Source organism: Podarcis filfolensis (genome assembly GCF_964270895.1).
Source record: "Podarcis filfolensis genome assembly, chromosome: 4".
Taxonomy (NCBI): Eukaryota; Metazoa; Chordata; class Lepidosauria; order Squamata; family Lacertidae; genus Podarcis; species Podarcis filfolensis.
The window spans coordinates 61,415,207-61,487,295 of NC_139607.1; the positions used below are offsets into that span (position 1 = coordinate 61,415,207).

General features: G+C 39.9%; 1 long non-coding RNA gene across 1 annotated transcript; it reads left to right on the top strand.

Moving 5' to 3' along the window:
* Positions 1–34,546: 34,546 nt before the first annotated feature.
* Positions 34,547–36,544, top strand: LOC310761665. Its single transcript, XR_014547648.1, has 2 exons — positions 34,547–34,633; positions 36,276–36,544. It is a non-coding gene; the product is annotated as an uncharacterized lncRNA (long non-coding RNA).
* The last annotated feature ends 35,545 nt before the right edge of the window (positions 36,545–72,089 follow it).

Here is a 72,089-nt window from a genome sequence, read left to right on the forward strand (position 1 = left end):
GTGAGAGTTGTTTCCTAGTTCTGCTGGATCTCTCAGCGGCCTTTGATACAATCAACCATAACATCCTTCTGGACCGTCTAGAGGGGCTGGGAGCTGGGGGCACTGTTATGCAGTGGTTTCGCTCCTTCCTCCTGGGCCGTGTTCAGAAAGTGGTGGTGGGGGATGAGTGCTCAGACCCCTGGGCTCTCACTTGTGGGGTGCCTCAGGGTTCCGTCCTCTCCCCCATGCTTTTTAACATCTATATGAAGCCACTGGGAGAGATCATCAGGGGGTTTGGACTGGGTGTCCATCAATATGCAGATGATACCCAGCTCTACCTCTCTTTCAAATCAGAACCAGTGAAGGCGGTGAAGGTCCTGTGTGAGTGTCTGGAGGCAGTTGGAGGATGGATGGCGGCTAATGGATTGAGGTTGAATCCTGACAAGACAGAAGTACTGTTTTTGGGGGACAGGGGGCGGGCTGGTGTGGAGGACTCCCTGGTCCTGAATAGGGTAACTGTGCCCCTGAAGGACCAGGTGCGCAGCCTGGGAGTCATTTTGGACTCACAGCTGTCCATGGAGGCGCAGGTCAATTCTGTGTCCAGGGCAGCTGTCTACCAACTCCACCTGGTACGCAGGCTGAGACCCTACCTGCCCGCGGACTGTCTCGCCAGAGTGGTGCATGCTCTGGTTATCTCCCGCTTGGACTACTGCAATGCGCTCTACGTGGGGCTACCTTTGAAGGTGACTCGGAAACTACAACTAATCCAGAATGCGGCAGCAAGATTGGTGACTGGGGGCGGCCGCCGAGACCACATAACACCGGTCTTGAAAGACCTACATTGGCTCCCAGTACGTTTCCGAGTACAATTCAAAGTGCTGGTGTTGACCTTTAAAGCCCTAAACGGCCTCGGCCCAGTATACCTGAAGGAGCGTCTCCACCCCCATTGTTCTGCCCGGATGCTGAGGTCCAGCGCCGAGGGCCTTCTGGCGGTTCCCTCATTGCGAGAAGCAAAGCTACAGGGAACCAGGCAGAGGGCCTTCTCGGTAGTGGCGCCTGCCCTGTGGAGCGCCCTCCCATCGGATGTCAAAGCGATAAATAACTATCTGACATTCAGAAGACATCTTAAGGCAGCCCTGTTCAGGGAAGTTTTTAATCTGTGATATTTTAGTGTATTTTTGGTTTTCTATGGAAGCCGCCCAGAGTGGCTGGGGAAACCCAGCCAGATGGGCGGGGTACAAATAATAAATTATTATTATTATTATTATTATTATTATTATTATTATTATTATATGTGAACTGCACTCCACCACTAGCTGAACTGCAGTTGGTGGGAATCAGTGAAAGGACCTTCTCTGTACCAGCAGCACCTAACTTGTAGAACTCCTTGCCCTAAGGCAATTTATATTGTCTCTTAATTGCTGGTTTTTGGCTACCAGTTAAATACTATTTTTTTCTCTGATACTATTTCATTTGCCTCTGATTATTTTTCTTCTATATTGATTTTGTCATGATTCTACTGATGAGGAAATCCTGAAACACAGAAGCTAGCAACCCCTTGGCTATATGCTTTGAGGACACTATAGCCCTTTCCAGCCTTTGTTAATGTGAAGGGGGCTAATGGGGAAAGGGCCATGTTGGGGCATAATTGCTTTACCTGTCAGGGCTTCCACACACAATTCAGAACTCTAAATTCTTCTAAATTATTACCCAGGCTCTAAATTATGAACTGAGCCTGTACATGTAGAATAGACTTGCAACTTTAGAAGCTGTATCGCCACCTGATAATGATGGAAGAATCCATATGACTTTGGAGTTGGTGCTAAACCTTGCAGATCATTTTGCCATGACGGCCCATTTTCATGTCAGGAACACCTGAAGAAGACAACTATGGTTGTACACTCAAACCCATTGCTATCTATTTTTTGACCACTAAATTGGCCTTGTATTTTACAAATTGCCTAGTCGCTAAGGTACAGATAACTTCACTCCTCCTCCGCTGGCTTACTTGGCTTCAGTACTAGCCATGGAGAAAAGATAATCTCTATCCTGGTAGAAATCAATGCTTTAAATAGTCAGCTAAAAAGACTAGTAGCATCTTAGACAATTAGATCGATCGAGTGATTGATTGATCAATAGATGGCAGGCTAGTAACTTTTTCTGGGTTACTTGGAATGTTGCATGAAAATTTTGGTGAAGACATCTGGGTACATGGAGCATCACAAAATATATTGGAACACGAGCCAGAAAATACGAATGGTGTTGCACTATGGAGTAAAAAAATATACCAGTCATATAAATACCAAACAATTTGCAGCTCTTTAATGCTACCACGAAATCTCCTAAAATCAGGTCAAGTTTTGAATTAATGTGAACCACCAGTTAGCTATTTTTCTTTGCTAGTTACTACCAATCTCGTGAATTGAACCTTCAGTGTTCTGCAGAGTTAAGATTTAAAAAGAATGTTCTGCTAAAGAACTAATTTTGTTTTCCTTTAAACTTGAAATATGACACTTATTACTGGGATTCAAGGTAGCAGATCTCTCCCTCTGCCTGGTTTATAACTTGCAACTTAATTATATTGCAGTACTTTTGTTAAACAGGTTTTGTTTTCTAGGGTGAAGAGACACAGCAGGGAGGGCAGCGGAATGGAGGGACAAATTGCCAGACTTTGGCTTCTCAGCTTAGTAGGCGGGGAGCAACCTTCAGCTTTAAATATTTCTTCCAGGCATAATATCAACAGCTTGAAAGATCAAATACTTGCAAGTATTTCTAGTTTAGGGACTTTAGTTAGACGACAGGGATTGAAATGCCTTCACATTTCCATTTTTTAAAAAATAAAATCTTAGAAGTAATATCATTCCAACAATCAATTGTAGACATTTATTGTTTAGATAGAGGGAATTTCTTATTTTTTGGAAACATCTGTAACAGGCTTTTCTTCCCTCTTATCTGCAAGGAGGCATATGGTTCTGAATTAATACATGTGCTTCATTGGCTATGCATTCTTTAATATATAATGAAATACATTTTGTGGTGTCAAGGAAAGTATTAAATAGAACCTGTAACATAATTTACTGACTTTTGTAAAATGTGGATAGACAGGGGGAGTAATTACTTCCATAATTCTCTTTCCTTCATGTAAGTTACTTCCCCCATCCTTTTAATCAGAATGGTAGTAGCTTCCGCTTTGCTCAGTTTAAGGCTGAAATCTCATACACCCTCATTTAGGAGTAAGTGCTACTGGATTCAGTAGGACTTACTTCTAAGTAAACATGCATAAATTTAGCTGCATGTTTGTAATACACAGTCTTCAAGGAATAATCATAAAGAATCTTTAATAGATTTGAAAAAAAAAAAAAAACATTTTATGTATTATCTTACTGTAGACCCAAAGTGATCCCAAACCAGTGATTCAAGACAAGAGGCTGCCATGATCTGCTAAAAGAGGGATAGTCAATGTGTTGCTTTCTGGATGTAACTGGACTACAATTCCCATCATTCCTGCCTACACTGACCTTGCTGGCAGGACTGATTAGATTTGCAGTCCAGCAACAACTGGAGAGGTCCACATTGGCTACCCTTCTGTGAAAAAGTAATGGTATGCCCATACATGCATACACCTTCAGTGCTTCACTTGCAAACCTTTCCACATTTTGTGTTCCCCAAAACTAGGACTCGTTGCACAGAAAAGTAAATGGAGAAAAAGAATACACAAGAAGTAAATAGGGCAAGAGTAGTTTTGTTAGCCAGACCAATCTGGCTTAGCTTGCTTCTCACTTGTTTTTTTGTGCACAAGGGGCAAAAAACAGACAAAGCATATCTTAACCACATCTCTATAGCAAATTTGTGTGGCATGGCCTCAAGTATTAGAGAGCCAAATAAGTGGGGGAAAGATGTGTTCCAAAGCCATAGCTGATTCTTCATTGATTTCCAAGAGAGTGATGGAACCTGGAGGAAGAAATGATGTAGGATCCCAGAACTTGTTACTACATCAGCTGACTATGAACAAAAATTGAACAAGCATATATTACAAAGACTGTTGCTAGATTTACTCTTCAGACTACAAGGATAAAAGAAGGTGATTTTTTATTTCACCTTATTAAAATAGGTTATGTATTTGGCCATCTTGGATAGCTGAACAGCTTGAACTGCCTTGACTGTTTTTGTAATAATGAAAATAGTCAAGGATAGTTCATCAAAATGCACTGCATTTTATTTTCATTTCCTTTTTTATGCTGAAAGTGAGGTGGAGATGGTGGCTAGTCAACAGTGATCATTAATTCAGTCATTGTTGCAGCGATGCTAAGAGCATCAGACTTTCTGTGATCCAAATCCCCATATGTCCTTGCACCTCAGTTGGCATAACATTCTAACTTACACATCAGTATTTGATCTCTACAGTCAGAGGCAATGAATACCAGTTGCTGGGAAACTCAAGTGGAGTGTTGCACTCAAGACTAGGCTTCCCATAGGTATCTGTTTGGCCACTGTGACAACCTAATGCTGAACTAGTGAGTTTTTGGTCCACCTGCTGAACTAGGTGACTTTTCTTAGTTCATAGAATCATAGAGTTGGAAGGGACGATGAGGATCATCTAATCTAACCCCCTACAATGCAGAAATATGCAGCCATCCCTTACAGGGACTGAACTTGCAACCTTGGCATTATCAGCACCACACACTAACCAATTGAGCTGTACAAACCTCATGTCTTCCTTGTTCCGTGCAGGTGTCTTTGCTCATGTCAATATAGAATCTTGGCCTAAGCAGAGCAGTTTAAATTCTGTGACCCATTGCCTCTTCCAGGTTGGTAAACATAGTTTCAGATTCTGCCCCTATTTTAAAGGATAGTTTTATTGTAAAAACATAGGGCAGTTTTCTTGGGCAACATAATTTCCTCTTCTCTTCTGCCCTCACCATGTGCACCCCACACTCTCCCCAAGTCTGAGGGATGGGGGGGGGAGAGCCCTGGAACAGATCTAGGGGAAGAATGGTAATAATAGAGGGGCAGAAAATTCCATTGCATAAGTAGAAATTATTTTACCGATAGAAGGTTATCCCTAGAGCTATGTTGAATAAAACCCATAGAGAGGCTCCCCATATTACTGATAAATGAGATTTATGATAGTCATACCATGAAAAAGAAATGTGTTTCAAATAGCTGCCAACAAAGCAAAAAAAAAAAACCAAAATAAAACCCCAGATAAAAATATTTACCCATTAACCCACATTTTCTTCCTGGGCAAGGCCTATAGAAACAAAACCGAGTAAGCTGATTGTGTGTTCTTAAAATGCCCGTGTTTCATGTCAGAGCTTTTAACAATTCTTACTTAAGGAGGAAAATATGCAAACATTCATTTTGTGCTGATCAGTTTACAATCATAAGCAGATATTCCACTCTTTCTTGGAAGCTGCCAATTTCCATTTCCCTTATCAGCCACCGTGAATAACACACCTGTTCACTAACTGATTTCATGGCAGTCCCTTGTGTTACTTATTGGATCGAGTCAGAGTTTTTGTCATTGAAATTCAATCTTTCTTTCTTTTTTCTTTTTTCTTTTTAAAAAGGAAAAGTGAAAATTTACATGTTGCTTTCAAATTTTCCTTACTGAAAACTTTCTAAGCCTATGATCCTAAGCACATTTGCTTCTTTCCAACTTTCTTTGAAATCAAAGGGATTTACTTTCAAGTGAAATTCTTTAGGATTGTACATAAATATAATGCATTCTGAGAAACCATCAAAAGGATTTTTTAAAATGAAGCTATTGAATCAAGCATATGTTGTATTTCAAAACAGGAATTATTTTTATTTTTGTACTGGCCCATTGGATTCAGAATGGGGCATTTTTAAAAGACCAGCAATTATAAAGAAAAAATAATTTATTTTGCCCAAGCAAACTAGCAAATAATATGATGCACCTGTCTCAGTATTATAGTGGCCAGACTAGGACTTGGGAGATCTGAGCTCAAATACCCTCTCAACTATGAAATACACTGGGTGAGTCAGAGCCAGACACCATCAGTCATCCTGACCTACATTACAGGGTTGTTGTGAGGATAAAATGAGAGGAGAAAGAACCATATTTAATATTTATAAACTGCTTTTCAGGTGGACCTCATGAAGTGGTTTACATAAGATTTAAATAAATGTAAATAGTCATACTATCAGATATCAGAATGTTAGGCCTTCTGTTTTTCTATAATTAAGGTGTTTCATCTTCAATAAAGAAAGCTCACTGGATAAGTCTCACTATACATTACAGAAGAACAGAGAATGGTCAACATGGTATCACTGTGATGAGTTGCCCCTTTGCTTTCACAATGTTTAGAGAGACCCATCCAAATCTCATTTACGGCTTTTCAAAGTTGTGGCATTCTACCCTTCCTCCAGATTAGTTTGCAGGACAAACTCTTTCCCACTAACATCATTAGCTTCTGCTGGTGAACTGGAGAATCAAAAAGTGTGAGATTTATAGGCCATCGATAAGTTTCACAGAAGATTGCTATTTATAGTGGCAGGTCTGTGTGTAATCATGTATTGTTCCACGCTTACATACATACCGGATAGTTTAGGGGTAGGCTGCATAGTACAGTACCTAGAGGACATTTCTTTCCTCACCATAAAACTGCACTCCTCTATTCAAGAATTCAAAGGTGATAGTCCTGGCCCTTAGGATTGATTAACTAGGAGAAACATCTAAACAAATAAATTCGCATTATCACCAAGGAGAATGTTTCTTTTACATATCAAACATGAGAAGGCTTAGATGCATTGGCTATTCCCACCTGGAGATCCTAGAGATGCCTCTATATCTAGAAAAGACCAAAAAAAGAAAACCCATTTTCTTCACTTTGAAGAGGGACACTACAAAAATATTTTAAAATAGGTTCCTGACATGCCAGCTTTAATGCAATCTCTTTGGTGCCACATTCTCTGCTTATCTCATTATTTATCTTTTTCATTGTCTTAATTTTGTTGATTTCTGGAGCCAGCCCTGCCACCAACACTATCAAAATGAGGACTTGAAGAAAACAGAATGAGGTTTCATACTTCTATGGAGGTTTTAAAGCATGGAGTTGAAAGAGAGGGTGGCAGGGAGGGAATGAGTATCCACAATGTAAGATAACTTTCATTGCAGTTAGAAACAGTTTGGGCTCTAAATACAAGATGCATTTTATTGTTCATGCAGCTGTTCCAACAGATTGTGAATCAGCAAAAAAAAAAAAAGTATGATCAGACACTTTTTAAGCAAAATCCTGGTTCAATTATTCCTTAGTTAAGGGGATGTTATGCCACTAAAACCAAATTGTTGTGTGATAAAATAGCATGAACTGGCTGGAGAGATCAAAACAGAGCACTAGAAAGGACATAAAAGAGCTGGGCAGATAAAAGTAAACTGTAAATGATTTCTTTTTTAAGAGAGGGGGACAGAAGATAAGATTTATCAAGTGGAAAGGCAGTCATTTTGGTTTAATGGCATTTTGACATTAATTATGAACGGCAGGTCATCTGTTAGACAGACGATGTACTTTCTTTGAGATTGAAAGCATGCTACTTTTCATCTTGTACATGGATCAGCAAGTGGAAGATTATGCCATTAAATGAGGGTGGAGGTGGGTAAGAATGAAAGTAGGACTGGTAGAGACAAAACTTTCATGGGGAAATTCGCCATATGGAGAAACAACTAATGATATCATAACTAACTTATAGTGCTGTGGAAGGACGTGTGGATCCAGAATTGGCCTCCACAGTCACTTACAGACTCATTGTTAAAACCGTGTTTATGGAAGACAAGCTTACTCGGCTACGAGTGATCACCAAAGGAGAAGATAGTGCTTTGCAGGGGTGGACCTTGGTAATATGCCACCCTGTGTGAGGCCATTTGATGCCCTCCCCTTAGCACTTGCTGCCCGGCTTAAACCAGGTTTTGGGAAGGAGGTGTGAGACTCTGGCTTCTAGAGTCCTCCTACCTCCTTCCCAAAGCCCAATAAGTGCTTACTCGGCTTTGGGAAGGAAGCAGGAGGATTCTAGGACTCTGTCAGACCCCTCACACCTCTTTCTCAAAGCCAGGCAAGCACTGGATTTGAGAAGGAACCCTTCTCAGCTGTACGCCTGGTGCTTGCCCTGCCCTAAATGCACCTCTGCGCAATATTTTGGAGCGCTAGCTGGGAGGAAAGTTTGAGAACCGTCAGGGTCAATATCACACAACATGAACACATGAAGGAATCTACCTTAGACCAAATCAGGCTGTTGGTACATCTGGGTCAGTTCTGTCTACAGTGACTGGCAGTGGTTCTGGAGGGTATCAGGCAGGGATCTTTCCCAGCCCTACCTAGGACTCAGTCTACTGAGGCTTACCTCTTTGTTGTTTTTCACTTTTGCTCCTTTGTATTCGTATTTTCTTCTCTTCCATTGCTTGGCCTTTTGATCTTTGTAAAATAATAATAAGATCCTCATGAAAATTCATCAAACAATATTTTTTTTTGCATGTGGTTTTGACATATCCAAATTTCTGCAAGCAATTTCCTGATATATAATGGATTTTTGTCCATTATTTTCATGAATAAATGATTGTTTTGAAATAAACACTTTCTTATAATATATGCATGTTTGTATACTTTGCTTGGCTGGAGAACTGCACACACATGTTGAAGAGTGGCTGTATTTCAGCTTGTATACTGGCTTAAAAAGTATGAATTGGGTAGTATCTCTTGAAAATGCAAACAAAATCAAATTTCTACCCCTTCCTGCAAAAACTTGTTTCACCATAAACGTGTTTCTCTTTGAGATGCCACTCCCCTCCCCCCATACAAAGTGAGCAAACTGAGAGATGTACAGGGTGAGTCTTTTAAAAGAGGCCCCGTGGAACATGTGTACTCTGTATCCACGGGGCCTCTTTTAAATGACTCAACCTGTATGAAATGGTAGGTCACAGCTCAAAACCCTGAAACTGGCATTAGGTGGATGTGAAAAGAAAAAGGCTTCTTATCATCACATTTACATTTCCGTACATCCCAGTACGTTTCCTAGCACAATTCAAAGTGTTGGTGCTGACCTTTAAAGCCCTAAACAGCCTCGTTCCTGTATACCTGAAGGAGCGTCTCCACCCCCATCGTTCAGCCCGGACACTGAGATCCAGCGCCGAGGGCCTTCTGGTGGTTCCCTCACTGCGAGAAGCCAAATTACAGGGAACCAGGCAGAGGGCCTTCTCGGTAATGGCGCCTGCCCTGTGGAACGCCCTCCCAGCAGATGTTAAAGCAATAAAAAACTATTTTACTTTTAAAAGACAACTGAAGGCAGCCCTCTTTAGGGAAGTTTTTAATGTCTGATGCTGTACTGTTTTTAATATTCAGTTGGAAGCCACCCAGAGTGGCTGGGGAAACCCAGCCAGATGGGTGGGGTATAAATAAATTATTATTATTATTATTATTATTATTATTATTATTATTATTATTATTATTTTGAAACACATATTTGGATTTATCCAGACTTCTCCCTTACTCTCTCTTACACTTCTTGAGAACACATTTTATATATGTACATAATTTGAATTCTGTCAGTATTTAATTGTATTTTAATGATTTATTTTTCTATGTTTTTAGCGGTTCTTGTTTCATCTGTAAGCTGCCTTGAGCCCCATCGGTGAAAAAGGCAAGGCCTAAATAAATATATAATGATAATGATAATGATGATGATAATAATAATAACAATAACAACAACTTTTAACTTTTTTAGCCCTCTGCATGTTCAGCATAGGTTGGGGGGGAGTCAGCTGTAGTTGCATAGGCTCCTCTATGTCATTTGAACCCCACATTTTGCAGGGGTTCTAGCCGCCTGAAGAAGCAACCTATGCAAGGAAGTGTGGTCTTGCTTTCTCTCCATACCTTAGCTCTCTGGGCATGTAGAGCTAAGAACTGAATTGGGCTTTGGTAGTCTGAACATGTGCTAATTGCCAAGGAGTGCACTTTCAGACATTTAAGTTGAGCAGGGGAAATAATTTTATGACACTGTATGCAATTCTGATTGTCTTCTCAAGGCACTAGTCAAATGCCTATTATAGTTATGTTGGTTAATTCAACAGTATTTTCTGCCAAGCATCTTTTCCATCACTGGATACAGAAAGGGCCATTTTCTAAAGGCTAGCAAATATTAGAAAAAATAAATGATTTTGCCCAAACCAAAACAACCACCAACTAGCCAATATAATGATTGCCCCTAGTATTACCTTTATATCAAATTGCAAGTACTGAATTTTAGGACATCTATATTGTGTATGTGTGCAGGCACACACCAGGAGGTGGGTTAGCTTCATGCCCATCTGTACTCCTTACTTTTATTAAAGTTCCTGTAGAAAATGGTCCCCTCAGCTTCTTTATATTCTTTGAGGTAAACCTTTGTGTATATTGAGAAAATAGGTCATTTGGATTCCTACCAGGCATGACAGTTTTGGAATAATCTGTCAAAAACTCACTTAACAGTTACAATTCACTTTCGAAAGCAAGGGAATAGAAAGAAACCCCGACTGTAACAACAACCAAAAAACCAGAGTGATTTTCTTTGCTTTCTCCCCTGAGCTGTGAGCAGAATACAAGTGCACATCGCAGGATGCTGCACAGAGCAGTCTATTTAGGATGAAGTTTTGAACTGACCCTTTGGAACACTGGGGATCATCTTTCCACTTAAGCTTTGCTGACAGGCAACTATAGGAATCTCTATTCCACAATCTCCCCCACCCCAAAAGGTGTGTTAATTCCCCTTCCCTCTTTACTGCAGAGTAAACTAAAAGTGTTCTTAAATGAGTTGTAAAAATGCAGTGGCAAAATAATTTGCTTTCCCAAGGGCCCATCTCAACTAACCATCAAAACCTTCACACACTCCACACTTGAATTCGTTAGAATTCACATTAGAGCTATAGGGACCCTATAGGGTTCAGTTGATAATGGGTCTGTTGTGGGGAATCTTTTGTTCTTTTTACAAGGCACCATTAGATGTTAACTGTACTCTGTATAGTGGAAATTCTCCCTTTACAAGATCTTTTTCTAAATAAGTCACAAGATGTGACAAATGGTTTTTACATAGTGGCCTAACTGTATTTACATGAATTGTGATACCTTTCTCCCCCAAGAAACCTTGGTTAACTAACATTCCGGTCCTGTGGTCTAAATCCAACACAGAATTGGCTTATCAACAAATGCATGCCTTAATGCAGGTCACATGTGAATGCTAAGTTAAACCATGGTTTAGCATGAACAAGCAATCATGGTGATACCCAGAGCCAGAAATCATGGCTTCTACACACTTCCCCCAATTCTGCTGCTTCAATACTGCCTGTTTGGCTTAGCATGATGTCAGAATCATAAGCGGCAAATAAAGAACCAGCTTAGAATTCATGGTTCATCTGGAATGAGACAAACCACGATCTTGAATTCTTCCTCTTTCTGCTTCTCCTTTTGTTACCTTCTGTGACTTGGAAGGTGTCTGTATGAAGCAAGCATCCTTTGAGAGCCTCTTTGAAAACATGGATGAAAACTTCAAGTATATATGAATCTCTCTTCTGCCAAAAATTGCAACAAAAAGGTAACAAAAAGGGGTGGGAACTAGTACACTTGTCCCCATTGCCCTTCTTCACGTGATAACTTCTGCATTTTTGTTATGCCTGAATGGGTTTCTAGAGTTTCAAATATATGAAGAGGCAAGAAATAATGGCACATCTTTCTTTTGAAACTTTCAGAGTGCTGCAGACTTGTTTCTTGCTGCATTTACCTGTTCCCATTTTACACAAAATTCACCTGCCCTTGGTAGTTTTTTCTTAAAGCAAAAATACCCCAAAACATCAATCAAGTTGAGTATTGCCTCTTTACTACATAGTTGCTGATGTTTGAACTGCAAAGACAAATGTTTTTATGCTTTGGGTTCTTTGTTTTTATGACTGCTATGGTTGATGGTTTTCTGTCTTAAGGCTAACTGCTAATATAATAAAATTGAATTATATTGAAATGAAGGTTATGGTAAAGCATTTTGGCTGGTATTCTAAGTGACAGAGGCTACATTTTATGAGTTTTGTGAGCTATTATATGGAATCTCTCTTCCCCCTGTCTCCATGTCATGGAAGCCATAGAGACTGAATTTATTTATTTATTTTTTAAAAGGAAAGAAATGGTTGGAGCAGAAGATTACTTCTTGAACACATTGGAGTCAAAAAGCAAATTTGGCTTAAGATGCTGTGTAGGAAACAGAATCTTATATAGCCTGATTACTTACTTCCTAAGAAACACTGTGAGTGGAGAGCAATAGCCCTAGCACAGCAGCTATCAGCAATGGAAGAGATGGGACAGAGTTTTGCCCTACTGTAAGAACCCAGGAAAGAACCACAGCAATCTTGGAAGTTTTCAATCACACCAGCATAATGGAGAGCTACTTTGGCTGATTCTATATAATTTTGCAGCGTGCATGTTCCATTGATTTACCACTTTAAAATTGTTTTCTCAAGTTCTAAAGAAGGCATCTTTCCAAATTTCATTCCATTGTTGTTCATCTAGAATTTCCTCAAAGTCCTTTTCCCATCTAGTTTTCAGTGTATAAGTGAGTGCAAAGCCAAAGGAACTGTTATTGTACTGTTTTCTGTGGATTGTTCGTATGTACATCACTTAGTAATGAAAATAATTAAGCTGTATATAAATGTCATAAATAAAATAATAATAACCCACCCCATAGTGATTATATCCCTCTTCAAGAGGCCTCATAAGAAATTATTCATAAATGATATTAATTACTACTACTATTTTTGAAGTGGTTCCATTCACACTTGTTAGATGGGCGGGGTATAAATAATAAATTATTATTATTATTATTGTCTTGTCCCTGTGGTCTCCGCTGAACTCTATTCAGTAAAACACTAGAGCTGTACTCAAGATAGATGGGGATGAGAACTGTCAGCCCTTCACATGGTACCTTGACAATCCTCAGAGCCTCTCCAAAGACGCAACACTAATGCATCACTCTGTCCTTAAATTATGAGTACAAATGATTTCATTTTGCTGCCTTGTTGGACCTTGGCCAGTCAAGGGGACTCCACCTGACCACCATTTACCATATACATACACATCCCATTGTTCAGATTCAGTTGGCTTGATCTTCCCTAGCCATGTGCACAGGAGAATAAATTAGGTTGCCAAATCATTAGGCATTTTGAGTAATTTCTGAGAAAGCAGTGGGCAAAGGCAAATGGCTATAACCCACCTGCCATGCTTAGGATAGCACTAAAGTTGCATTGGTGCAAATGAATGCTACAATTCTTTTATATTTTGTATTACAGACAATTTGGTGCTTGTCATTATATGCCTAAGTATGACCACAGGAACATCACTGTCTATATAAATTCACAGGGAACCATTAGATTCTACTAGGTGAGAAAGTATACTTTTGCAAAGGCCAGTAACATGACTTTACATTTTCCTGCTCATTATTTGCAGTCTACAGTATCATTAGTTATGCAATTTGGCATGTCTCCACTTATTATTTCTGCAGATTTAGCACCTGCTTGCAGGGAGTCTTTTTTTAATTTTAAAAAAGCAGTATTAAGAAGTGACAGGAAAAATGAGCTGTGCAAGAATAGCTATGGAGTAACAACAACAGAAAGACAAATTTTCAAATCTGGTAGATTACTACCAGAATATTTTAACTGCAATGATGGTAAACATTTTGTTTTTGAAGAAAGTGGGATGCAATTAATAGTCAGATAAACTTTAGGCACATTTCTCCCCATTCTCACTTGGATTATTTGAAATATTTTACCAGACTGATAGCTGTCATGCTACCTAGCAGGGATATGAATCAGTGGTGTCATCAGGGGAGGAGGGAAAGAGTAGACTTTCACAAGCACCTGTTTTTATTGTGGTCACATTGGGTCCTAGTCAACTCTGAACGTTCCACCCCCACCCTGCTTAGGTGGCAAGCCAATTTGGGCTTGCCCGCAGAGGCTGATGGACCCTGATAGATTCCGTCAAGCCTTGCGGGACCTTTCTCCCCCTGGCGACTCATTGACTGAGCTTGTTGAGGGCTGGAATACCCAGCTCCTGGCAGCCATCAATGAGATCGCACCTAAGCGCCCTCTGTGACCCCGCAGAAACCGGGCTCCCTGGTTTACCGAGCAGCTCCGGAAAATGAAGCGGGACCTCAGACGGCTAGAGCGAGTATGGCGGGGTGCCCGTGACGGAGCTTCAAGAACATCTTATAGGGTTTTTATGAAAACCTACGAGATGGCAGTGAAGGCCGCTAAGAAGTCCTACTTCTCGGCCTCCATTGCATCCGCTAGCTCTCGCCCGGTGCAATTATTTAGTATAATTCAGTCTTTAACGTCCCTTGAAGGACATCCAAATTTAAATAACAATTTGACACACAGCTGTGAGGCATTTGCGAGCTTTTTTGCGGAGAAGGTCCTGTTGCTCTGCCATGACCTCCCTGCCAATTTGGATAAAATAAAGGAACTGGAGGCCCCTCGACTGTCCTCGGGTCCAGTAATGGACCACTCTGACCAGATATTCCCAGCTGATGTGGACAGACTCCTCCGAGCTGGAAAGCCCACCACTTGTCCTCTCGACCCGTGCCCGTCTTGGTTGATTAGAGCGTGTCCAGACGAGGTGCGGGCCCCCCTGGGGGATATCATCAATTTGTCCCTAGGCACCAGGACATTCCCAGGGGAACTGAAGGAGGCAGTGGTGCGCCCGCTCTTAAAGAAAACATCATTAGATCCCTTAGATCTATCCAATTACCGCCCGGTTTCGAATCTTCCATTCCTGGGTAAGGTGATTGAGAGAGCGGTTGCTGAACAACTTGGTAGGTTTCTGGATGAAACATCGGCTCTGGATCTATTCCAGTCCGGCTTCTGCACTGGTCATGGGACCGAGACGGCTCTGGTCGCCCTAACAGATGATCTCCGCAGGCATCTGGATCGAGGTGGGTCGGGGCTGCTGATTCTTCTAGACCTGTCAGCAGCCTTCGACATGGTCGATCACGAACTCCTGGACCACCACCTTGCCGACGTGGGGATCCAGGGCACAGTCCTTCAATGGCTGCGCTCGTTTCTCTCTGGTCGGGGACAGAGGGTGGCGCTTGGGGGGGAATTGTCATTGCGCCACTCCTTGGTGTGTGGAGTGCCCCAGGGTGCGATACTCTCCCCGATGCTTTTAAACATCTTTATGCGCCCCCTCGCCGAGCTTGTCCGGAGTTTTGGGCTGGGCTGCCATCAGTATGCTGATGACACCCAACTCTATCTGTTGATGGATGGCCATCCTGACTCGGCCTCAGACACACTGATCAGATGCTTGGAAGCTGTAGCTGGATGGTTACGTGGGATGGGAGCCGGTTGAAGTTAAATCCTTCGAAGACAGAGGTCCTCTGGCTGGGACGGGATGATATGGGATTGAGGGGGCAACTCCCATCTCTTGTGGGGCTACAATTAGTGACAGCACCGTCCGTTAAGAGTTTGAATGTAATCTTCGATACCTCCCTCTCTATGGAGGCGCAGATTGCAGCTATAACAAAGGCGGCATTTTTTCATCTCCGCCAAGCTAAGCAGTTGGCTCCTTACCTCTCTCGCCCTGACCTAGCCACTGTGATCCACGCGACGGTCACCTCCAGACTGGATTATTGTAACTCGCTCTACGTGGGGCTGCCCTTGAGACTGACCCAGAAACTTCAGCGGGTGCAGAATGCCACGGCGAGACTCCTTACGGGGTCTTCACTGCAAGATCACATTCATCCGGTGCTATACCAGCTGCACTGGCTCCCGGTGGAGTACAGGATCAGGTTTAAGGTGCTGGTTTTAACCTTCAAAGCCCTATACGGCCTAGGACCCTCGTACCTACGGGACCGCCTCTCCTGGTATGCCCCACAGAGGAACTTACAGTCTTCAAATAAAAACATCTTGAAGGTCCCAGGCCACAGAGAGGTTAGGCTGGCCTCAACTAGAGCCAGGGCCTTTTCGGCTGCAGCTCCAACCTGGTGGAACGCTCTGTCACAAGAGACAAGGGCCCTGCAGGACTTGACATCCTTCCGCAGGGCCTGCAAGACAGAGCTGTTCCACCAGGCCTTTGGTCAGGGCGCAGCCTGACTCCCTCCTCTGGCAATCTTTACAGAACTTTAGTTTATGGTTGCCATCAATTTTGATTTTAATTAATTTTTATAATGTTTTTAGAATGTTGTACTATTTTAGTGTTGTTAGCCGCCCTGAGCCCGGCTTTGGCTGGGGAGGGCGGGATATAAATAAAAATTATTATTATTATTATTATTATTATTATTATTATTATTAACTGATTGTATGCAGAAAAATGGGTTATATTGGGTGGTATTCAACTGAGTTTTACTTAGAATGTACACACATTTGAATGCTGGATGATCTTAGCTGCAGGTTCTGTTCCAATCCCCTATGTGATTAACCGAAGATGTGCATAGAACGCTGTCTGAGTGCAACTACTGTGTAAGTACATAAGCTTTTTTGGGGGAATGATTGGAAACTCCACACAGGGCAAGGTACCCAACAAAGCCTGCATATATTAAGGATGGGGGAGAAATTCAGTTTACATCTAAAAGTGAACCTACCTAATTTGCATTTCTGGACACAATATGTGAACTGAAAGTCAGCCACAATTTTTGAAATCTGCACATCTCTGAATTGCACAATGCAGTTCTCCAGCAAACTAATGTGCACGGAAGTGCATATACAAGGGTGAAGTGTGCATATACAGTATATAACATAAAATCACATAAAAATGGATTATATTATGCAAAAAATGATTTGTAAAAATGTGCACATTTAGGGAAACATATATCGAGAAAAATGTGCATATTAGGAGAAATCAGTACTCTAATGATGAATGTTCATGAAGCCCTTAAAAAAAAAAGGACTTTCAGACTAATGTGGAAATGTGGAGAACAGAACTATAGACTGGATAAATGAGAGAAACCCAAAGTGACAGATTCACTCATCCCTAGAAAGAAGTTACAGCTCTTGTTTTCCACCACTCAGGCACTTTAAACTAGCCATACTTAAGTTAAATGTGTAAGTTGAAATGACCCGATTCAGGGTAGTGAACATTTTTTAGCTGCTTTCAAATTCAAGAATCTAGGAGCAGGATTTCCATTCAGTTCTGAATTATCCTAATGGGAAAATATCAGTAGGGCTTGAAAAAAAGAGATATTATAGCATACTTCTTAAGTGTGCTGTTTCTACTCGACATTTCAATAGTGTTAATGTTTTGGGATTCTTCATTCCAACCCAGCTCAAAATAATTAAAAACTATAGTCCCAAGTACAGTTTTAGAGATGACCCCTATTTGTACTCACTACATGTTGCCTTTACATTTTTGCACCAGACCCACTAAAACTAAGCACTGGCATTTGAGAAGTATTAATGGAGTAACTTTGTGATGAAAACAGTATAATGGAAAAATGAACTTGCTAAATTAATGCTTGATTACAGCACTGCGTAGAGAGTGATTGGAAGGCATTGCAATTTTAATTTTGCCAAACTACAGATGAACATTAATAATATACCTATGTAATTGGATGTGTTTCCTTAATCAGAGGAAGCAGCATGAATAGCTCAGTAAAGCAGTTTTGTTCTGGAACCTCAGAAAATGGAAAATAACTATGGAATTCAAGAACCAACAATGCAATCGATACTACAGAATTAATGAAAAGTGCATCCAATAATATGAGCTGGTGGTTTCAAGAATTGTAAGTTACAGGTTTCCAAAACAGTCGCAATATGTGATCCACAAGGGCAGCAAAATAACCAGATGATGTTGGTGGGATAAAACCAGGTCAAATCTTTATAGATAGCAACTGGCAGGGTAAGGGTTGGCATGGCATTGGGGTCAGTCTCATTCCACAAGCTCCACATTAATGGAATGCATCCACTGGGTTTGGACCCCCCCCATACCTGTACCAAGGGAGTCGGCCGTTGTTGAACCTTGCCATGGTGCAAGTCAAGCAATCAAGGTCTCACTGGGAGGACCAGGGTGCAGATTCCCTCCAAGCTTGTGCTGTGGTTAATCCTCCCCACAGGCCCCTTATGGGGCCCATTTATGCTATATTGATCCTGCCCAATGCCATTTCCACCCTCAACAAATAACCTTATTCCGCCTAACAAAGGAAGGTCACTAAGGGAAAGGTGGAAAAAAATCTAACCAAGTGCCAAACAGGCTGAGAGAAAAATATTACTTTCCGGCCCTGTCAATCAGTGATGCAAAATTGCTCCAACCCAAGGGTGGGCAGGTGGGAAGCTCTCAAGGCAAAATGGCCCTGAGCTCCAGGAGAAGCAGCCTTATATAGGCTTTTCACTCTCCTTTGCAAGGGCTCATAGGACAGCTTCTCCCCATAAGCCCACAACACAAGTTACTGGGCAAAGCCTTGGCCAAAAAAAAAATATGTATCTATGGACCACAACACCACTGGGCAAAGGCATCTTGTGCTAATTGAGCATGGAACTAGGCTTTCCTTGAAACTTACAAAACACAATGCATCTATAGAAGCCATGGCTTAGCACAGCAGCAGTGTAGCAGCAGGAGAACAAGAGGAGAAGCAAAGCAGCCATTTTCTGCATGCCTGTGTGTTTCTGCTAAGCCATGGTTTGGCTTCCCATTACATGCAAACTGAGTCAATGTCTGCATTCTTTGTCACATTTCCTTTACCTTATCTGCATCATGTCTAAATAGTCCCCCCAACCCTATGAATCAATTATTTGTTTTGTTATTTCGTTGGGAAAATAGTGATGGCTATCACTATTGCTGCTGCTGCTGTTGTTGCTTTTATTTGCTCATTTTATCATTTGATGTTGATATTTCTTTCCTTCCCCCCTCCTCTTTTATTGCATTGCATCCTGGGATCAGAATGCAGGATGGGTGGAAAATATTTTAAAAGCAATTAAAGGTAAATAAATGAAGTATGCAAAATACTTCAGGATATATAGTGATATCATTTGCACCCAAAAGACTGAAACTGCCTAAGTGAAACTGAATTCAATATGCCCTGAGTTGCTAAAAGTATTTATCTCCATGATGTGATTCAAATGCTAGCATTTGTGTGTAATATGCAATAAGAGGGGCATATTGCTAATCTTGGGTTTCAGTCCAAATGCTTTGTTTTCCTGTGTAGTGTGAAAGAAATCATAAGTGACACTAAGCTGGCCTGCCCTAGGTCCAAAGGAATTGTGTTGAGAATGAGACAGCACAGCCAGGGATGTGATCTGGCAGGTATGTCTTCACAACCTTTGCAATTCTCCAAATGCTGGAATGGCTCTTAAATGCCAGCTGGGAGTAAATTAAGGTGGATGCATTCCCTGAACCCTGGGCTGTAGGAATACAAAAGTGGCTGAAGTGGCTTCATGCCAACTCCCCATTCTGTGGTGCTGAATCAAATATAGCTCATCAGGATCTGAGAATCTGAGCCAATGTTTTCAGAAGGCAATTATAAGCAGAATTAACATATTATGAGCGATGTTTTCTGAATCTCACATCAGTGCTTATTGGAGTTTTGTGGGTTTGCCAACTAAGCCACCCATCAGCCTTCATATAAGCCCTGCCTTTGGCCATTCAGAAGGCCTGTTTGTGTGCAAATTTATCTAGACCACAACCATTGTGGGAGTACATGATGGGGATTCATTTCCGTGCCCAGGTGCAGTCCCCACCCCCTGGGAGCCAGACCCCAGCTAAGGAAAACAAATGAAAACATCTATGGGATTAAAATGGCTACAATTTTATTACATTTCAGATGTAGAAAACCTTGGCTTAGGCACTGGGTGTGTATCCCTCTCAGCCCCCTGCTGGGGGTCTGAGGCTAGACAGGGTCAGTCAGGAATTTGGGGACACTGCAAAAACATATGTTTACTCAGCTGGCCCCCTTTTTCCACATAGCTGAGGGCAGTATTTTGACCCACCACTGTGCGCTTGTGGCCAGAGACTCCCCTCAAGACCCCTTTAACAGGTAACCCTGATATCACTGCCTCAGAAGGGGTGAATCACCACATCACCCCCTGACTGAATATTGGACTAAAAGATTCTGCCCAAGGCCTAAAACTGCCACCTGCTGCTGAAACCTATCCTCAGATGCCCGCCAACCATTCTACGAGTCTCTGTTTCACATCCGACAACCAATGTTCATTCCATAATGGGGTCAGGTGTACATTTTTATTACCGAAAGTCATGAGAGGGAAACATGAATAGGCAACAATTGCCTCGAGATACATACCCATATCACTTTCCAGCTTGTTCACAGAAATGTTGTAAGTTTATTGAGCAAAGATGCTAAGGCTTAGTAAAGTACCATAATAAAGGTTTCTTACAGCAATGATCAACACAGAAGTACCAAGAAGTCCAGCATTATTATAATCATTAGTAATAGTGGTAATTATTACATTTATTATCCACCCTTAACCAGCAGGTCTGAGAGTGAGTTACAACCATTTAAAATCCACAATTAAAAACAGTTAAAAAATATTACAGTCACAAAAATACACACAAAAATAGGCTGGATCCTCCATATGATAGAGAGGCATTTTCTAGGACTGGTCTGTTCATTACTTTTAGGGATGCGGGCAAAACTTACTACATGTAGTCTTATTAGCTATAGGAACTTGTATCGTCAAAGAAGAAACAAGCATTAGGACCCCTGAAAGGCACCGGGTAAAAATGTGGGGAACTGAGCCATTATGCTTATTTGCCTGAAATATTAATTATTTAATTAATCAATCAATTAATCAATTAACATTTCCATTATAATCTGTAAATATTTGAGTTCTCAAATCTTTTCATTGTGTAAAATATTTTAGATAAGGAATTTTGAAAATTGATTATGATCTATTATTTATGTTTTTGCTATTATCTCTTAATTTATATGCACAAAACTTGGAGATGTATAATTCCTGCATGAGTATCATATTTTGTATAAAATGATCAAGGTGAAAGAGTCAGTTTTCTGTGCCTGCTTTCTTTAAGTTTCCACCACTCTGTTGTTTTTCCTTATGTTTTACAATGAAAAAGCTTGCTAATAGTTTTGGGTGCTAAACCGTAAAGAACAGATGCTCCCACACATATATATTTTCTTTTTTCTTTTTTCTTTTACTCCAGAGACCATTTTTATCAGAGAAAAATGACCTTTGGTATTGTCAAGCAAAACTTAGAACATTCTCACTGGGATCATTTAGAGCTGGTTACCCAATAATTGGTTTCATTGCTGAGCAACCAGTGCTGTATGCAATGGATAAGCTGTAATAAATATCAGGTTCTCTTTCTTCAACAGAAATAATCCTGCAGCCCAATCACAGCGGTTTCCTCCTCTTTTTCTGGTGTGACTGCAAGGAGGGGATTGCAAGCACCCACTTCTATAGTAACCACAAAACCAGTGTGCTGTAGTGGTTAGACATGGGAGACCAGAGTTCAAATACCCACTTGGCCACAAAGCCCACTAGGTGACATTAGGGCATTGTAGGGTGTCAGACTAACCTACATCACCGGGCTGTTGTGGGGCTTAAATCTAGAGGGGGGGAACCATGTATGCCAACTTGAGCTTAATGGAGGAAAGGTGGGATAGAAATGTAATAGTGATGATTATGTCCAAAGTTCTAGCTAATTTTAACTAGATGTGGGGAACATTTTTTTTTAACCTTGAGGGCAACATTCTAGCATCGGCAACCATTGGAGGGCCACATGACAGGGGTTGGTAGACCCATGGCCAAAAGGAGGCTACATTCCAGCCATACAATATCTAGGTTTCCATCATCATCATCTAGGTAAATAAGAGGCCTTTCTACAGTTCAAGCTGTAGAAGTTTTCTACAGTACTTTTTCAAGCCAGAAAAAGTACTCCCAGAGGTTGTGGGGAGGGTGATGAGCTGGGCAGAGAAGTTTAGTGGACTGCACTTTGTGGGCTTGAGGTTGCCCACTCCTGGTTTGAACTATAGTTTGAGAATAAGCTAGAATAACCATGGCTTGATCTTGGTTTATTTAAGTAAACCATGGTTTAGACTTACATTTGGATGTAATGAGGTTGCTTGGTTATGTAAAACAAGTAGTGGATGCTTCTGGTTTCCTCCTTGTTACTCTGATACAGGAGGAAAGGGGAGTGGGAGCATGTGAGCCCGATGCTCATGCATATAATGCTAAACTATGGTTTAGCATTACGTTCAAAAAGTGTCATTCTGGGAATGCTGTATTGCAGCCACATCCTTTGGTGTCATTGCCTAGGTTCGAGGTGTAAGCATATTTGAGTTTCTTAGTTTTAGCTTTTCAGTCACCGATACATATTATTTCAGTCATCTATAAATAATATTTCAACTGACAATTGCTGAGAGTTTAATGTAAAGCTTACTATAATTCACTTCAGCATGTTTTGAATTTTAATATGCAGCTTAAAACAGTTTATATAGCACGTCAAACAATGCTTGTATTTATACAACTGAATAGAATGTGTTAATTCCTCAGGAATGAAAAGAGGGCGAAATTGTATAATTATAATTTTATTTTTCAGTTAAAATGTACTTTACAGACATTACAGAAATCAGCACTACAAACATTAGATTCCCCAAAGCCAGCAAAATGTTGTTGAATACAGCAGCATTTTGCACTTTCTACATTTAGAATAAATTTAAAAAGTGAACATGCTTTATCTTCAGTCTGGATTCCTTATTGATTCTTTAAGTGGCTTTCTAACTAAACCTGGAAAACTAAATAATTATCTATTATGTTTGGGAATGAACTGAAGATCAACATTTCTAAAAGAGGAGTTAAAGTAATTAAAGTTTGTTGTAACCCAACAGCCATTTTCTGTATTAGTATTGATCCTGTATCCTACATGCCTTTTATAGAAGAGGTTGTTATCACAGAAATTGTTGAGATGAGCACCCACTTCTCACTTTCATAACAAAGACTAGCACAATTTTTTCCAGATGTGATAACTATATCACCACAACATTTGTGTAGTTGTTATGAATATATCACCCTCTTCTTTTCCGTCCTCAGTGTACAGTCTAATTCCATACTTTAATTTATATTTTAAGACGAAGTGAGTATGCAATAAGCAGTGTCTTCATCAATGGCTTGACACTATTGTGGTATAAACCATTCCACAACAGAGAATGGATCAGTTTCAAAATGAATGGTGTGCCATGGGAGAATCTCAAACTAACACAGTTTTTCCCCATACTGCCCACACCATAGTCCTCATCAGATGTTCAGACAACTTGTTTAATTAACACATAAGGGAGCAACAGTAATGAGCATTACCACTCTGCTGAGCTTCCAGCTTGTGGACCATGGCTGTCTTAAAAAAGGAGAGGCTCCTTTAAAATCAGGATGCTACATTATGCCGGGTAGATGGGGCTCATCAACCTGAGAAGGTAGCCCATCTAGGAGAAGGAAAACTCTAATCCTAAACCTTTGCTGCCTTGTGGGATATATTCAGAAGAAGAAAAGGCTAAGAAGTAAACCCTACACAAATCCAGAGTGGAGTCCCTAAGGTGGTTGGATGATGCCTTGTATGTTTCCTTCCAGCAACTCCTACAGCCAAGTTGGCACCAAACATATTGCTCTGCTTTCCTTTGGATCACATCAGCAAGTCTGAGAGACGGGTCATGTCCAGCTCCAGGCTGATGGAGTAGTTTTACCTCAAGGGTGGCCTCTATCCCACCCCAGAGCCCACAGAGTAAGCCTCAGGGCCAGCCCAACACCCTGAAAGGTGGCTAAACATAATGCCCCTCACCTATGTCACAAGTGACCAAACCAGATGAACCTAATTAACAACAACAAGCCAGCAGCCAGCTATTCGGTATGGAGTATGTGCAAAAACTCAGTACTGAAGCAACCAACAAATCACCCTGAGAGACAGGGCGGGAGGGCAGATGCTGCTGCTGTGATAGGTGGCTGCCCAACCCTTATAAAGGGCAGCCCAGCCCAGCCCAGCCCAGCCCTCCATGAACCAAGTATGCATGTGACACAAGAGCATCATCTGGGTTTTCTCTCTCAGGTGACAAGCCACAAATGTGTCCCTCTGACCAGTACCAAGGTGGACCAGGCAGCAGGTTGGCCCTTAGATTTAGAGAGCATGCCAGCAAAATTTCCCCTTTTACAAAAAGTAAAAACCTGTTTGATTTCAACAATCCTGTAAAAGACAATTGCAGAAAAGCATAATACACCATTCTAAAGAGGTACACCTCTTATATTGGAGAAATAATATTCTGTATGAAGTCAAATGAATTTAAATGGACTGGCTCGTGAAAATAAGCAGATAAAATGCTAAAATATGGCTTACACATATGACATGCTCTAACTTAGGGTTTCAGTTTGGCAGTTATTAACAGGTTATCTATAACATTCTAGCACTAAAACTTTTGTCTTTACTTACTTCTCATATATTATAATAATAAGAGCTGAGTGTTTCTTATGTAGATATAGCCCTTACCAATTTTTCAGTGTGACAAACTTACTTCAGATCTAATATTGCTTATATCGTTCCACATCCTATTTAATCAATATCTGCTGTTCAAACTGGTGCAAAAACAGATTGTCTTTAATCTGCAGGTTCAACGGCACATGGCTGGTTAGAAGCTGAATGGTTACAGTAGCCTCAGATGTTTGTAGAAAGGTCTTTATTGCAGTCTCAGGAAAATCTGGACCAGAAAAGCAGTGAGGGATAGTAGAATAATAAAGGGGAGAAGTGCATGAATTATGCATTGGAAAATTGACAGGAAAATATCTTGAATAATTTATCTGCTGAATAATGTTTGACCACCTACAGTGCTAGTCAAATAAGGAGGAAAATTAATGCACAAATTATTTATTTCACAACTCAGTGGAAAAGGCTCATTAGATGTCTTAGTATGCATCTACATAAATGCTATACATCTGTCTTCAGATATAGCTATGGAGTCCACATAAGACTCTGGAGGCATAAAGAGGCATCTCATACAAAATCCATTTAGATTGTCTTCTGTTCTTTTCAAGATCCTGCTATGATAGCCACATTTTGTTCACCCTACTGCATATTGGATGCAGGTGGTTGCAAGTCAGACAACCCATTTATTTATTTAGTATGTATATTTATATCACACTCTTTCTGCAAGGGCCTTCAGGGCTCCTTCCTGCCCCTTCCCCATTTTTGCCACATCACTGCTATGTGAGATGGGTGAAGCTGACAGAAACAGACTAGTTCAAGGTCACCCAATAAGCATCTTGACTCAACAGGCATTTGAACCTAAATCTCCCCAGCACACTGCCCATTATACCAACACACTGCCATTACATCACCACTACAAAAAAGTACCAATAGTTAAAATTTAAAAAATATTCTGTCCAAAAGACATTTTTAATGCCAGGGGAGGGGGGAGGGGTAAGAAGCTAGAAAAATAAGATTATTCACTTATAGCTCTGTGTGCAAATAATAGCATGTGTCATCACTATAATGGATTCTGCCTCCAGCATTCACTCCTAGTAGACACTCCCTTGGGATTTCAGCAATGCAGTGTAAAGCTGAGAGAAACATGGATGGCTGGGATTTTAGACATAAGATGTTACACTGTGCAGCTTCTCGCCCTGCCTTGAAATATCTTGCCAAGGAGCCAGCATGGGTGGGGAAGCTAACTTCCAGATGGGAATGTGTTTGACACTAAAGCTCTCATCCCAAGCATATTTATTTGGAAACAAGTTCCACTGAAATCATTGTAACTTGAAGATTCAGTGTCAGGGAGTGGCAGGCCTCTGATGAGTTTGTGGCAGAGATAAGGGAGCCAGAGACTGACCAGGGGAAGGGGCCAGCAAATTTATGGGGTTAGGTGCCACCCATGAGGCAATAGCCAGGGCAGGGAAAGAGGGGTCGGAGCAGCCAGATGTGCTTAAGTACATATGTATCAATCTGTCCAGCATGGGACTCAAACCGGTACCAACTCACATTGGAAACCCCAGTGCTTTTTTTCTGGGGGGACGGAGGGGTACGCATACCCCTAAACATTTTCTGAATCAAATGAAACTCACTGGGACATGCACAGACTCGGCAACTATCCCATTTTAAGCTGGACATCCTGAATCACATCCCAGCATCTGTTTCAATCCAGGAATGTCCCATATTTTGGTGTGGTGCTCCGAAGGATGCTCACACTGGCGATTGGTGATCACTAGAACACCAGACGAAAGCAGAGAGAGTGGGCATGTGACACAAGCATATGGGGAGGGCAAGGGGTGAGAGAGGATGTGGTGGGTGAGGTGTGGCGGTGTGTGTGGCATGGGTGTGACGGTGGTGGTGGTGGCAGGCTGAGGTGGCCTGGGTGGGTGGCAGGCTGGCTGGCAGTGGCGGCATGATGGTGGTGGAGTCCCACATTTTAGTTAGAAAATGTTGGAGGGTATGCATGTATACATTATTAACATTCTATATCCCAACAATATTGGCAAAATCATATGTGTCTGTAAAATTCATAGGAATGGTGTGGCTTTCTGAGTCGTGCTGATATATTCATGTAGGCATAGGCCTTGGTGTAATCTTCAGGTTAGGCACTTTGGAATATGATAGGTTAAGCCACTCTAATTTAAAATGTCATTGTATTGAGATAAACACCAATGAGGTCAATGGATCAGCTCCTCTAAGGAAACATAATCAGGTGGTATCAGGAGGCAGGTTAACATGAATATAGAGGTGAAATAGATATACTAACATGTGGAATCAGATGCTCTTGTGGCATCAGTTGGTTGACCATTTAACTCCATGTACCCAGGCCTCAAAAGGTTAGAAGTCTTGACCATTGTCAAAGCTCCCATTGACTTTAGTTGTCCTTATTTGTATTTGGTTGACTTATTAAATCAAGGAAAAATTAATTCTTGCAGAGGAAGAAACAAAAGGTGACATTCCTTCTTGATTAAATACTGCAGCCCTTTCAAAATTGATGCAAATGAGGAAACAGTTACAGCTGACAAAGCAATCTGCTAAAGTGGTCTGAGCATCCATTTAAAATGATATACCTGGAGAAAAATGAAGTCAGGAATTTAATGTTTATGAAGGTGATCACCAGTTTCATGAATGTTGGCAATGGAAAGTTGCCAGATGCTCTTTTATTTTTAAGGAGAGCAGCATCTTTCAAAGTTTTACATAGTCCAGATCACAGCATGAAGTCCTTGTATAATAAAAGTCCTTTTCCTATCATGTCTGGTATGGCCTTCTTTTTAAAACCAATTCAGGCATGTCACTAAGTGTATTCCTGTGAGCAAGGGACAGCATGGAGATATGTCTGCCTTCTGCTTAAAGAACATTCACTTGATGATTAAAATATATGGGAGGAGCTATGTGCAATGCGCATTGTAGAGAACTTTTGATAAATTTCAGTTCTAAAAGTGTGGCTATAAAGACTCATATCCAACTAAGCCATCTTCAGAGCAGACTCACTGAAATAAATAGACTTAAATTGCATTACTCCATGTAGGTCTTTTATGGGTATCACTAGCATGAGATATCACCCATAATATTTATTTACACTTGTTTACAAGAACATTTGTGTTCTTAAGTGTTGCCTGTAGAAACATTGCATGGCTTGGATCTAGATAAGAACATAAGAAGAACCCTCCAGTTCAAACGAATAGCTCATCAAGTCCAACGTCCTTTTCTCAAGGTGGCCAACCAGTTCCTTGCAGAAAACCTGAAAGCAGGATTTCAGCCCAAGAGCGGTCTCCGCTCCTGTGATTTCTAGCAACTGCTTTTCAGAAACACTACTGACAACATTTGTCTAGCTTTATCAATTTCACCTATGCCACATCAGTTCTTTTCCAATTTTTAAAAATAAAGTATTACTGTAAAATATTACAGGTACACATAAAAATCATATCATGGCAATGAAATTGAGAAGGCTTTCCCTCCATGTTAATAATTTCACTGAAGACCTGAGAGGTTGGCTCAGTGGGCAAAAAAATGTCCATACAGTATGCTTATGGAAAAGGAGGAGGAATCATTTAAGAGATGTTATAGGGCACCTGCTACTGCTGATCAAAAAGACCATTTTGTACAGGGAGGTGACCTTAAAATGTGAAATGCAATTCCCAAATGTGTGCAACTGCATGAAAAACAATGGCGGGGAGCAGACTAAAAAGCACTTCAGATAGAATACATCTGTTCACGAGTGACACAAAAACACTTGAAGGTTGAAATGTGATAGTAAATTCACCTTCATGAATGGCCATCCATCAATTTAGAAGTCGATTTCAAACTGTATTTGAGTTTTCCACACATGCATGCCAACAGCAGAAGAGAGGCTCAAAAGGACACATGTGAAGTCTGCCTTTAAAAAGGAACTTAAAAGCTTCACAATTCAAGAGGATAAAGTGACATTACTTCAGGATTAAGAAGTCTGAGACTTTCTAGTGTAAGGTGAATAAGGCAACAACCATCCTTTGCTGCTTGTTCTCAGTTGTATAGCATACTCAGGGGGGAATGAAGAAACAAAGTTAATGCTTTTGAAATAAAATAACAGGAGGGGAAACCATGAATTTCCATCATTTTAAGAGAAGAGAAATGTGCTGCAGTTGTACTACCTAAAATATGACTGTCTCACAATGCCCTGTGGGAAGAAATCTGTGGAATTCCAATAATTTCCTAAGATCCACTTCAAAGTGGATAGCGAGAAATGGGTGAGTCTGGGGGAATTCCTTTCCTTTTGCCGGTCCAAAAGTTTTGCTTTCCCCATAGGAAAATGTCGTAACTTTTGGAGGTTAGGTAGGATGGAATCCTAGGCTGGATCTACACTTGTGGTTTATAACGTAAAGAAAGGGCTGAATACTGGTTTTCAAAACACATTTGAACACATTACATTTTGCCTTTAGCCTTCATAATGCGTTATTAAAATGTGACACCAGAAGAGGCTACAGAGAAACCAGCAGTGTTTTCGCAGAAAAATCTAACAACAAGGTAAGAAAAACTATTTAATTTCTAAGTATGACCTGTGACATTTTAGAACAATATATATATAATATTGTTCTAATAATATCCCATGGTCAGTGTAGATCCAGCCGTAGTCTTCAAACTTGGGTGAAGTGGTGCATCACCCAGTACTGATCCAATGGTGTATTCAGGGTGCCCCATTAAAGGGGTCTCAGTGGAAGTCTCTGTCTAGAAGCCACACATGGGGCAGATGAGCCTTAGAGCTTCTAGAAGCAGCCTTAGGAAGGCCACCTCAGTAGATCGATGTCTTGGGAAGGCCATAATCCTGGCTTGACCCTACAGCGGTTTCAGGAGGCTGAAATAGATATACACTCAATGCCTGAGCCAAAGATCCACCTACACCTACAGTGGCCATTTTCCAATCCTATTGGTTCTCTGCCTGAGTCTCTTCTGCCACAGGTTATCTAGTTGCTTCTTGGGAGGCGGGGGATTGTTGCTCTGCAAAGTGTGTTCTCCCTCATGGAGAGCACAGGTTGTGGGCGGGGCTGACAAGACACCTCACTGTTACTAGGCAAATGGTTTGGCCATCCTGTAAGCAGGGGCGGGCTGTTACTGGGGAAATTTAGATGTTGCCAATTAGTGATTGACAGCCCTATTTGTTAAATACAAGGCATGCAGCAACGGACGTCCTCTTTCGCTGCATACTTCGGATCACCCGCCCTCCCTTTCCTAATTTTAGGCTGTTTGCTTGACCTTGCTATTGCCTGTCATGGGGTCGTCTGCTTTGGGGCAGGGGCCCAGTAGGAATTTTGCCATTTGGCTGATTAGTGTGTGCCACTTGGTTTTCGCCTACCGTGTAGCAAATCGTCACAACTTGTAAGGTTTGCGGTTAGGCATTGGTCTGGAATTGGTTGCTGGGGGGTATGGATTCAGCTGTGCCTGCCCCCCCCAAATGCTGCTGCTGGTGGAGGGGTATGGATTCGGCTGTGCCTGCCCCTCCAAAATGCTGCTGCTGCTGCTGAAGGGTTTTACCGTTAAAGGAACCCAGGGGCTCCCCCATGCTTTTGTCCAAAACCCCCTGGCAAGGGGCTAGGGCCACGCAAGCCCCTGGGAACATGCTGGGGAGAGGTGAGGCATGGTTCCCAGTCCCGTCTCTCTCCCCAGGTGACTTACCCTTCCTGACTTTGTGGGGGGTGCGAATGTCAGAGCTGTCCCCGTGCGGGGGCAGTTAGTGCTACCAATGCCTAAGCAACCACTCACATTGCTGTATTTGAATAAAGTTGTGGCCAAAATTATGCCAAAAACCTTAAACAAAAATTAAGTGTCAATTGTGTTTTTCTTGGGGGGGTGTCTTGGGAACCTTGACACGCAACTGAGCCAACAACTGTGCTCCTTTTTTGTAGTTAAAAAGAGTCATTCACATCTCAACCCTGTAGATGTCTACAAAGAAGTAAATCCCATAGTGTTCATGGAAACATACTCCCATGCAAGTGGGTACAGATATATACCTGGTGCTTCTTATATACTGGATTCAATCTTCATTATTCATACATTGGATAGTATCACTACCATAAAAACATGCTTTTTGACAGGACAAATACACTTCTATTGGCATGCTCCATCATAACGAACAGCACATCTTAGTATTTGTTCATTTGAGAGAGGCACCAAATGTAACTTTTTCTTTAGACTGTGATTCCATGTCAAATTCTTTATAAAGATAAGGTGAAAAAATGTTTTGCTGAAGGATAAATTAAAGATTCAAGTTTATTTAAGCTTGCTGCCATGCTCATAAAACACACCAGTAATTTGAAGGCTTAAAAAAGAAGAAGCACAAAACACCAACTGAAAAACTTTTCTTCCTAAAATAATAACTTAGGATAATAAGTAACAGGCCTTAATTATTAAGAACCATGCATATAAAGTCTTGGACAAGTATACTCTTAAAATACATTATTCAGTGTCCCATATTAGTTCTTATTTTAGTAACGGACAATGGCTCAGTGGCACAGCACATGTTCGGAATCAAAAAGGTATCTGGATCAATCCCTGACATCGCTAGGAAGGTCTGTATAAACATCTGTATAAGAACACGAAGAGCTGCCTACATTAAGTGTAAAAAATACTGAGCTAGATGGATCAATGGTCTGACTCGATATAAGGCAGTGTTCTGGGTTTATTTCCCAGATTAGTGAGATAGAATTCCTCTTACAGAGTACATTCCTTTTCTTTTTTTTTAATTCATAATAATATTTCCTTTCCCACCCCCCAAATAAAGTAAATAAATCCTACAAACAGTCCAAAAATACCATGACCAGATATAAATATACATGAAAAGGAGGAATTATGTAAATAGCAAGATGTGGCCCGTGGTATGTAATTCATCTTCATTCAACAACTGCACAGTGGGTCAGCCATTATTCGCTGTGGGGTGTCATCTGCAAAATGGTGGCAAATGATGGCCATCTGTCATGGTTGCTTTAGCTGAGATTCCTCCATTGCAGGTGTTTGTACCTTAGAATTGCTTCCAACTCTACAATTCTATGATTCCCACCCTCTTCCTCCAATTTTTGTCTATGTCCTTTGGAAGTAATGTTAAAATATGTAGTGGAACACCAGTAAGAACAGTAAAGGTAAAGGTAAAGGGACCCCTGACCATTACGGTCCAGGTGTGACCGACTCTGGGGTTGCGGCGCTCATCTTGCTTTATTGGCCAAGGGAGCTGGCGTACAGCTTCCGGGTCATGTGGCCAGTATGACTAAGCCACTTGTGGTGAACCAGAGCAGCACACGGAAACACTGTTTACCTTCCCGCCAGAGTGGTACCTCTTTATCTACTTGCACCTTGACGTGCTTTCGAACTGCCAGGTTGGCAGGAGCAGGGACCAAGCAATGGGAGCTCACCCCGTCGCAGGGATTTGAACCACCGACCTTCTGATCGGCAAGTCCTAGGCTTTGTGGTTTAACTCACAGTGCCACCCACGTCCCTAGTAAGAACAGTACAAAGCCCTTTCTCTCACACAAGAGAAAAATGAATAGTACTTTTGAACTATGGAGAGCAAGTGACCGACACGATCATTCTGATGTTGGGTTTATGAGAATTTATACCATATATTCCTAACTGGAGTGTGGTGGACTGAAGGTGGAACAAGTGACCTCTTTTCACCCTGTGCACCCTACTGAGATACATTATATCAAGTGGATAGGCGAGATCAGATATTAATGAAAGGTGAATGCCATAGGAATCCTCTTATCACCTATCCAGTATCAGTGCTTGTTTTATTTGACTTAAAACACAGCATATCCCCAAGAAGAGGAATGTATTCAACCAAGAGTAGCCAACACTGTTCCCGCCAGATGTGTTTCCACTACAAAGCTCATCAGGCCTAGCCAGTATGAGCAATGAAGATGGACAGTGTGGTTCAACAATATCTAGAGGGCACCCACATAGGTAACCTGTGCATTAAAATGTTAGAGAAATTCACAGGGATCGTTTCATAATTTGTGGAAGTGTGGTGTCCCTTGCTCCTTTAATAGCAGACACCACATATTCTTCCATTCTTTGCATGCATCCTTCCACTGTGTCTGAAAGGTCATTCTGGCAACAGCTGCCAGATGCTGTTTGGATGAAGTGACAGAAAGTGTTATAATGCTGGATGAATCTGGCATATGTGCATCAAAAATAATAAATGTCTACCTGCAAAAACAATGTCAGCTTATGCAAAATGACATGCCTTTGCCTGAGATGCAAGCCAAAAGGTTAGGGCCAATATCACACTGAAATATTTTATCATACTAGAACGGATAAGGATATAACAAACATTTTTAAGCCTACAAGAAGATTTTATTTTTTTTGTCTACTGTTTAATCTCACTCCTTGGATAGATGACAATTTTCATAGCTTCCAGCCGGAGGAAGCTAAAGCATTGAAAGGGGGAAAGTTAAGAATATATGGGGAGCACATCTGTTATAGGCTGCCACACTCTTTCCAATCACTTTCCCATTCAGTTTCAATCATGGAGAAGGCAAAAACTAAACTCATGGTATTATGGTTCATTTTTACCATAAAAATAAATAAATGCACTGCTTGATAATTTTCAAAACTTGGCCTTACAGCCCCGAATTTGTTCTGGTAAGAAAAATATTATGAGTAGAAAAGAAATTAGAACTCTTGTTAAACACACGTTTAACAAACATTTTGTTCCTGCTGTATTTTCAAGGGCAAAAATAAAATGAAACTTGAAATAGGGTAGAAGCAACAGTTAGCCATAAAAATGCATTGCAAATGAAACATGTAAATAAAGCTCAGGCCCATAGTTAGACTCATTGGTGGTGTCTTGTATCTTCATATAGTGTGTCCAGGCAACTGAAAAACTTCACTGAAAAGCGAGGAAGGAGAACGCAAAACCATTTTATATTTTATATTTATATTCTCCACTAGAAAGAAATAGAAAACCCCTTGTCAACCTTGCTAGGATACTCCATTTCACCAAACTTTTATTAGGCATTACAAATATAGCAATCATAAACATCCATATATAAAAATTTGAAATATATACAAATAAACAGCTATGTAAAATTATATAATAATGGAGTTTCTTCCCGCAAAATACTCGCATTTCAATGACTAAGGATAGCTCAGTTAGTAGAGCATGAGACTCTACACACACACACACACACACACACACACACACATTTATTAGTTTTTTTAACATATCATTTCTAACAATCATATAACATAACTTCTTATTTTATACAATATTTTAGACTTCCGTCAACCCCTCGGATGATTTTCCGTTCTTTATCACTTATGCATTTCTTAATTTCTCTATTACTCTTAATTATCATTAACTAATAGTTCTCCTCATAGTCTTTCTTGCAATATTTCAAATATTCATCCTCACAAAACTTCTTGCAGTCCTACTAGCGTAATCTGTTCATTACAATTACTTTTCAAATAGTTCGTATATTTACTCCGGTCTTCTAAGAATCTCTGGTCCCGTAGGTTTCAAATCCTTTCTGTTAATTTATCCAGTTCTGCATAGTCCATCAATTTCATCTGCCATTCTTCTTTCGTCGGTAAGTGACTCTTAATCTCAGGGTCATGGATTTGAGCCCCACATTGGGGCAATATTCTGGCATGTCAGGAGGTTGGACTAGATGATCCTTGTGGTCCCTTCCAAATCTACAATCCTACAGTTCCATGATTCTATGCCACTGTCCCACAATGAGCTGTTATTGCCAATAGTATCTTATAGCAAACATTCAAAACATCAAAATACAAGTATATTAAATACATAGTATATCAGTAAATTAAAAAATGACAGAAATCAACAATGTAACAAATGCAGAATAAATTCAGCCTTACCCTCAAAATTTTTAGGAAACTAGGATTACATAGATAAACACAAAGCAAAACAAAGTTAACTAACAATAAAGTTTCTGGCTTTGGTCTTCCTGCACTCCCAAGAGCCTGGCTTAGATACAGGGTCCTCTCACTAGATTAGATGACATACAGCTGGTCCTCATATCCTTCCTCCAGAAGAGGCTGGCAGCAGCAAAAGGTAAATGTTAGGCAGAACAATGATGGTGAGTCACTTCCCAAGCCTTCTGGAAGCATCAACTTCTGGTGCAAGTCTTATTGCAATTCAGCCACTGATGCAGACTAAGTCCCATGAAGCAACTGTGTCTCCTGATATAATCCCCAGCAACATCAAACATTCCACCAAACCAATCAATATGAGTCAGGTGAGCAGATCTGGATCTCCATTGGCAATGCATGTGGAATGTTGCTTATGACTGTGAAACTCTCTTGCTGGTTGAGGACAACACTATATGTTATTTAATTATGGAAAGAGGTTTTTGTTGTTGCTGTTGTTGGCCTTTTTTCTCTTTCTTTGGACATTCTGTTTTTGTTGCATCCCGCCTGAGTTGTGCATCAGCATATAATGATGCCCTATATCATCGCCTGATCTGAGTCCAAATCCAGTTGGACAATGAAAGCGTTCTATATGGTATAGCTTCCTTGTATTCATCCCTAATTGCCTGTGGCTTTCATGCCATTGGTTTAACTTTAAACTATTGGTTTTGGCCTATAAAATACTAGATAGTCAATTTTTCATGAAATTACCTCTCAGTTCCTGCACCATTGCCTCAGATAAACACACAATAACCATAATATGTTATTAGAAAAAAGGAGCACAGTATTGTCCTTAATTCTCTTATTAATTTGGTATGCACTTTACACATCCATGTAACTGCTCCTAGATGGCTTCCACATATTAAAACCTTTTACCATGGCTCACTGGCACATGTAAGGCATTTCCACTTAAAATAGGGATGGGGGAACTGTCACCCTCCTGATGTTTGAATGCAACTCCCATCAGCCCCAACCAGTGTGGCCAATGGTCTGGGATGAGGGGAGTTTTAGTCTGGCAACATGTGGAAGAAGTTCAACAAAGCTGGTGTTTTGTTGTTGTTTTGTCTCATGGGGTGCCTGCAGGCTGCTGCCAGTCAATATAAACCACCCTGGCCTAGTTCAGCCATAAGTCTGATGAAGCTTCCTAGAGGTTGTGCATTTTTCTCATGCCATTAAAATGTATTGACCACAATAACATTGCTATATTTTTGTCCAGAGAGTCTCTTTATTACTTCTACATATATATTGCACACAGAGAGTGAAAACAGAACTGGTATTTTGGAATATCAACAGTTGCAAATGATAGCCATAAGGGCTGACTTACAAAAGAATCATGATTTCAGCCATGCGGGTGGGAATAACTCTAAGGGTCATTAGTGGGTAGCACTGAATAAAGACAATAAATAATATTGATTCCAGGGCTTAGTGAGTTGTCCTGAACCTGAATATGTTGTCAGACTTCAGTGTCTTCTTCAAGCACCGAAAGGAATAGATGTACACAATATTCACCCCCTGTGATTTGATTAGCAATCAGGAGGGAGCTGAAAATTTCTCAGAACTTAAGTTTTGTTAATAGGGCATATGACAAGACAGAGATGTTAACACATTTGCTGTTCCCTTCTGCAAGTCCCCACAGCTTAGAGATAGAGTCAATGTTTCATAAGCAGAAGGTCCCAAGCTCAATCTTTCTGAACTCCAGGTTTTTGTGGGTTTCTTTTATAAATGATCGGCTAACAGTAAAGACCTCTTCCTGAGAGGCTGATGAGCCATTCCCAGCCAGGGTTTAGATGGAGAAATAGTCAGAGAAGGTATTAGGCAGCTTTCTGTCTTAAGAAAGAACCGAGTACAGTTTGCTGCCACTGTCACATTCCCCTTGCAAACTGGTGCATGAAGCAGAGTCTGGAGGATGAGACACCCTTAGTAAGAAATGTCTTTTTCATCACATCTGACTGATTTCTGTCATTCCTATAGCAGATTATCATCTTTCCCAAACTGGAACTGTCATGTGCTTCTCGTGGCTCTGAAGATAACTCCTCTGCCGTGTGAAGCAATAGGCGGCTGCTTTTTATCCCATCCATTGTTAGCTGTTTGAATTTGAGACGGCTAGTATTCATTCTCTACTGCTGTTGAAGCCATATCTTACAAGATCTTTAGAGAGGATACATAATACTTTGTATATTTACCAAAACAATGTTATCTGCTGACACAATAAAATAGCCATGTTATTAAACTCTGAAAAAGCCTCGACGTATCTATTTTTCATAACCATTTTAATACACAATGCATTCTTTTCTGCATCTCATATACTTAATATCCACAGCAATCTTCAAGGGAGCATTGTGCCCTGGATCTTATTGAAACAGACTCTTCACAACAGTGTCACTGAAGTACAAATAATAATAAAAAAATGATAGGAGTAATCTCATTATATTATGCAACCTCAGACACTAGGCAGGCGGAATGGTGAGACACCCCTGCCATATTTTCCTTTACCAGCCAAGGTGTCCCAGGTGCCTTTTTGCTGCCTCGGATAATCTAGCAGAACTAGGATTCCCTGCCTTACCAGGTAACCCAGTGAAGCCTCTGCCTGCTGACCCAGGAGCTGTTACTTGTCATGATTGTAAGCTGTAGAAACAATATTACCAGGACAGGACAAATAAGAATACTCCTCCTCTTCACCCACTTTCCCCTTTGTGAATTAAAAAAATGGAGTTACAGATAGGTAGCCGTGTTGGTCTGCCATAGTCAAAACAAAAAACTTTTTTCCCCTTCCAGTAGCACCTTAAAGACCAACTAAGTTAGTTCTTGGTATGAGCTTTCGTGTGTGCATCTGAAGAAGTGTGCATGCACACGAAAGCTCATACCAAGAACTAACTTAGTTGGTCTTTAAGGTGCTACTGGAAGGAAAAAATTTTTTTTTGTTTTAAAAAAATGGAGCTGTTGTTTTTCATGTGGCCATCCACACAAAGGATAGATTTTCCTTGTTGTTTGGGTTCCCAAGATTCTGGACATGGTACTATGTGTTCAGTAACTTTAGCTGACCCAGATCCCAGTTGTCTGTCTTTCTTTCTTTCTTTCTTTCTTTCTTTCTTTCTTTCACATGTCTAGTTCTTGTAGAATCAACACTACAAGGCAAAATGTGCAGACAATATTCTTTCTAGTCATTTTGCGAAAAACAAGCTTGCTTCTGCCATCTGTTCTTCTGGGCAGTGAGGGAAGTCACAGGTAAAAATGTAATGCAAAGAAAGCAGTGATATCCATAAAAACAGGCAAAATACTACAATCACAGTGCAATTATCTGGAGATGGAGTCCCATGTTTTGAAGCTATCATTTTCCCTTTCTGGGCAAAAGTAAAAGCTGCCCACAGAAAACAGTAGAGATTCCCTGGATTTAGTGTAGCTAAACAACACTGCTCCCGCCCCCCAACACACATTAGCAAAGGTTAGCAGAAAAGCAAGTATTTAATATACTGCTAACATGCACTATATATAAAATGTATTTTAACACACACACACCCCGCGCGCTGCCAGTGCAAACCCAGCCCTTTATCTTCATTTTTCTAGAGGGCGCTGTTAAGGCTGAGAGTGGCTTATGACAAAATTGTAACACTGTTAATATTGAAGGTTAGGATTGAGCTTTGACTGCTTTGGATTTCCAGCTAATTTTTTCCCTACAGAGCTTCCTCCACAATGCAGCAAAGGCTGATCTACTGAGATTGCTTCTTTGAGTTATATGAAGACACCTTGCACATTGCAATATTATATTAAGACAACAACAACAAAGAGTCAATTAACAACAACAAAAACACCCAAGCCACATAATCCCACCTAAGAGTAATGTATGCATTACTGTATTGCACCAAACAATTAGTATAATATGAAAAAGAAGCCATCCTAGTTGTGGGGACTGGAATATGGCAATCCATAACTCAGTATGTAGAACTATTGCTAAGAGAAGTCAAACGGTATAGAAAAGTTGCCCAACCTTTTAGACCCCTCCTCACCTGTGCCATTACCAAATGTGGTCTGAAATGCTTAAGGTGCAACTCAATTGTGCCCCTGCGTATTTCTTCCAAAGAAGGGGAGAATAAACCATGTAATCTGAAAGCGGACTCTGATACCCCAGGAATTTCAACATCTGCATCAGAGGTCACATTTAGTGAAGGGTGTCTCATGAGAAGGCAGAACGATAGAATCATAGACTTGAAGACATGGAAGGGAGTGCAAAGGTCATCAGCATGACTTTTATATGTGACAATGTATACAGGATTTCCTTTTTGCTACACAAGTGTGTGTTTTATCAGGGAAACCAATTGTGTGCAGTATAGTGCTTGAATTGAATGGATAGTTTTTGCTAAAGGTGATTTTGATTACCACTTCATGCTTTAGATGGATTTAAACTCAAACAATTTAAAAGGTAGCAAGAAAAGCAAGAAAAACATGACACACATCCTATGTAAAGTGGTAACATCTGACACATTGACTTATATTTTTAGTACAAGGTGAGCAATATAAGTGTGACTGACAAGCAACTGTGCCAATTAGCAAGATAAGATAAGTGGAATAAATGTGTGACAAACAGGAGTGTTCTACATCTTCTTCCCCCTGGTTACCTCACCTGGGGTCATGACCCACCAAAGTTCAAAGAGTATATCAGTTTCAAGAAACAGTTGTACCTGAGAGCCAGATGTGCAATGTAGAAGCAGCAGCAAGGTTAAAATTTATGAGAATTTTTTCTCATATGAGAGAGAGAGAGGGGAGGGAGGGATGTTTTTTAAAAACCCTCTTATCTAGGACTCAGCAATCCCAGTCTACCAGCTAAGGATTAAGGTAATAACCTGAAATATCTTGGGGGGAAATTCTTTTGCACATAATACAAGTGTGTGGAAAGGGCATGTATCTATTCATATACCTCTTGCATGTATAATTACCCCAAAGAAATCTTTTTTTAATTTTAATCTGATGATCTCAGGATTCTGTCCTGGTAATATTTTTAGATAAATTTAAAAGAAAACGAAATGATATTACAGAGACTGTAGAAATAAATGAGAGTTAGAAGATAAAGATTGCTGCCTAACTACTATATTCAATACTAGAGATGTGGAAGAGGTAAGTGCTAAAATTGATCACTGAAAGTAGCATCACCAAGTGATCTACAGATCCTGGAAAGGCAGTAGCTTTGCCTAACTTCACTGCCCTATTAGTAAAGCTGTGCTCATTGCTGTGTTATTGGCGAACTGTAAAGTGATTGGCCATGTCCATTTGAAAGGGCTGGACATGTTTTATCAAGACAATATATCTACCTTGATGGTCTTAGTGGATGACGGAGACCAGTTTTGAGTGTACAGTGGGAAGAGGACAATGAATACATTCAACTGGATTTGACTGAATACTGAGTTTCACAGTAGTGACCAGGCAATCAGCAGTGAATGGTCCATTCAGGTTTGCACATGTTGTCAGTAGAACATAAAGTTACACTGTGCTAGTTCCCTATTTTGTTCTGAGAACAAATGAAGATACTGCTTATAATGTTAAAAAGTCTTGGATGGCTAGGCCCTACTTATCTGAGAGACAGCCAGCCTCCTGGTCCTGTTAAGAATTCAAAGATGTCTTTTTCATGATATTCTTTGCACACCAGCAGGGTCAGCCCAAGACATCAGGCTTCTTCCATAAACAAGCAATGAGAGGCTGATCCCTCCAAATCCATAAACAGAAGCCAAGTGGACTTGTAGTTGAATCTTACATCAAGACTGGCTATGGGACAGTGCCCTCCACTGCACCTGAGGAAGGCAAAATACTCTAGGAGCTGCAGGAAATGTTATGAATGTCGCTTTCTCTGAGGAAAAACTCAGTTACTATTGGCAGCTAGAGAAAGGTGGCATGGGTTTACATAGTCTTCTTCACAACTGGAATGCAGTGAGTTATCCCTCTGAAAGTGACAACTCTTTTCTTTGGTCCATAATGATGTTAGAGCTTAACCCCTGTGGAGTGACTAACTAGGATCTAGAATGTTAACATCCTTTCTTAACCTCCATCTCCAAGGGTAATCTATTCTTTCCACTTGAATTCAGGCAGCCTCTGAAGGCATGAATGGGGATAATGGATCGTATGCATGGCATTTAACTACTTTGCACTAAGAGCAAGCCTATTAAATTAATGAACATGACTAAGTTGAATTCCTATGGAAGGTATTTGGTGTAGTACTATGGTAATCGTTCCATTACTGCTTGGCAGATGGAAAATCCCTCCTTTCCTTTTTTTGGCATGCTGTTCTGGAGATTCTTCTGACCTATTCCAAACCAATTGTGGGGGCACAGAGGTGCATGGGGAAGGACAAGAGGAAAGTGTTGTTGCACTAGCAGAAATTATTGTATGGATTTCCACTAACAGGACTTATTTGTTCAATCTGGCCCCTATGTTTAGTATAGCACATGTGAACAGTTTTGAGGCCAGGTACCACACCCTATAACAGAAATCTCAACTGTCCTTACCCTTAAACGAAAGTATTATAATTGTAATATTGGATATACATTATAAGAAGTGACGTGATAATTGGCAGGAAATGTATCACACACTTGTAGCATTTAATAGGTCAACAATTAACAATTATGTTTTTTATATGGTGCATAACAATGGGGGAAAAATCTTCAACTTTATTTCTCCATCTGCCATGCCAGTCTTTAAAGTGCTTATATATTAATCGTGTACTCCACTTAGTTTCCTTGGCAACAAGGATTATTCCCTTATAGAGCATATTGTATTTCTACCGCCCTCCAAAGTTGTTGTTAAAATAATAATGCGTTGCTATTATTATAAGGTAGCTGAAAGTGAAGTGAAGTCGCTCCTGGGTTGGATATTTTCAAATTATATTCTAGAATGGGAAATTTTAAGCTGATAATGATACTAGTTGGGTTGGATTTGCTGCACATTATTGTGAGTATTTTAAGTTGTTTTATTCTTGGTCTATATCTATTTTAACCTTCGTTTTTGTAAGTCACTTTGAATTGATTTTTGGGGAAAAGCAACATTGTAATAAGTAATTAAAATTATGCTTCTATTATCATTTCAAATCATTTCATGCTGGTCAGTCTAGTGAGACAATACCTGAGTAGATATGGTTTTTTGAATCAAACCTAATATTAGTGCAAATGAGAGCTTCAGTGAAAAAGCTCCTGGGCTGCGACTTTGGTATTTTTCCTTCTTTACTAATACCATTCATTTTCCATTCCCCATTTTTCTTTTGTATGAATGTTATTGGTGTAGCCCGTTGTCTAGCATATAAAATAAAAGTTCAATATTCTCAGCAGTTTTTAAGATAAAGCAAAGAGTAATCGTATAATGCTGTGCACCTCAAAGGTCAGTACTGTGCCTCTCTGAGGTCTTCACTGCACTCTAGATGGCTGCCTAGTTGGCCTAATGATGTCACTAGCCCTGGCCCTTGGTCTGAAAATAGATCCCCTCCCCCCCACCATATTGCATTGGAAGCTAATTTGAAAACTAATTGGCACCAGATAGCCGACGTGCCAGAGCTAAGGTAGACCTGAGGACAAGAACCCCCACTATTATTGGTCACTCTGAAATGTACCTGATAGAGAAGCAGTGACATCATTACTGGGCAGCACCATTCTTCACCCCTCCAGGATTTACTCCAGTATTGACAATAACCCATAGCCATAAGACCATAATAGCTGAAAAATTATATAGGTATCTCTGAGTGAAGAAACAAAGAAACTAAAAGAATAATCTCCTCCCTTTTGCAGCCTCCTTCCCCATTCATTTGTCAATTAATTATTAACCTACCTGAAGAATAACATTTGAAAAATATTAATAATTATATCACTAGAGGCCTAATATCTTCAAAAAGAAAGAAGAAGCAACCAAAATAAAATTCAAATGTATTTAAAATAGAGTTAACATCCTAAGTAATGCGATTGTGGAGATTATAATTCTACTTTATTTTACTCATATCACTGAAGCATTGCATATGATTTAGCAATTTCAGCAGTCTTTGATCATCAGAGGAGGAAGATTTATCTATCATAGAGGCTAATTACTCTTATCGTCTACCCTACTCAGTGGTCTCTATAGGCCCGGCTTGTACTTTTTTGATAAAAATAAGAGGGCAGCCTTTGATGATTTTAGACCTGTCTCATCAAAGAGTCATTGGACAGCATCTTTACTGCATTCACTTCTGATGAATTTGCTTTTTCCCAAGAGAGGGGAGAAAAGACAGAAATGGCATGTTACCTGCCCCCACTCCCCTGGCACACTAAAATTATCATTTCCTTTATCATGACTCTGGACCGAACATCTCAACTATTTGCAACAAATAAAAACAAATCAATATACAATTTGACATGTAGATTGCTTCTACACAAGCCATTTTCTCTGGAACTGCCAGCATTAGTTCATTCAGTTTTCACCCATTTCAGATGAGATCATTGTCACGATTCTACTAACCAGAAAGTCCCAACTTAAATTGCTGTCGCAGCTATGAACTTTCCAGGGAGTGTTAGAAAGTATCTCTCTACCTAAGTACCCCCATCTGCAGTACAATAATACTGACTCACCACACAGGGCTGTTGTAAAGAGTGCAACTAGCTAAAGAATATGCATTATTACTATTATAATTATCATTCCTGATTTTGAAAGGGATCACAGTGCCAACCTTCTATGTGGTCTGTCAATACACTAGTTATCTGGCTTGCATTTTCTAGCATGTCCCTTCCCCATTATATTTACAGCCCAAGTGTAAGTACAACAATGTGTTTTCCCATTGCTATGCTCCACTATAGTTGAGTGTGTGATGCTTGTTAGACAATTCAGTGTGATAATCCGGATGCTTTAGAAAAGTGTGGTGATTGAGTCTGTAAGAATGTGAGACCATAGCCTGCTGAAGACTCTGGCGCAAGTGCCCATCGCTTCCCCCTCTCTGTCCAGCATGCATCCAAACAGGAGACTGGAAGCAAACATTTCAAGATCAGAAAAAGCAGCTAGTTTAAACTATGGTTTATTGCAGTTATGGGCAACCTCTTTCAACCTTGATGCTAGGTACAAGTCTTACAAAATCTGGCCACTGGGCCTTTGGGAGTTGAAGTCCAACAACATCTGAATGGCCACAGGCTCCCTCTCCTCTTTTTCCTGACGCAAGTGAAGTTCAGAAACCATAGTCCTATCTTCATAATAAAAGGTAAAGGGACCCCTGACCATTAGGTCCAGTTGTGGCCGACTCTGGGGTTGAGGCGCTCATCTCACTTTATTTGCCAAGGGAGCCGGCGTACAGCTTCCGGGTCATGTGGCCAGCATGACTAAGCCACTTCTGGCGAATCAGAGCAGTGCATGGAAATGCCGTTTACCTTCCCGTCGGAGTGGTACCTATTTATCTACTTGCACTTTGACGTGCTTTTGAACTGCTAGGTTGGCAGGAGCAGGGACCAAGCAATGGGAGCTCACCCCGTCGCGGGGATTCGAACCGCCAACCTTCTGATCGGCAAGTCCTAGGCTCTGTGGTTTAACCCACAGCACCACCACACCTTGCTAATATATCCAGCTAATTGTAGCCCAAGGAATACAAGTTGAAAAGAGAATATGAAACATTGAAGGCTGCAATCCAAATCTCCTTTACACCAGGCTGGGAGGGTTGGACTGGGTAGAAGTCTCCCTACACCCAGCACACTCAGCCTCCAAACATGTGGACTGGCAGAGCCAGTTTTGAGAGTGGGGAGGGCTACCACAGAATCCACCAGATCCACAGCAGATCACTCAAGTGACAACATCAGGCCCAATCTGAGTCTAATCATGTGTCAGCTCCAGGCTGTCACAGTAAATTGCCTATCCCCAAGCTGTTGCCCAGCTGGTGTGAGAAGTAGGGCTACATCTGTGGTGGTGGCCCCTCTACATTGCCCACCCCTCAACCAGAAAGGGTTTGGATTGTAGGCTTAGATGCAGTCTTTTGAAAGGGGGAAAAAATGCTTCTCGCATTGAGAAATAATGCAATAAAATATTGATTTGATTTAAAGTTTTGAAGATGAAAGAAATTAGAGGACAAACCAGCTCATCTGGTCTTTTACAGAGAAACATCCAGATGCTTTGAAAAGCAATTTCTCAAACCTAAATGACTTCTAATTCCTAAAGAAATTAAGCAACTCATTTCATCTTGTTTGGATTATTTAATTATCTGATGGGGGGGAAGGAAGCAACAAACTGAATCAAATAAAATACGGGGTTCTGTCTCACTGTGAACCACCCAGCTTAACAATATAAAGCTATAAACTATATACTTTGTGTGGCTTTCTTGTTAAGCTTTAAATTAGAATGTGCTAATTAGAGTATGGGGCACAGAGAAAAATGCAATACTCCATTGCAATTGTTCCTGTTTGAGGTCTACTTTGTTTCTGCAGAATAGACTGGTGATATAATTATCTCCCAATTCAAGAAGTAATTCACCTTAGTAATTTTGAATATGTCAAGAGCCCAGTTCACAAATCACCTAATCACTTCTTAGGCACTTTTTTGGACTGCGATTCACTGTATATGAGGAAAGTGACTGGTGTACCAATATCTGGATCCACCAAACCTCAAACTCTCACAGCATAATACTTAACAGCGCTTAATTTCAACTCTATTTCCCTGAGCTGTGAATGATGAAAGAGATGTTGAGCTGTCAATGTTTCTAGCTGTTAGGTAAGCTATGCACATTCATGAAAGGGCTAATACAAAATTTCCCAGAATGCAAGTTTGTAAAATAGTCCTGACACCATGAACAGCTTTTCTAAAATTTATACTGCTTCTCCCCCTCCCCCGATGCTTTCCTCCAGGGGAAAATTGCAGAAATTCTAGGACGTCTACTGGGCAGAGACTGCTGATTATTCTAAATTATATGGTGCTTTTGTGATATGTTCATTTCTGTGTCCTGTGGATGATAGACCAAAACCATCAGACTTATGCTACTTATGACCTAGTTCACACTAAACCCTTATTATTGTATATCAGATGGTATGGCATTACAGAAATTGATCAATTAACCCTTTTACATCATGCCATATGACACAGAAGAAACTCCTGCATGTATATAAGCAGTCTTAGTTGCCAGAGATTGATTGCTCTGTGTAGTGCATGAAGAAGCAGTTAAGTAGATTCAAATTAGCAGGATTCTATTGTTATGAGATCATGGGGTTAGGAGGGACACTATGGCTGCTCAGGTACAACACTCTGCCCAATAGGACAGGCAAAAGATGATTTGAAAGGGTGTGGTTCAAAGTCTTTATCTCCATCTACTTACCTGTCTGTATCTACAGATATAGGCATATATTGGTTAAGTTAAAAATCCTCAAAACAAGATAAATCTATATAGCTAGGTTAGGGGGAGATATATCTATCTATCTCCTATGTAAACCAGGAGTGGGGAATTTGCTGAATACTCTTTTAAGGATTAGTGTTCATCACCACAGTTTGTGGAAGTGAATTTCACAGTTTAACAATGCTCTCTGTATAAAAGTACCTCCTTTACACTGTCCTGAATAATCCAACTTTCTGATTCATTGCATGGGCCCGAATACTTTTATTATGAGAAAGGGGGGGGGGGCTTATCTCTATCCCCCTCCTTCACACCATGCATAGTTCTCTATCATATGCACCCTTATTCCCCCACACAACTGCACAACTAAAAAGTCCCAAGTGTTGTAACTGAAGATAAAAGGACAGGACATCTACTTAGGGTTTGCCAGGCTAACCCACGAAAATCAGTGAAGCCTGCGGGGAACCTCACTGCTACTGCCACCAGGGACTATGAATAGCTGAAATACTAGCCATTGTCCCAAGGCAGCTTGCCGAAAAAGGATTGACACAGGAGAAGGAAATCTCCCTTATGTCAGGCTGATATGGCGCTTGCTCTGGAGTTAAGGAGTTCTGTACTAATTAAGTAAGCTATTAAGTAAGCCCATTGTCTATTACTTATATTGAAATAACATTCTTGCTCATTAAAGCAGCAAGCTTATGTGTCTTGTCTCTTTTTTGGGGGGGGGGTGAGAGGAGTACAGGTACAAATATAAAATGAGAGAGAAGTCAAATGAGTGTGGCAATGAAAGAGGAGTGAGGAGTGCCAAGAAAGCGAGACTGGTTACTGAAGAGTAGCAACCTGCCCTAGATCAATACTTGAACATCTCAGGAGTCATCAACATGGCTCTGGGCTGGAGGAGTAACTTGATGACCCTGAATCCACTGAGTTCTCCCTCTCTATCCGCATGGTCAAATGTGCCCATAGGTCTAAAAAGGATGTTGATTCCTGGGACTCAGTTACATGAGTCAAAAAACTGCATTTTGAATGCGTTATAAACATGCAACACCAGATGCCACTGGTGCAAAATAAAAATTCAAAGTGATTTTCCATAGCTCCCCCCTTTTGTTATAATGATTTAATTTTTGACTTATTTATAGCGGTTTCCCCGCCTGTGTGTAGATGCACCCCTGTTCTAGTAAGTACATGTTCATCTACAGTGGAGTCAACAACCAGGGAGAACATTATGCTCCTTCACTGGGCATATCCCACAGGATTATGTGACAAGGTCCCTCCCTATTTTGACAGGACCCAAGACAGTCATTTGCAGTAGCAAGTATTAATAGGTACAGATGTCTCCCAATAGTGCAATGTAAGCAATACAAGGGAACAGTGCAATACAAAACTGAATAGTACAAGAGAACAATGTTTAAATGTTTACAACAAGTGTCAGAATAAGGTTATGTTTTAGGGCCATTGGGAAGATAAATGCAAAGCTACTAAAGTCATTCTGTCTCATTCCAAGTTTAGATGCAGCAATTCTGCCTCAGATGGATTAGAGAAACCTGAAGACTCTTTCACATCTATGATTCTAAATGCTTCTGTCAGGCTGATGAAGACTATGAAGCTGTGTCTATTTTGTTTTTGATTTTCTTGCCTGGACATTTTCTGTAGTTGTCAAGTGGCAGAGAAGATGCCAATAGCTCTGTGTCATAATTAAAGCTCCAGTGTCAATAGATGCAGAGTGACTCTTAAGTTTAGCATTCAGCAGTGAAGAGTGCCTGCCAATAGTTTGCCTGTAGCTGACAGTTAAGAGATATTTCTATAATCACTCCAGTCACTTTGAGCCATTTTGCTTGAAATAATGACAATGTTGAAATCTTTGGTGCTATTTCACCTTGTGCCCATGCTCTTCAGAGAAATCAGGTTCTGTTCTCATCACTACTTCAGATATAGATAAGAGGCGGCTGAACTGAAGAGTTATTATGGCGTTTGCATCTATGATATCCACTGGATCTGACTACCCTGGGTCATCTGGGTATGACACCAGGACCCTTTACACATCACCTACCTTCAGTGAGATATTTTCTCTCCCCCCACTGCCCCACTGCAAGCATTTCTGGCATAGCTGAGTGATCCAGTTTTAGTGATCCAGTCAAAAGGCTGGTTTGATTGTGTGAGTTTCTCACACCAGATCAATACATCAATGCTGATTCTGTGGGAAAGACGCCACCCATATAGGGTTCAAATATTATGCCAGGCATGAGCCAGATTTCCACAGAAATTTGTTCAAAGGGCTCTATAATCTCTCTTTTAAAAGGTCTTACAAATATAGATCCAAATCTGGTGAAATTAAAGCACTTTCAGGACTAGCCCTGGGGAGCAATTGAAAGGGATAATCAGTGGCCATGAGGCCACCGACTCATCTTTCAAATCCCCCTATGTTCACATTATTACAGCAGATGTGCAAGAATTTGGCCCACACTGTCCTAATTCCTCCCTTGCCCATTGGTTTGGAAGGCAGCAGACTGTGGCACTGCCAAACATTAAGAAAAAGATGTCTTCAGGATAGGAATTTGCCTGCATCAAGGATGGAAGGTTTTATGCAGTTTGTCCAAGAAAGGAAGCGTCCATCTACTGCTATATTCGGTCCCTAGCTCTTTGTTGCAGCTGACGTAGGCTATCACTCTTTCATCGTCCCAATGTGGTCTTTGAGCCATACAAATTATAAGTGATCTGCAATTTGCGCTGGCATTGGGATGTGAGCAAATTATTCCTCAGCTGAAATCCACTGTGTGTTCTACTCAACTATATACACTATTCTCAGAGGTATTTATTCCAGGGGACCTGATAACATTGCTTTTAACTGGAATGTTACATTATATTAAAGCAATTCTACATGGTATGTAATCTTACAGGACAATTCATTCTCTTACTTGATAGAGCTGGTATTCAGTACAACAAAATGTCTACTCTTATCACCAATGTGCACTACCTTAGCAAATGGTTTACAGACATCTAAACATTGAGTGCTGGGTGTAATTGTTGTTTTCATTCTTTGCAGAAGACATCTTTGAGAGCTTTGTAGGTACTTCATGTTTTTTTGCTTGAGCATAGCTCTCCAGTACTATTCTACTCTGAGATATGTAGCCTAAAATGAGATTTCATGCTATTTCCCCCCTCAAAATTATTTGCACTATAAATCACCATTTCTGTTGCATTTTTTCAGCTAGGACTAGTTTGTAAGCTTTGCTTCTTGGTTATACAGTTGGCTGACCTTAGTGCCTGCCCTTTATTTTAGTAATAATCTTATTTAACTCAGGTGATTTACTTCTTGGTCTTCTTACATCTGATGTGGACCGATGAATATGGTGGAAAGTAACTATAAATTTTCCACTAATATCACCTTAACTCAACGTTTATTAAAATCTGTGACTACCAATAGCTTTCCAAGTGTATCTAGTTCTTTAACCTGATCTGCATGTACATTACTATATTTTATACTTGAATGTTCTTGTTATTTATTACTAAGAATGAAGTACTGCTTGTACGGTAGACAGCAGCTATATTTTCATCAATATCAAAGGGGTCAATATTGCAGGTAATGAAAAATCTCTTTTAGGCAATAGCACACTGCTAGAATTTTTATTACCAAAGCATGGTCACAATTGCATTTTTCTACACCTTGCTAACACTTATAGGGTGTGCTATAATCATGCTTTAAGCAACCCTATCATTTTGAAAGTTCTTTCTAGCTTGGGATATAATTATACAAGTTCATACAGTGCATCATAAAGATTTGTCTTCCAGTTCCATACTTTAACAAATATATAAGTGAAAAAATGCATAAAAGAATAAATTCCATACAGCACAAGGCTGTCTCAATCAATTGCATGTTTTAAAGAACAGAGTTTAGTTTAGGGTCCTCAAAATGTTGGGCTGAGATTGACATTCAGGTGCTTCAGTAACAACCCATAGGCTCTCCTCTAATTATATTCTGCATGATAGTCTTCTTAATGTTCCCTTACTCATGTCAAACAAATCCAAAAACCCAACAAAGCTTGATTAGCGTCTTCAATTCACTTGGGGCTTCAACAGGACCTCTGCTGAACAGTGAGGTCTATATTACTCTTGCAACCAAATCGTCTGTCCATATGCCAGACCTTATGGCTGCTATTTCCTCAGCTGCTGCTGGTCCACACACTTGCTTTTTTAAAAAGAACATTGGGGAAATCATGGATGCAACTTTCTGAGATCAATGGGTAACCTTTGGTTAAAATAAAGAATGCTGGAATGTTTGTATGCCAAGTGGCTTCAAGCATCTTATTAATGCTGATCAGATGAGCAGCCCTGGGCCTGCTTCCTACGCTTCATTTCTCTGTGCTTGCTTACTGTACCCTTGATGATTGGCAGCTGAAAGTGTGAAATGAATCCCTTGTAAAGCATTGCGTTTGAGGGAATGTGAGATGATGCACATGCAGTCTCTGGTGTTTCATCTGCAACAACCCCTTCAGCCTCCCACAGACGTGTATCTGACACTTTCATTGTATAGTTTCCATTATATGCCAAAGACAAACCACTTTACGCTGGCCTGTAAGTGCGACACCTTTATTTTAATGAACCATCCTGTAGTTCTGATTGTAAATTGTTTCTGAATATTGATTTTGAATATTGATTTCCCCCCATCATTGTAACTCAAGATGCTCAAATCTGCCAATTTTTATTTCTCCCCCTTTCTCATTTTTTCCATGCTAAGCTCCACATTTCCATATCAGTTTGCATTTTTTTTTAAAAAAAATATGCATGAAAATTCAGCAGATTTTTTTGTGCAAATTTCCCCTAATATACGTATGTTTGTATGCAATTTTGTCAAATACACACATTTTTGCAAAGCAATTTCCCCTAATATAATGCATTACTTACTGTATGGTATTTTCACTAGTATATGCACTTATGTGCACACTTTACCCTAGCATATGCATTATGTACACATTACTTGGCTCGAGCATGATAGTGCAAAATAGAACAAGGGTGAATTTCAAAAAGATGACTTTTTTTGCATACTCTTTCAGAAAGTGTAGGTTCACCTTTATGTGCAATGTGAATCAAATTTCTTCGCCATCCTTTCTTGTAGCCCACGCTGGCACTTTTGTTTTGTTTTTTTTTTTTTTTTTTAAATACATATTTATTAAGGTTTAACAAAACAAAGAATTTCATCATTTCAAAATAGATCATTTCCATACATAAAGCTCAAGAAAAACAAAAATATATGACAGAAAATAAAAAAGAGAAAAAGGAAAATAGAAAAACAGAAAAAGAAAAAACACTCTTTCTTAAGTTTATAAAGTTCCATACCCCTCTGTCTTGACCTCCTCACATCCCCCTTTTTTGTGTTCCACTTTACTCCAATCAAATTCAGCAAATTCAAAACCTTGTTTCAGCCGTACTTAATGTTATATTCTAATTATTATGTCCCCATTTTCCATTTTTTTTTTTAATCCGTACCTCATCTTATAAAATATGACATAATATTGTTCTGTTCAAAACCCCTTATCCTTTTTTTTCTTAGATTCTTCTTTTCACACACCTTTGACCAAAGTCACACAAACCCTGTTACTTTTACTTCCCACATCCTATTGACACTCAGAGATTTTGCAGTATTTTTGTAGATAGTCCTTAAACTTTTTCCAGTCCTGTTCCATCGATTCTTCTCCCTGGTCACGGATTCTGCCAGTCATTTCAGCCATCTCCATGTAGTCTATCACTTGCGTCTGCCATTCCTCCACGGTGGGTAGATCCTGTGTCTTCCAAAATTTAGCTAAAAGTATTCTTGCTGCTGTTGTTGCATACATAAAGAGTGTTCTATCTTTCTTTGGCACCCATTGGCCAACTATGCCCAGGAGAAAGGCCTCTGGTTTCTTGGGGAAAGTACTTTTAAATACTTTCTTAAGTTCATTATATATCATTTCCCAGTAAGCCTTAACTCTTGGGCAAGTCCACCAGAGGTGAAAGAATGTTCCCTCAGCTTCTTTACATTTCCAACATTTATTGTCAGGCAGGTGATAAATTTTAGCAAGCTTGACTGGGGTCATGTACCACCTGTAAATCATTTTCATAATGTTCTCCTTTAAGGCAATACATGCCGTAAATTTCATACCGGTGGTCCACAACTGTTCCCAATCAGCAAACATAATATTATGACCTAGATCCTGCGCCCATTTGATCATTGCTGATTTGACCGTTTCATCCTGCGTATTCCATTTCAACAGCAAGTTATACATCTTTGACAAGATCTTAGTTTTTGGTTCTAACAATTCTGTTTCCAATTTCGATTTATCCACCTGGAAGCCAATTTTTCTATCCAAATTATAGGCCTCTCTTATTTGGTAATAATGAAGCCAATCTCGCACTTTGTCTTTTAATTTTTCAAAACTCTGTAGTTTCAGTCTGTCACCTTCTTGTTCCAAAATTTCCCAATATTTTGGCCATTTAGCCTCCATATTGAGCTTTTTCTGAGCCTTAGCTTCCATAGGTGACAACCACCTTGGGGTTTTACTTTCCAGCAAGTCTTTATATCTTATCCAGACATTAAACAAAGATTTCCTGACAATATGGTTTTTGAATGCCTTATGAGCTTTAACCTTGTCGTACCAAAGATATGCATGCCACCCAAAAACATTATTAAAACCTTCCAAATCCAAAACGTCTGTATTCTCAAGAAGCAGCCAGTCTTTCAGCCAGCAGAATGCCGCTGATTCATAGTACAATTTAAGATCTGGCAGGGCAAATCCACCTCTTTCCTTTGCATCAGTTAAAATTTTAAACTTAATTCTAGGTTTCTTGCCCTGCCAGACAAATCTAGAGATGTCTCTCTGCCACTTCTTGAAACAGTCCATCTTGTCCAAAATTTGCAAGGATTGAAATAAAAATAACATTTTAGGCAATACATTCATTTTTATAGCTGCAATTCGACCCAACAAGGAAAGCTTCAAGTTAGACCAGATTTCTAAATCTTTTTTAACTTCTGCCCAACATTTCTCATAGTTCTCTTTAAATAAATTCAGATTTTTCGCCGTCATATTAATCCCTAGGTATTTCACTTTCTTAACCACCATTAAACCTGTTTCATTCTGAAACCTATCCTTTTCCATTGGAGTTAAATTCTTCTCTAATACTTTAGTTTTTACCCTGTTTAATCTAAATCCCGCCACATGACCAAATTCTTTAATCAATTCCAAAGCTCTTTTCATACTGGATTCCGGCTCCTGTAAAGTTAAAACCAAATCATCTGCAAAGGCTTTCAATTTATATTGTTTGGCTCCGACCTGAATACCTTTTACAAATCGGTCCCCCCTTATCATGTTTAGCAGCACCTCCAGGACCGAGATAAATAATAATGGAGAGATAGGGCAGCCCTGACGTGTTCCTTTTTCTATCCTAAAATCTTCAGTCACCACATTGTTTACAATCAATTTCGCTTTTTGTTCTGAATATATTGCTCCTATACCATTTTCGAACCCCTGACCCACTCCCATCCCTTTCAAATTTTTCTTCATAAAACTCCAAGAGATGTTATCAAAGGCTTTCTCCGCATCAATAAAAACTAAAACAGCTTTCGTGTTGATATTCCTTTGCAACAGCTCCAGAATGTCAATTATGTTCCTTGTATTGTCAGACAAGTGTCTGCCTGGGAGAAAGCCTGCCTGGTCCTTATGTATTACTTCCATTAATACTTTTTTAAGTCTGCTAGCTAAAATGTCTGCAAAAATTTTGTAATCCACATTCAAAAGGGAGATGGGACGGTAGTTCTTTAGTTGTGTCTTTTCAGCTTCTGTCTTGGGTATCAATGTGATGTATGCTTCTTTCCACGATTCAGGCGCCTTTTTCCCTTCCAAAATCTCATTGCACACCTCCTTTAATGGTTGAATTAAAAGATCTTTCAAAGTTCTGTAGTATTTGGAGGTTAGTCCGTCCGGTCCTGGAGATTTGCCCAGTTGCATATTCTGAATGGCACCTTCAATTTCTTGTTCTGTGATTTGCTGGTTCAATATTAATTTATTTTCTAAAGATATTTTTTGTAATCCATTGGTTCTTAAAAATTGGTCTATCTCAGTTTCTTTCTGCGGCCCTTGCGTGTAGAGTTGTTTAAAATATCTCTGAAAGCACCTTCTAATCTCCTCCGGGTTCTGTATGTTTTTTCCATTGATCTCAAGATTTGTGATCGTATTTAACTTCTGTCTTTTTTTCAGTTGCCACGCCAATAATTTCCCGCATTTGTTAGCTGACTCAAAAGTCTTTTGTCTCATTTGTTTAATTTTCCATTCTATTTCTTCATTAATCAATTTCATATATTGCACCTGATATAACTTAATCTCTCTTAAAATCTCTTTTGAGTTTGGTTTAACTCTTAGCTTCTTCTCCCCCTGTTTTATTTTTTCCAAAATTTTCGTTTTCTTCTCATTTTGAGATCTCTTTTTTATTGCATTCTGTTGAATCAGGAACCCTCTCATGACCGCTTTGCTTGCGTCCCAAACCGTTCTTTTTTCAACCGTAGTTCTCATGTTAATTTCAAAATAGTCTTTCAGAGTCTTTTGGGCCTTCCTTACAATATCTTGGTTTCTTAGTAAGGTGTCATTCATCCTCCATCTGAAGGAGCCGATAGGTGTTAATTTCATTTCCATCTTTACCGCGTTATGGTCGGAGCAGGTTTTTGGGCAGATTTCCACCTTTTTTATTTTAGGTGCCAGGCCTCTAGTTGTCCAAATTTGGTCGATCCTTGTCCATGTCATTTTGGCTTCAGAAAAGAATGTTCCCTCTCTACCTAGGGGATTTTTGGTCCTCCAGATATCAATTAAATCCATATTGTCAGTCAGTTCAAAAAAAGTTTTTGGTAGTCTGCCCTCTTTCGTTATGGTCTGACTTTGTGCTTTATCCATGTTCGTAGACACCACTCCATTCATATCTCCCATCATAATAATATTATTGTAGTCAATAAAGTCCATCAACGTCTCATGCAATTTCTTGTAAAACTCTGATTTCCCCTCATTTGGTGCATAAACTCCTAAAATCAGGAATTTCTCTCCTTGTGTTTGGATTTCTATTGCCAATATTCTTCCTTGTTCATCTTTAAAAAGAAGCTTTGGTGATAGGCTTTCTTTTGCATAAATTGCCACACCTCTCTTTTTAACCTTGTCTGATGAGATAAATTCTTGGCCTAATTTTTTATTAATTAACACCTTTCTGTGCAGCCTAATCACATGTGTTTCCTGCAAGCAAATTATGTCCAATTGTTCCTTTTTTAATAGATGAAAAACCTTCTTCCTCTTTTCCGGGGAGTTTAGACCATTGGTATTCCAGCTTAGTAGTTGCAGAGACATGTTGAGATGGTGTTATTTTCCTCCTGTTGCTCCCAGAAGTGGCGTGTCTTTAGGATCTTTCAATTCCCCAGGTGCCGGTATTAGACTTGATGATCCCGATCCTGGATCGCTTGGCTCTTCAATCCCTTTCTGAAGGTCTTCTCCGTAGTCATTCAAAAATTTGTCTTTATCTTCCACCGATTTGATTTTAACTTTTTTCCCTCTGAAGGTAAATGAAATCCCTTGGGGGAATTCCCATCTGAAGATAATCCTGTTGCTTCTCAAAAGTTGCACCAGATCACCGTAATTCACTCTGAGCTCCAACAAATGCTTAGGAATATCCTTATAAATTTCCAACCTTGATTCTTGGATCTCTAATGGCGTCTTGAAGTGCGCACTCAGGATTTTGTCTCTTTCCTCCCTCGTTCTGAGGGAGATTAGACAGTCTCTCGACTTAATCTTCCTCCCTCCCTTTCCCAATCTGAATGCGCTCACAATTTTAAAGTCCTTTTCTTCTTCCAAAGGCCAAAATTGTGTAAATTCCTTCGTGAGGTACTCAGTTAGATTTTCATTATCAATTTCCGGTACAGATCTGATCCTTAAATTGTTTTCCTTATTTTTCAGTTCAATCATAGACAGCAGTGCCTGGTGTTCTCCTATCTGTTTGCGCATAGGTTTGATTTCTCCCTGAACTTCTTCAACTTTCTGCTTTGCCTCTTCAGCAATTTTACGGTTTGCAGTAGTGTCTTCCACCAGCTTTCCAATAGTTTGTGCATTTAAATTTACTTGTTGAGTCAGGTTATTAATGCTTGCGGTGTTTTGGTCTATCTTATCTGACTGATCAGAAACTTGTTTACTTAAACCTTCCAACTTTTCAAATATTTTATTCAACACTGAAGTAAAGTCCCCACCTGAGGCCATTCCTTCCGGCCTAGGTTGTTCTATATCTTCCACTTGTGCCACAGGAATTGTGGGGACAGAGGATCTGCGCAGCTGAGAAGTTAAAGTAGTTTGCAATGTTTTGGCTTTAGCTGATCTTGTCCTTCCGCTCATAACCCTTCTTATCTATGCGTCAAGGTCGGTCTCACAGTCTGTCTTTCTCATGGAAATCCCCAAATCAACAGATGGAAAATTCCCCCAGTAGGTTGCCAAACCAAATTATTCCACTAGAGGGATACTGTGGTCAAGAAAGCTCAGAAATGACGCAGTTCATAAAAGTTAAAAGTTCCCTCTAGACGTTAAACAATGTCCAAATTGTAAAAGACCTTCAGGCTCCTCTTAAATTCCTTAGAATTCCACAGAGTTACTCTTTAGCAAAGATGGGTTGTCTCAGCAAAGTGCGAGATATAAAGTAACAGTTCCAAAGTAGCCTTCAAATTCCAAACCCTGGCAGCTCAGTAGCCAGGGATTCAATGTTCTACAGTCCCGAAGTTCAAAGAAATCGGCTGGAAAAAGCTGATTTTTCACCCCTCCGCCCCTCAATAAAATTGAGAGGGGGTCTTCAAAGCTTGATGTGAGAGTTTGCAACTTATTTATCCCAAAGTCTGGGGCTTGGGTTTTTAAAGAGTCTTTGCTTTGTTCTTGAAACAAAACCCGGGAGACGGACTTCCTGGTTGCGTCTCCCGCTTGTGTGCCAAATTCTTAAATTTATCTTCGTAAATCAAATAAAGTCCTCCACTTACGGGTTGAAGTTTGTGGCCGAATAGTCCCAGGAAAAGGGTCAGCGCTCACCGGCAGCAGCTTAGCGGCATCACTCCGCAAAAAGAGCGATCGACTCACAACGCCGCGCCACCCCCGACACGATCCGGAGCTCCTTACGGGGTCCCTTCACGTCGCGGAGGAGCGCTACAGGCGCCCGCCGAGTCCCACGACCACAGGCTATCCCCACCTGTGGGTTTCTAGCAGGGGTCTCCGCTTTGCCGTAGCGGACGACCCGTTTCTGCGGAGCTTCCCCTTCACAAGTGGAAGGGGACCGCCATTACCGTTCGCGCCGCCCCCGGAAGTCCTCCACGCTGGCACTTTTGGCTGAAAGGAAGGTAAGAAATAATCAGCACCATCACCATAATCATGTTCCGGACAGGAAAGAATTAATACTTTGGGGGGGAAACCTGGCTTGATCAAGAGTCTTTTACTGGAAAGTGGCACACCTTCCTAGCTGCCTAAAAGTTAGGGCAAGAACGTTTCAATCAAGTATATGTTTTTGAAAATGTATGCTGTGTTCATAGGTGTATCATGACATTAACCTAAGAGCAAGATGGTGCTGAACAACAATTATATAAAGAAATTACAGTCCAAAGGCCAGAAGCAATAGCATACTGAGGAGAAAGTGCCATATGAGCAAAGAGTGGGATGAGGTATTTATAGCTGCAGTGATTCACCTTCACAGAACAGGTGGGTTTTTCAGTAATTATGATAATGCTAATAGCTAATGGGAAAGAATAATTGGCACAGAGAAGGCAATTGGGGTTGAGATGCTGCAAACAGGCAGGCATACACCAAGAGATAAAAGTCCATTCTCTAAGTTAATTGAAAATAATGGCGAAGCAGCGGGGAAAGGTATGCACTAGTATAGCTTAAGCTGGCAGCGTTCAGTAGACAAAGTGATTTATACTGGCTTAATCAGGTTGTCATCAAAATTATCTTTTTGAGGAATCTAAGCAGCATTTTTACATGTATCATCCAGGAGCTTCTCTTTCTGGACAGCTGCAGATTTAGAGACAGAATTAATTTAGAGTAGAAAGAAAGTAAACAACAGAAATTGCCCTAAACGGTTTAGTTTTAAATTAATACAGTCATAGTCATGAGTAGAAGAGATGGATAAGAATGGATTTTAGAACAAATTAAGGAAGAGGGGGAGAGGAGATAGAGAAGAAAGAAAGAAAGAAAGAAAGAAAGAAAGAAAGAAAGAAAGAAAGAAGAGGATGGCACACATTTTTGCTATAAAATGAAATTAGGAAGACTGGAAATATGTGATTCAGAGAGCACCAATACAACTAAAATGACATCAGGTTAGATACTGTAGAATTTATTTTCCCTGAATGGACTTAAGGGCAAAAGCATATGGCTTGTGATTCAAAGAACCATGCAGCTAGTTCTGTATGTTCTGGAACAGCAGTGCTTCCTGGCACAGGCAGTTTTAAAACTGAGAAGAGTTTACACAATGGTTTGTGTAAAAAAAGATGTCAAAAGTGCTGCTAGGATAACCTACAATATGGCCTTTGACACGGCTAAAGTTGTTCTTTAGAATTCCAAGTTTAGATCATCTTTACAAAATACGAATTGTCTACAGTGATACTAGCATGAAGAACATTGGGAGAAGCATCTTGAATGAAACCCAAAGAATGGAATGTTATATATTTATTTGTTGAAGGTGTCTGTGAACATTCATACCCTCGAACATTTCTCCGATCAAAATAGGGATGTCCTATATTATTATTATTATTATTATTATTATTATTATTATTATGCTCCACTCATCTGACAGGGTTGCCCCAGCCACTCTGGGTGGATTCCAACATACAGAAAAACATAATAAAACATTAAACAATAAATACCTTCCCTATACAGAGCTGCCTTCAGATGTCTTCTAACGGTTGTATAGTTACTTATCTCCTTGGCTCAGGGTTTGCGTAACTCCATGTCCTCCAACTTTTCTCTGATGAATATAGGGACGTCCTAAGGAAAAGCAGGACATTCCAGGATAAAATCAGAAACTGGGACGGCTTCTGTGAATTTGAGATTGTCCCTGGAAAATAGGGATACTTGGAGGATCTGAACATTATAAGCACTGACAAAGCTGTAAAATACCCAGGCAGTGTAAGTGAAAAGAGAACCTTTACTGTACAGATTTCACACGAGACATGAGCCCATTTCAGTTTTGTTTTGTTTCCCTGTCACTCTTTCACATTCAGATCACAACACATGTTCAGCTGAGCTGCTCTCAATATCAGGTGTAATTAGATAGACAGATAGACGTGTCTTCTGGAAGCTTTAATGTGTGCTCAGTTGAGAGAAGGCCAGCCACCATATTAAGACACTGTAGCATACAAAAATGGCTGCCTGGAGATGTGTTTCTCTTCAGAGATTGCTGTCTAATGTACGTTATTATTCTGTCATGGTTTTTCCATGTCAGTCGTAGGAAAACTGTTTGTTGACATTGATCCTAATTGGTTTCCATCACATGCCACATATCTTACGTGATAGAAGAATGAGTTATATATACTGACAGTCATCAGCATCTACAACATTGAGGGAAGCCCTGACTTAGATTTAAAAATGAAGGGGAATGTGTAAGAAGAGAAGGAGATGTAGCAGGCAGGAAACAACTAACAGGGAAAATGAGGCCTGTTTCAATCAATTGTTGAATGACATTTTATTCAAGAACTGAGCTTTGGGGACAAGGTGAGGGAATGAAATTAAGATATCATGGTCTTGCCATGGGAAAAGAACTTTCCCCTTATCTCTGAATAGTGCAGTTGATTTTACTTTGAAAACAATGGAATTAAGAGGTAAGTGTGAACAAACCTTTAAACTTGATGTTCTAAAGAAAGAATGAATTCCACAGGCAGTTAAAGCCCTCTCAGCTCTTTGAATTAAGCTTTTTGTTCATCATTTCTTTCTAAAAGGTTGCATTTTGCAATTCCCATGTCAGTATTTGAATAAAATCTAGCTTTGTTACAAACATATCCTGTTTATATGGTTGAGAGGGGATCATGCATTTGTTGACAAACCTATCATAGCTTTCTGAGTAGAAACACTTTAGGCTGCCTTTCTATTGCAGAATTGTCTTATTATTCCAAAGGAAAGACGCATACCCAAAAGAAAGATTTGATGCACTGTATCCAACTCAGAGCAGACCCATCAAAATGAAGTAACATGACTAACTTAGCTTCATTAATTTTAGTGGGTCTACTTTGAGTAGGAATAGCATTGGACAAAGTCCAATGACTTTTGTATGTAAAAAATTATGATTGTTTACACCTGACTGGAAGCCCTGGTATTTTTCAAAAGAAGCATAATATTTTCCCCCTCAGTCAGTGACAATATACTTCATTGCCAATGGTTAATAAGAGCCAGCTTGAAACTTTATATACTTTCCCTAATGAAAAAAAAAAAGCACTTGTAAATGATTGTCACCACAGCCATTCAAAATTACCTACCATACAAATAGAATTGGTCATCTGGAGATCTCTACACTTAAAATAACAACAATACTATTCCAAGACAAGCCAGATCCTACAAAAATTTAAATTCTTTGACATGAATACATTACAAAAGCTAAGCAAATCTACACGATTTCTCTTATTTCATGGAACTTGCTTGCCATTGTTTACAATTTTTAAAGATTGTTCTTGTTATTTTTAAAAAATATATTTCCCTTCATCTGAGAATCACAGGGAGATGCAAAACATAGTAACAAACGAAACAATACCCCCCCCCCCCACAACAGAGGTATGTAATGAAGGCACCAGGCAAGCTTGCTTGCGGGAGTAGCCCACAAACAGGGAGCCATCACGGAAAAGGCCTATTATTATTATTAATGCTAGTCCTGAGAGGGTCTAGGAGCTGGAAGCTAACTATCTGACTACTGAAATATTGTACAACAGTTTTTTGGGATTTTGCGACTTTGCTAAGCTACGCCCACACACTTTCAGTCATATATCATCATGACAATGAGAGCTAGAAACACACCTTAGAAAACAACAACACAGTTAAACTGCTGCCAGTTGTAAGCATTTCTGAGTGCTCCCACCATATCATAGCATACTTACAACCCTGACTAAACAGCAATATTTGTTGCAATTGATATTATATTTGAGAGACTTTTGATTGTTAAAATTGGAATATCAGATTTTCTGCATTAAATATGCTGGCTGTGAATGGTAAGCATCAATAGGAATGCTACACACTGTACATGGAATCTCAGAGAATTTCCATTAAATACATTCAATGTAGCATTTATTTCAATCTGAGATCTTACATCCAGGCAAATTGAATTTAGTTTATTTGAAAGTGCAATGGTGCAGACATTGAAATAAACACATTCCCACATTAAAATAAATACATTTGCTTTTTCGTTGTGAATCCTAAGCTTTTTTAATTTGAATTTGTGATCATTCATATGGCATTTTAAAAAGGCTTTCTGTTGTTTTGCTTTAAACAACCCATAGCTATTTTAGACAAAGTCAATTTTAATGTCGCATTATGAATGGCAATTTGAACAGCGACTATTACATAATTCAGATGTATTTCCATAGTCTTCATATTTCAGCCACATTGTAAATAGACAGCAGTGTAACATGGACTAGCTAGCATGAGAGGCAAGAAAACTGCATGCTGCTGGTGAATCCAGGAGGTTCTATTCTCCCGCTCCTGTTTAAAATCCTAGGAGTCTTGAGGCTGTTCTATCTGATGCAACATTATGCTGTCTGCAGTAAGAGAAAGGGAGTGTGAAAACATTTGCCTCATATACAAGCAGAGCTAGACAGTCCTTCCTTGCCAGATACAGAATGCTGCAGTAACTGTAGCTACAAGCTGCTGTTTCTTACACCACAGAATGTCAATAACTTGTAGCTTGTGTTGTTGTCTTGCCTCAATGTGTCCACGGTCTCCTTGTCAAGTTAAGGACAGGACTATAGTGCAGTAATGGCTAATGATGATAGAGTTAAACATTGTTTCCAGTATTACTGGTTGGAACAAAGCCTGTGGTTACTTTTATTTTTCTTTACGGACAGCTGCATATATATTTTCCTGTTGTTCAGGATAAAATTTTGCATTTACGCTGCTAGAAAGCAGTCATATTATCCAAGCGGAATGTCGCCATTCTTTCAACTTTAGGTTCAGCATTAACTGACAATGGCAAGATTCAGGTAGGTAGCCGTGTTGGTCTGACACAGTCAAAATAAATAAAATAAATAAGAAATTGTCCAGTAGCACCTTAGAGACCAACTAAGTTTGTTCTGGATATAAGCTTTCTGAAGAAGTGTGCATGCACACAAAAGCTTATACCCAGAACAAACTTAGTTGGTCTCTAAGGTGCTACTGGACAATTTTTTAATTTATTTTGACAATGGCAATTAAGTTTGAACCTGTGGGTGCCTGGTATCCATTTCTGTTCAGTGCTACATAAGGAAGGAATGGTGTAAGCACCATTTGGAGATTGTACATATAGATGCTAAAATTGGCTTGTGTATTTAAAGCATTTATATATTGCCCTTCAGCATATTAAATTCACTTATTTAAGGGGTGATGAACCTGCAGCCCTCCAGGGTTGCTGGACTGCAGCTCCCATCATTTCACTACATGCTGAAACACACACACACACACACACACACACACACACACACACACACTTTTTAGCCAGCCCTGAAAGCAGTACAAGAATTGCTATTTTGTATTCTTTAACCTTGCAAACTTTTATGAAGTTTAACAGCTCCTGTGGGGTTGTTCTATTTTAGGCCCATTCTGCAGCCAGGTACCTCAGTACTGTCTGGCAGAGCACACTGCAGCTTGTTTTGCTGAGAGGACAGACCCCTGGGTGGAAGGGGGAACTGTGGAGAGCAAGGCTAACTAACTGTAGCATTGAACATGTCCCAATGTCATGCTACAGTACAAAAGCCTGCCTCCAACTATTATCAGTAACAAACGGCACTATGAAATCACATTTGTTGAAAAGTGCACTTCCATGAAATAAGAGCTATATGACATGTGAAAGTCCAGGATATGCACCCATCACACCTGTAGAAACAATCTGTGTTATTTGGGGAGGGGAGTGGGAACCCAAGCGAGAATAGTTGTGAAGCATCATATCACAATGCACAAAGTAGAGATTAGCTCTGCCTCTGGGAAGTTCTACGAACTGCATAGACACGTTTGAAAAATATTCATAATTAGCCTTTTTTAATAGACATTCTTTCATTTCTTCAGGCGAGGCATGTATCTTTTTAACAAAATCAAATATACCATAATAAAATCATAACACATTTCTGCAGTTTAACTGTTAAGTTACGTTACATTGCCTCAAGTAAAAGCAGAATAGTAATGTAATGGGCTTTGGCAGAGTGGGGGGGGCAGTGCTCAGTCAAAACAGGATTTAATAAGGAAGCTCCAATCTTATAATGGTGCTTTGCCGATCAATGAGGTGCTGAACTTCATGAAGTTCAACTAGCCACATTGCACTTGCATATAACTGGCAAATAGCCAGTTTCAAAGAAGCTGCATGAAAAAGAAAACCCTACTAGAAATGATCACTTTACATTCAGTAATGGTGTGTTTCACTTAGTGCTGTACGGTTTATGAACAAATTCTCAACTCTTTTTGGAGATCTATGTTTAAGAAAATCTTATTGGCCTTTTTAAAAATAACAACAACAAGAAGACAAAACAAAATTAGTATAATGCTTAAGTGTAAATAAAACCTCTAAGTGGCTTACAAAGATGATCAAACATTCATTAATATTCTCAATAAAAAATTGGTGTTGAAAACAAGTTTATAAAACTGCAGTATGATTGAAATCAACAGCTAAAAGGATACATTCTAAACTAAAATTACATGCTCAACTACAACAGCAAAAGTAGGCACCAAAATAATACAGGAAAGGCAGTTACCTAATGTGAGTGAGCAGGGATGTTGCAGTATGCAGGGATTGCCACATGGAAATAGCACATCCATACATATGCACATGGACATTATGTAACACTTGTTTAAAAAATAGCATTTTAATGATAGTGTTTTGAACACTTACCACACATTATTCTTTCAATTTCATCAGATGTGTATTTGGGTCTGTATCAAAGACGACCATCTAAATCAGATGTAAAAATCAGCATTTCAGCTTGACAAATGTCAGTTTTATTCCTGATTTTCTTATCTTTTATCTGAGTTTCAATGCATCTGTACAAAATATAAGCAAATCCTATATTGCATTCTCGACATGATAGATTATATTTCCATTACAATTTGATGGTATTATCCTAGCTCTTTAAATTTTCTCATTCTCTAAAGCTATCCAAAAATATCCCGTTTTTGTTAAGCATTTGGTAATATATATTGGATGGGGATGTAAGTGGTAATTAAGTATAACTGGTTCCATTACAACAGACTTCACTTGAATTGTTACAGAATAATCATACCCTTATACAACAGCTTAAAAAAAGCATTTTGTATAAGTATGCATGGTGTATTTGATCTGTAATGGGATCTACAAAACTTTGTGTCATATTCAGATGCTGAGGTCTCAGTAAGAATTCTTTTAATACTGTATGTATACCACACATTAACTTGGGAGTCTATTGGTTTCAGTGGAGCTAACTTCAAAGTGGATTTCCTTAGGGTCACAACCTAACACCATTGACTAGTGGGAGTATGTAAAAATATAGTTTTTATTAATTTATTTAAATATTTAGAAAATGTACTTTTGCAGAAAATATAAAAGGTGGTGTGCAACATAAAAAACACAATACTGAAATGCAATACTCCAGAGTTAAAATATTTTGGCCAATGAGTGCAAGGCAACATGGGGACTGACAAAGAAGGGATGTTGTTTTGTACTACTTTATTGCATGTGCTGTGTAAAGTTGGGTGCAAAAGGTTTCTGACATCTCCAGACATAGCTGGGGCAGGTTCCTTTCTGAATGCCATTGCTAGTTAAGTGTCTACTAGATGGAACAACAGTTTGACTCAGCTTAAGATAGATTCCAACGAAGGGCAAGACAGAAGAAGATTGTACTTTCCTCTGTTGTCCACAACAGCAGTCGCTTTTATCCAGTTTGGTTGCATTACAGTGGTACCTCGGGTTACACACGCTTCAGGTTACAGATGCTTCAGGTTACAGATTCCGCTAATCCAGAAATAGTACCTCAGGTTAAGAACTTTGCTTCAGGATGAGAACAGAAATTGCATGGCGGTGGCGCTGCGGCAGCGGGGTCCTCCATTAGCTAAAATGGTACCTCAGGTTAAGAACAGTTTCAGCTTAAGAACGGACCTCCAAAACGAATTAAGTTCTTAACCCGAGGTACCACTGTATTCCCTAAGCACCATTGGTTTGAATACGTGACTGCTTGGGTATTGATTTTCTTGCTTTACAAAGAAACTACTGGGAAATAGCTCCTGCATTGACCCTTAGAACAGCCTAGCAGACCCTTGCATTTATTGTCCTGGTTTGGCCAAAAAAAAAAAGAGAGAGAGAAAATAATTGTTAAAATTATTTTGATTAAGATACAGGTATGAAAATATTGTTAAAAATGCCTATGTATTAAAGTTTTATGAGTGTTTCAGAATTCCGAAATGATGGTGTTCACCCCACCCCACTCCATATAAACACACTGCCTGACCCGTCACACAGGTTAATCATTCTTGAGATCAGGGACAGAGTCTTTTCACTGGTGGACCTACACCTGTCATTCTCTCCTGAGAACTCTCCTTGCTTACCTGTTTTGTGACCTTTAAGCAGTCCCTGAACACTTTTTAAAATCCTACCAAACTTTGTTGTCAATTGCCATCCCCTTCTACGTGACTGAAAACTTGTGTTTTCATTGTGTGCGTTCAACTGTTTTGCTTTTAAGGTTTTTATTGTGCTCATAAAAGCTGGATTGCGAGGGCTTGCATGCAGAGGCAGGGTGAATAAATAAATAAATAAATTCAAATGCTGCTGCATATTGTCATGGAAATGAAATGGGGACATCTGGTCTATTTCCATACCAAGTTTATTCTGTGCCTTTCACTCTCATGCATTATGGAGCCAAAGTGTAGCTTAAACAGGATGTATTTATGAAAGGAAATAACTGTAACTGTAGACGGATGAAAACAACCCTCATCACAGCTTGTGATCTGGTTTTTTTCTATCTCTTTTACCAGGACCTCTGTCCGGAACATGCTGCAGCCTACAGATATATTTAGGGGATATGACTTTCAGATTGCCCGTAAAGCTATGGCTACAAGTTCACTGCCTGAATCTCACTGTACTTTGTCATTGCAAGCTTCATTAGTTTCATTTAACTTCATGGGAAGTTGGAGCATGGAGGGATTTGGTGTCTAGTAAATAATAACGCAAAAGATCTGCTCATTCCCACACACACATTTGCATAAAGTCAAAGGATGTCAATACAATAAGATTTCTCTCATTATAGGCCTCTTCTTTCTGGATGTTATTGATACTTTTGCTGCTATGTAAATAAATGCTTTTTAATCACCTACTATATCAGACACATTCCACATTCCGCAACTAAGGCAAATGCATCCCCTAGGGGGGAAGCAAACTGACCTTTTCTTATTTGTAGAAACTTAATTGTATGCAATTCTCAGATTGTTTGTTGCTTGGCAGTGAAGCTCAGTTAAACAATAATAGATGGGAGGCAAATCCTCCATCATGCCTTTCTCAAACCCCAAGGCAGATGCCAGATTAAGAGTGGCAGATTCATGATCAAAGCTCCAATGGACAAAGATTTCTGCCTTACGAGTATGATATGACAGGATGAGAAGGCAACATTAAATAATTGTATTTTTTTATTTCACAAAATGTATATATGTATTGGTTGTGGCGGGGCAGGGGAGGGAGTACCCACCACAAAGGGGTTTACAAAAAGAATAAACTGATGAAATTATCAGTAAAAAAAAGTTGGAAACTTCTAAAATATTCAAAAGTAATTTTAACTAAATAAGCTTAAAGCCTGGATAAAACATATGTCATCATTTTACAAATCTGCCTGATGTCAATAGGCAGGGAGTTCCAAAGTGTGGGTGCTGTGTGGTGTAGTGGTTAAGAGCGGTAGACTCATAATCTGGTGAACCGGGTTCGATTCCCCACTCCTCCACATGCAGCTGCTGGGTGATCTTGGGCTAGTCACACTTCTCTGAAGTCTCTCAGCCTCGCTTACCTCACAGAGTGTTTGTTGTGGGGGAAGAAGGGAAAGGAGAATGTTAGCCGCTTTGAGACTCCTTCAGGTAGTGATAAAGTGGGATATCAAATCCAAATCCAAAACAATCAATTTCTTACAAATGTGAAATGTTCTGCAGATTGAAGTGGTCAAGCGGGTACATATGGGTTAAGGTGATCTCGTAGGTAAAATGGTTCCAAGTTTTTCACCTTGAACTTGCTACACCCTGTAGCAAATTGGCAAATACTGCATTTCTCTAAGCACAGTCAACATGTGCTGACAGGGTCTCGCTGCTGTCAGCAATCATGCCACAGAATGAAGAATACATAGAAATAATTGTCTGTCTGTCACCAGTTTAATAGTCTCACTTTCAGGCTTCATCCAGGCCAAGGTTAGGTTCCATGGTTTTCAATGCGAGAGCTTTACAACACAATTCTCAGTAGAGGCTGGGGCAGAGCCAACCTCTTGTCTCTAGCTTTGCTGCAGGTTACCAGGATGAGGCCAGGAAGCAGCGAGGACAGGGCTGTGTGGACAATCAGCAGCACCAAACTGGTGCTACTGCTAGTGTGCCCACACAGCCCCAGCCTTGCTGCCATGCACCATCTGAATAATCTGCAGTGATGCTGGTGATGAGAGGGCAACTCATCAGCTCTGCCCTCCATCCCCATGACACCACACGCTACAGGAAATCTTGTAGTTATCTGATCAAAAAACATGTCCCATGGAGTCAGTAGGTACAAAATGCAACCTTAAGTTAGGTGTTTTGTTTCCCCGACAAAATGTTTGGGACTTCAGTGTGCTGAAAGGAGACTCCTGTTCCCTTCACAGAGCCACAATTCCTAGAGTTCCCTATAAAGAGGAAGTGATTGGTATCTCAGCACCCTTAGCAAACTACAGCTCCCAGGATTCTTTGGGGGAAGCTGTGACTGTTAAAGTAGCATAATACTGATTTTCATGTATAGTGTAGATGGTCCTAGAGTTGGGGTGGACCTTACTTGAAAGCTATCCCGTCCACATCTCTGCTCTATGTAGGCAATTCAGAACTAGAGCATCTCCAACAGATGGCTTAAAGACCTCCAGCAAGAGACAGACCACCCCTAGGTAATGAAAGTGGGACAGCTGTTTAGTAATCTATAGCTAATCAAACCCAAAATGACACATTAAATAGAACTGAACGTGAGCATTTAAAGCCATTTATAAATGACACTGAAAGTAATGTAGTAGATGTATGGTTTAGGGAAAACAAATCTAAGAAATATAAACTATGCCTTTAGGGAGGCAAACATGTGTTACTACCAGGAAAAGCATTCAAGTTATCTGAATTCTCAAACAATATATCCTTACCAGAGGGGCAAAAAAAGAATTTCCCAATAAAATGTCACCATGCAATGTAACAAAATTAATGATTTAGAAGGAAAGACATAAACACATTACTCTTTTGGCCTCCTGTGAAAAGGTAGGCTAAAATGTATTAAAATATAGTCAGCCAAAATAACTATGTATTAATGTGACATACAGAACTATAGGTTGTGAATTCAGGTGAGGTATTTTTGTCTTTAACCTGATTATGACTTTTAGGAGAATATTAATTCTTTATGTGGGTGGCAAATTTTGGTCTTTTGTTTTGTTTCCCGCCCCCACATCCCGTGCTGAGAATACCTATGAACAGGTGCTCAGAGAATTGTCATAACTGTAAATCAGGCAAGTACTGTGACTTGTAGTATGACTTCCAAGAATGCTTTCATCTCCAGCATAAGATATATAAAATCTTCTGCATCTTAGAAACACAATTACACTTGACATTTAAAGGGAAACGAGGAGGGAATCTATTTATAATAACAAAATTTATGTTTCAGTTCATGTTCTTTCCCAAAGAATCTGAGTGATGATGCCATGTCTTTATTTCATGTTTGCACAAAGAGCTAGAAAACGACAACAATTTGCCCAGGTTCAGCCAACGGCTTCATGGTTGGGAATTATTTATTAAATGTGACTGAACATGGACGGTTTATGATGTAATCCTACCCACTAAATATTGCGCAGCAAAGTGAAGGTATTTGCTAATAAGCATTCATTTTGCACCATAATTAATAATATCTCCATTAGGTTTACCTGGCCTCCCTTATTTGCAGCAGTGTGTTGGGAGATAGTCGCAGAGCCACCTTCCCAATAGCAGTGTCACTTCAACTTGATGAAGCAAGGGCGGGCAGCGATGTTGTGCCATGACTGCAAGAGAGCATTGCCCAAAGGAAAGCCCATCTTTGGGCACCACAATCTTTGGGCACGGGTCACGCGACTTGAGCGAGATGTGACTCCAGAAGACACGCACCCCAATTTTTCACATGTCCCAGTTAGAAGGTGCACAGATACAGTATCTTACTGAATCAGCCAGAGTGGCTGTGCAAACTCAGCCTTAGTCTGATAAGAATGTAAGAGGAGTCTGCTGAACTGGGCCAAAGACCCAGCTGGTCTAGCATCCTGATCTCACCATGTGGGAAGTTGACAAGCAGGACATGAGCACTACAGAAATTCTCAGTAATTGGTATCCAGAGGCATACTGCCTCTGACAGTGAAGGTGGAACATAGCCATCATCGCTGGTAACTGTTGTCTTCCATGAATTTTTCTAAGCCTCTTCTAAAGCCACCCAAGTGCATCTTGTTGGAGCCATCACTTCATCCTGTTGGAACAAGTTCCATAGTTTCAGTATGTGCTGAATGAAGAACTACTTTCTTTTCACTGTCCTAAGGTCTTGAGTCTATCAAAGTGTCCATCGCCACATCTTCTTTGTATGCAACATTAACAAATTATGCATTGTGTGAACCCATTCCTACAGGAAAATGATAGGGCCAAAACCTGACCATTGTGAATATGGGATTATTAATGGCCCTTCACAGTTCCCAAGTCATAGAGTAAGAAGGGATGACCGCTGTGCTCTGATCTTGATTCTAGCACAGCAGAACAAGCTGTTACCTGTGATTGGTTCTAAATTTAGGCTCTACAATGAATGTTTCCCTTCTTTATATTGAGTTGCAAAGTTGAATGCTATCATCTGGATTTGGCACATTTGTTGCATGCAATTAAAGAAGAAATAAACAGCAATATTTTAAAGAAAAAATGCTTGTGCAGCATATTATTCCATTTCTGTGGAAGAAAACTTGCATGTGGAAATGTAACAAATCAAAACCATATGAAATTATGGGGGGGGGTGTCTATGTAATTCTGACAGAAGTGCAGGAATAGCATTTGTTTGGTTATATATGATGAGATGGAATAGTGGAGGCACACAGCTTGTTGTGATGTAGTGAAATGAAATTAGCAGGAGACAGTGACCAATATCCTCAATTGCCAAGTGTGTTTGGGCCACACATGGCAATCTTTCCTACTCTAACACTCTTCTTTTAAATTGCTGCCTTTAACAAGAAGCGGCATAGCTGTCACAACAATGGAATGACAAAACATAAAGGCAGTTTTGGGCTGCCTTATGCTATAGCTAAACACTAGGAACTGTCCAAGGACAGCATCTTTTGTCTCATCAACGTACAAGTCGTATTGCTTCCTTAAATGCTTTGGAAAGAACAGTTTCAATCTTGCAAAAAAACTTTTATGTAACGTCTAACACTTGCCTTCAGTTAGGCTCAAAGGATCCAGAGTCAATTTGTATGTCCATGCCTTTCATGTGATCAATGTAGCTATTCAGCAATAGCTACTGCAGAAAAAAACCCTCTTAGGGAACATAGGAAAGTAAAACTTTGTCCACCTGATGGCTAGATTCTAGCTATATTTTGGCTGGCAGTAACACTCCAGGGGGGTCAGGGAGAGTTCTTTTCCATCACCTGGAAACAGACATTGCAAATTAAAGATGGCAGGAATTAAATCTGGAAAATTCTGCATGTGAAATGTGTGTTCTACTAGAATGCAAGGTGTTTTGGGGGGGGGGTATATGCCTAAGATGTTATCAAGTGCACCTAAAAAATGTAAATTGTGAATATAAAATTCATGCGGTTTCAAATACATACATCATACAGGTACACTCAACAGGGAGTTGGGATTGGCTAAGACACCCTATCCAATTTGGTGACAAACACAGGTTTGATGATGTGCAATGTTTAAAATTGCTGACAGCATCAAAAATATAGCACGCTAAGCCTACCCCTTTCTAAAATTAGTTAGAAGTATTGAAATAAGCACTATCCTTTTTAAGGGGGGGGGGGTGTTAGATTTTACTCTTGTCGTAACTATGAATAATAGGCTCCTCCAGAACTGGAATAGAAGAAATTTCATGTAGTTTTCTCTCAAAATGGGTTTCATGAAAACATTTGGAGAGCTATTTAGAAACAAGCACATTTATGCAGCAAAACTGCCAGCTATTAATTAAATAGTAGTGTCAATTATCTTAATACCGTCTAGAGAACACATCACATTTTGAGAATCAAATCTGTAAAGGTCTCATTTGAGATGAAATTGGACATGATTAGTTGTGAGTAGCCAGGCAATGTTTACCTTGTTTGGCAGTTGGAAAAGTCACACCAAATCATTAGGTCAGATCTGCCTGGTGTTTCACAGGAGACTTAGGTGCACAAAAAGTACCAGTGATACTTCTGACTTTGGGTAACAGCAATATTTGGCTCATGGCAACATTTTTTTCTTGACTAATTCCTTAGCTGGTATTAACAACACCACTTGCAATGTTGATTATAGATTATTGTTTGGTTCTGACAATATTTCCTGAGCGTTATAGCTGAGCTGAAGTGATGCAGAAGACATAGCTCCCCAAATTGCACCAAGCTGAATCCCATGCCAAAAAGCAGAGGATGTAGGGTGTATGTGTGTGTGTGTTTGTCCTAAGAAGTTTAACTATTTGGCAGTGTGGCCTGTTAATTTCAATGAAACTGATTTCAAATTCCAGAACAAGAGCCTTTTAGGCTAAGGATCTCTAAGGTGGGAAAGGAAGTAAGGAATAATATTAATACCATTAACATAGCTAACATATGTATTCTGGGAAACTGAACAGAAATAATTCTTAATGCAGATATGAATGTAAAATGCATTATGTTGTACCAAGCTGCAAGCACAGAGACCAGCAATGACAATATATCTTTAAAAAAAAATAATACTCTGTTTTATTGCTTATTATATCCCTGTGCCAAATGTCTACAAGTTCTGATCCTTATGGACCACTTTAAAAGCTGCTGAGTATCATTTTCTGACTTTCTTATGACTGATAGAAAGAAAGGCACATCATTAAAAAGCACAAAAGTATCCAACATGTAGCATAATTTC